Source organism: Talpa occidentalis, unplaced genomic scaffold (genome assembly GCF_014898055.3).
Source record: "Talpa occidentalis isolate TD23 unplaced genomic scaffold, MPIMG_talOcc4v2.1 talOcc4.13, whole genome shotgun sequence".
Classification (NCBI taxonomy): Eukaryota; Metazoa; Chordata; class Mammalia; order Eulipotyphla; family Talpidae; genus Talpa; species Talpa occidentalis.
In genome coordinates this window covers 76,032,927-76,105,015 of record NW_023601322.1, presented here as the reverse complement: position 1 = coordinate 76,105,015, position 72,089 = coordinate 76,032,927, and the positions used below count along the sequence as shown (strand labels likewise).

General features: G+C 35.1%; 1 long non-coding RNA gene and 1 pseudogene across 2 annotated transcripts; both read left to right on the top strand.

The window, feature by feature from the left end:
- Positions 1–18,701: 18,701 nt before the first annotated feature.
- On the top strand, positions 18,702–43,705 carry LOC129145636 (uncharacterized). Of its 2 annotated transcripts, XR_008551479.1 has the most exons (4): positions 18,702–18,766; positions 20,218–20,256; positions 29,296–29,357; positions 43,364–43,705. It is a non-coding gene; the product is annotated as an uncharacterized LOC129145636 (long non-coding RNA). The 2 variants fall into 2 exon arrangements; XR_008551478.1 differs by lacking the exon at positions 20,218–20,256.
- Positions 43,706–70,422: 26,717 nt separating this feature from the next.
- Positions 70,423–70,573, top strand: LOC119243885 (U2 spliceosomal RNA; annotated as a pseudogene).
- The last annotated feature ends 1,516 nt before the right edge of the window (positions 70,574–72,089 follow it).

Here is a 72,089-nt window from a genome sequence, read left to right as displayed (position 1 = left end):
TGATAATAGTCTATGTAGTTTAAGTTTTTATAGACTACATACTTTTAAAGCAGATGAGTGCCCTTTTCATATCTAAATGAGTAAACATTCCCATACTTTATTCCATACCAAAGCTTTTATGCTTTATAAATTTGGGATTTAAGGAGAGAATATGAAAAGGAAAAAAATATGTACTTATGAAGATTATCTTTTACACTTTTATGGCACTTACTCTCTGCACCTGGAATTCCTCAGCTTTTCCATACTTTGTCTGGCCCCATGCAATTATTTATGAAATGAAACAAAACAATGCGTATCAAGTGCTTGTTCATTTCTGATAATACAAATATATTTCAGACTGGTTTCCCTTCCTTCTCCTTCTCTTTCTTTACGCTCTTCGCAATCATCATCAAAATTACAATACATCTGCCTACATGCTGAAGATCAAATTCAGTGGTATGGACACTTGACTGGCAAGAGTCAATTGTTAAATTTCCAGGAATTTTATAAGCCTGTTATTAAACACAGCAATTATTAAAAATTAAACTGTATGAACTTTAATTAAATTATACAAAAGGAAATGTAATATATATTAAAGATAATTTTCTTTCTAATTATTTCACTATATTTAATATTATCTATGCTCTTGAGGTTAAGTCCATTGCAGCTGTCTAACTGATACAATAGTGTGCTACTGCACATCCTTTACCAACTCTGCATTTACTGACATCATGTTGGTAGACAGACACTGGCCACAGTGGAATACTTACAGCACAGAAATCAGTTAAAAGCAACAACTAGCACTTCTTCCCCTCTGTAAAGAGTCATTTGCTAAAAAATTTACCTGGGACAGGAAATATACAAGATATTCCTGAAGTATCTTGCAGTGCGAGAAAGGTAATGCTAAAATAATTTTTTTTAAAGGGAAAAGACATCCACAATAATGGAGGTATGCCAAAAGGACATAGGCACCAACAGAAAGAGCTCCCCACAACCCAAGCTGGAACCTGAGCAACAAAATAAAAGTAGTATTGTATTATATCACAAAGTATAAAATAAATACTCTTTAGTCCATGATGATACTAAACAAATGATTGAATAAATAAATCAGTGGGGAAGAATAGCCCAAATCTCACCTGTAGAAAATTCTAAGTAAGTTATACAGACATCCCACTTTCATAGAGATGAAGCAGAATTCCCCACTCCTTAAGTATGGGCAGCACACAGTGACTTCCTTCCAAAGGGTAACCTGACAAATACTACTTCAGTCAGGCGACCAAGGTCAGCATCAGGTGTGCAGGTCATGTTGACAGTGTGTGTCCCTGGCACTATGTTATGAAAATAGTACTTTACTCCTTTGGTCTTTCTCCCATATCCAATAACCCCAGTTTAATAATGAGAAACACATCAAAAAATCCGAACTGAAAGACATTTTGACTAACACTTCTCATAAGTGTCAAGTTCATCAAAAACAAAGTCGAGAAATTGTTACAACAAAGAGGAATCTAAGGAGACATGGTGACTACATGAAAAATTAGTATTTTATAGATGGGACCCTGGAGTGAGAAAAGATGTTAGGCAAAAATTAAGAAAATCCAGGGGAAGCATAAATCTTGTTTCATTAATTGCGACAAATGCACTATACTAACATGCTATTAATAAAAGAAACTTAGTCTGGTGTGTATAGGAACTCTGTTCTATCTTCAGAATCTGTAAATCTCAAATTACTCTAAAATAGAATGTTTATTTTAAAAATAATAACAATACAAAACACAACAAAACAAAAACAAACAGACAATTAGAAATCAGAGACATCCTTCAGGGGAGGGGGAGGGAGAGGATGAGAGGGAGGGAGGGAGAGGCACAGGGGACTGAGGTGATGGTGCATGGGTGAACTGGTGAAGGAAATTCCATGGGGACTATACATGGGCAGTGGGGAGGCACAAAAAGCAAACATACATTGCTTAAAAATGAACATAAACATTTATTACACACAAGTGATGTATCTTGATTACTCATGTAGATGCTACCTAGGTAGCACCTAGTGAAGGCCTATCCAGTGCTGGAAGCTCAGTAATTCTGGGAAAATGGGAAGTCATTTTTTGATATGTCCCTGACCACTGGCTGGCCTGTGCCTCAAGTATCTCATGCTGAGATGACTAAAAAGTAACCTTAATGAATTATGCAGCCATGGTTCATAACTTCTGTCAAACAAATTATATATCCACAACACATAATCTGAATTCTTGTCAAATCATATTACTCTGGAATATGTAAATCACAAATGAGAAATCTCAATTTATTTAAGAAAATACATCTATTTGGATGCAGCTTTCAATTCCCTGCCACTTTCCAATGTTTCAGTTAGTATCACTGGAGTTCTAAACCAGGGATGCACACAGACTCACTGAGTACAATGACCAGAGTGAAAGATAATAGGGCATGTTGGACCCTCTGATCGGACTAGAAAGCATGCGCCCAACACCACAGCATTCAAGTTAAATGTCTGTTAAAATGATTGCAGGCCCAGCAAAATTTCTCTGTTTTGGTAGGGACCTTTGCTCTGAATTGTCAATAAAATGTCAAAAAAACTCCTTTCACCCACTTGGGTGAAATTTCTATTTTATTCTGCTCATAGTCTATAAAGAAATGTAGATCATGAGAACTTTTAATACATACTAGTGAATTTCTCCAATTTAAAATTAAGGTTTGTTCAATGTGTTAATACCTACTGTACATATTTATACCAACTGCCAAAAAGGAAGTGAGCTCCTTTCTAGAAACATTGTCAAAGTTTATCACTAAAGTAGATAGATAGATATAGATAGCTAGCTAGCTAGATATTTTAAAATTCACTATTAAAATTTAGGATATTTTCAGGTTCATTTTATTGGAAAATCAATTTTCTTTCTGCTTTTTGCTTTTCTTTATTTCAGAGCTCTTTTGAGACTTTATTATCAAACAATACATTGATAAATGTTTCTTTTACCAAAAAGTCTAAAAAATAATGAATTTTACTATTTCCTTAATGTTCAAGCATACATCTACTTTTTATCTGTTGTAGAAATTCTACTATTAAAATTAGTCAGCGACAATGATTGTGCTAAACAGAAACCATTATAAGGGAAGACTAGAATTAAGTCTTCCAACCATGGCTAAATAGAAAAATATTCACAAAATAAGAAAATTCCTTGGATAGATTCCTTTGGGCTAAAACAATATTTTCTGTTACAGGAGTTACAAATGATACACAGATATAATGATATAAGTCTCACATAAAAATAAATTTCTATTAATGCTTATACTGGACAAGAACCTTTGTGTTTGGGGGCATGAATGCTAAAGGATCATTTTTCTCTTACCTCAAGATAAAAATCTTAAATTTCTGAGCAATTCAACATAGCCTTAAAATGTGTTTAAAAAAATCACAAATGAGGGCCTCCCCTGGTGGCGCAGTGGTTGATCGCCGGGCTGCGAAGCTGCCCTAAGCCTCTGCAGCTCCGGTTCGATCCCCGGCCCAGGCAAGGGTCCCACGTGGCGCGCAGACCTCTCCAGCCGCCTGCTGCTCCCCTCAGCAGTGTACTTCATCAGTCTGCCTGTTCTCTTCCCTGTTCTGGCTCTGGTGAATTCTCTCACCCTCCCATGCTTCTGACTGTACCCAGTGCTTGTATAAATAAATAAATAAATCTTTTAAAAAAAATCACAAATTACCTCTTTGCTACTAAATTTGGATATGACTCAGTCCTTATCTTACTTTGCTCACAGCAGTAAATGGTAATAGTTTTTTAAAAATAAAAATACTAAAATTAAAATATATTTTATATATTTTCAGTCTAACAATTCATACATTTTTGGAACATACCACTTAAATGGCATTTGCTTTTCTTTCTGAAGATGTACAAGTTGAGATGTTTCATTTTCATGGATAAGTAGATGGAATAGAAAAAAAATGTTATTTGTTCAAAGTCACTCAATTATTTGAACTCTTAAATTACATGACAACATAAAAAATTATTTCAAGATTTATGGTTGCCAATTTGATTAGACTTCCATCAATTTTGTTGCATTCAAAGAACTGAAGTGACATAAGCCACAAAATACTTTGTTGTTAGAGGCATTTAATTTTTCAGTTTTCTGTAAGACATCAATATTTTTGCAAGACTTATTTATTATGTGTTCATTTGGAGGCACATTGGTTATGGAATGCTACTGGAAAAAATATTTGTACATTGTAGAATTTTGTTTTCCTTCAAGAATAAAGGACAAATTTTAATACTCTAGGTTATCTTAGAGGGCCTCAAGAAGACAGGACACATAAGTCAGTGATACAGACACAAGCATTATTACCTCCAACTAGATTTGTAAAACTATTTCATGGTTAAAACTATTAAGTTTATAAAGTTTATATATTTTTATTTATAGTATGAATTGTAATTATACATATCACAAAATATAATTTATGTATTTTTAAAGAGAATTAAAACATATCAACCTAGAGCATACTGGTTACACAGTCTCTATAATTTCAATTTAGTAATTCTATTAGAGAGCTAAATGGCAAATATTGGACTTTTTCACTGCTTACAATGCTGTCATCTCTCAACTACATATGCTTATTCCCTTTAAAATAGTGCCTTTTGAAGCCAAACCATCTCTGATCCATAAACCTGGCAAATGTTGATCAGTTTTCTCCTTCAATAGTTTTGTCTATTCAAGAAAGACATGTAATTGGAATTACAAAAAAATTAGCACTTTGATTGTGGCTTCTTTCTTAACATACTGCACTTACATACTGAAATTCCTCCATCTTGCTTATATCTTCCCATTGTTGAGTGTGAATACACCATTTGGTTCATTAATTTACCAGCTAAAGAAAATTTATATTAGCTCCAATTTTTAGCAATTATGAATATAGCTTTTATAAATACGCATGCATAATTTTTCTATGACCATAACTTTCATTTCACTTAGCTAAATCCCTGGAGTGGGAATAATGGGTTATGTAGATTTATGTTTAATTTTACAAGAAATTGCCAAGTTGTTTATTACATTGCATTTCCATCAGCAAAGCTTGAGTATTCTACTTGTACAGTAGCCTCACCAGTACATTTTACTGGTTTTTACTTAACAAATTTTACTATAGTTATTCTAATACATGTACAGTGGTATCTCACTAATTTTAATTTACATTTTCTTAATGTTTAATATGGTTTAATATCATTTTGAGTACTTATTTGCCATATCATTTTGTCTGTTCACATTTCTTGTCTTTTTTCTTGAATTGGTTGTTTGCTTAAGAAATTTTGAGATTTCTTTACACATTTCGGCAATATATATATATATATATATATCTTGAAAATATTTTCTGATTCTGTGACTTGCATATTCATTTCTCAGAAGTGTTATTGAAAGAAAATATTTTAAGTTTCCATGAACTACATTTTTAAAATGTGTCATTTTTTTTCTTTATTGTATTGTGCTTTTGCGGTCTTATTTAAGAAACAGTCTTTTCCCTTTATTTTCTCTAGAGGTTATATAGCTTAGTTTTAAATTCAGGTCTAGAATCCATGAATAGAGGTTCATTATTTTCACATTTAAATGTCCAACACCCAGCTTTATCTGCTAAAATCTACTTTTAATCAACGAATTGCTTTTGTCAATATATACTATTTGTCAAAAATCAATGGTTCACATACATACGAACTTTATTTTGAACTTCTATTCTGCTACATTTATCTGTGAATCCATCCCTTTGTCTATATTTCACTTGATTTATCAATATTTGATTACTGTCTTATTAATATCTGATTTACTGTATCTTCAGTGGAAGTACTGACTTTCGTTGGTGTCATTCCTCTGCCTTTGTTCTTTTTCAAAATTATTTTGGCTATTTTACATCATTAATTTTTGCATATTCGATTTGGTATCCAATGCCAATTTCTGAAATAATTGTGCTGGGATTGCCCTGCAGTTTTAGACCATTTTAGGGGGAAAATTACAATATTGGGTCTTCTACACATTAACACAGTGATCACATATTAAGGTCTTCTTTCCTATTTTCATCAGGGTTTTACAATAAATAGCATACACACTTCACATAGGATTTGTTTAGTTAATAACTATTTCATATTTTTCTGTGCTATTGTAAAAGTAATTTTAATTTCAATTTCCAGTTGTTCATTGCTAATACATAAAAATAAAATTGATTTTGTATATTGACTTTGAATTTTACTATCTTGCTAAAACCACTAATTAATTCTAATAGTTTTTCTGGTAGGCTTATTGCAATTTTCTATATATACAAACTTACTTGATAACAGAAGCAGTTTTATTTCTCCTTTTTTCTTTTATCATGCCTCCTTGAATTGATGAAGCCTTCCAGGAAAATGAATTGAAGTAGAATATATAGCCAAGATATAAGATCAATATCCAAACATCAGTATATGCCACAAACCAAAAACATTATCATAATCTAATTTACAATAATATTAACTTCCCAATCATGTTTTACCCCTTGATGAATTCTTCCCTTCTGTTTCTAGTTTTGTTTTCATAATGCCTATTACTTGAATATGAGTCTTCTTGGCATGATTCCAGTCTCTTTGCTTTTCAATTATATTCCATCTTCTATGGATTTCTTTTTGTTTCATTTCACTATATATTTTTCAGTATTATGTTTTAAACTTTCTAGGCACCTTTTTACTTTGACAATTTTATCTTTAATATTCATTTTTAAAAAATGACTTTGTGTTCTACTTACATTCTCTTCCTTCTATTATCTATGTTTTCTTTGGGAACTATTTTTTTCTGTTTGTCTTGTACATTTTCACTTATAGAACTTTCTTTTATATTTATTGTCCCTTCATACATAAAATGTGTCAAATAGAAATTCTGACAAGGAACTCAGTGCAGATAGCCAATTTTGGCCATTTTACTTGAAACCCTTCAACATCAGGAATGAAAGATTTTGTTTGTGAGCTTCAACACTCCAGCCACACTAGATTTTGCTCCTTAATCATATCTTTTTAAAGAAATAGGATTGATATCTTTTTCTTGCACTTAAATGAATGACTATTGCACATTTTACATGGCCCAGGGAAAGAATTTTGTATTGTACTGTTTTCACATATAGAATTTCAAACACTCATGTTATTTTCAGGCCATGATTCAGTGTGGGCCAACATAATACCTGCTGTCTCTGAAACCAGAGTATCTCCATTAAAATTTCTGGAGAAATTGACTGAATACTTTTCTTTGTTATGTAACAAATGAGTCACTTAGTCTTCATGAGAAATCTTGAGTGTACAATATGAAAATTAAAGCATAGGGATAAGAACACAAAAGAACATATTTCCTCCTATCATTCTGCTTTAATTTTATTTCATTGTCAACTTTTGTCTGAACACTGAAGGATAGGTCTGCGCTTTAATGTCTATTCAGAAAGTTTTTGTTTATTTTGCAATGAAAAATAAATGAATTGATAAAATTAGAGAAATTAACAACTATAATCACCATAAAATATTATAAGACTATAGTAGAAAAATTATCACTAGCTGGGAAGGAAATGAGGGTTAAAAAGGGCATAGAGCATCCAAAGTGAGTTTTATTATGATTAAGAATATACACACACACATAAACTTGGTGCACTAAATTTTCTATTCAAATACAGGCTGTTTCAGATATACTTTGATGACAAGCTGTTTTTAGAGAAGTACCTAGTATATTATGTATGCCCATCAAACTTGTTTATTCCTTCCTGTCACATCCTCTGATACTTGCTATTTACAAAGGCCTGACAGAGACCTTGGAAATGTAGAAAAAAGTTCTTTTTAAAAGAACATGAAGTTTACACTCTAAATTAATGAACAACAAAAGTATACCAACCTTGCTCATTCATTGCAGTTCAATTGAGGGGGATTTAAACATTCATCTCAACCTTTTATACAAAGAAGAAAAAACTGGAATATTACCCCAAAATATTTATATTTGAAAGAACACAAAAAAGCATTCTGTGGGAAAAATAGTCTGTCAATGCATTGGCAAGGCCAAGCCCTCCATGAATAGGAAGTGTCAGTACCCTGCCTTCAGCAACATCACTGAGTGTGACATTTGAAATAAATTTAGTAAGAGAAAAATAATGACAGGGTGTTCAAAGAGGTTTTGTACTGTATGTCTAAAAGGCTTTCAAAATTGCTGAACAATTATAGTATTTTTATAATGTATATTATCAAATACACTTAAAACTATCCTAAAATATAATTTGCATATTAGTTATTTCTTCAAGCTTGTAAAGGATTGCACAACAGATCTTTTAAATAGCTATTTATTCTTTTTCCTATTATCCACACAAAAATTGAGGGCCAAAAAGGTTTTAAGCATTATCAAGCATCCATGCATTTATTTCCCTCAAAAGTAAAATAAAATGGGAAATGTAAAAAAGTGTAAAATAATAAAAATGAAAAATGGAGACTTAAGTGTTCCTTAAAAACATATTTTAAAAGAAGCTCTTTGCCTTATTTTTTTAAAAGATTCATTTATTTATGCATACAAGAGCTGGGGTACAGGCCAGAGGTGTGGGGGATGAGAGGATTCACCAGAGACAGAGTGGGGAACAGAACAGGCAGACTGACCAAAGTACACTGCTGAGGGGAGCAGTGGGTGAGTCAGGAGAGGTCTGCTGGGCCATGTGGGTAGCTCCCTGGTGGGCCGTGGGATCGAACTCATGCTGCAGAGGCTGCAGATAGCTTCATAGGTTGCGCCTTAACCCCTTGTGCCACTAGAGAAGCCCCAGAAGCTCTTTGCTTTAGAATAAATCTTTGCTTTAGATTTACAGAAAAAGTGCATATATAGTACATAGAGATCCCTGCGTATCTGTCAACTAGTTTCTCCTCATCTTACTTTCTTTTTTTTTTTAAAGATTTATTTTTTTTATTTATACAAGCACTGTGTACAGTCAGAAGCACGGGAGGGTGAGAGAATTCACCAGAGCCAGAGCGGGGAGCAGAACAGGCAGACTGATGAAATACACTGCTGAGGGGAGCAGCGAGCGCAGCAGGGGAGGTCTGCGCGCTATGTGGGACCCTCGCCAGCAGCCGGGGATTGAACCAGTGCTGCAGAGGCTGAGGGCAGCTTCACAGGCTAGCGCTCAACCGCTGCGCCATCGGGGAGGCTCTCATCTTACTTGCTTATATAATCATGATACACTTGTCCAATCAAGAAATTATCAGTACATTAATATTAACTGAAGGTATTATTTGGATTTCAACAGTTTTTCCGCCAACATACTTGCTCCAGGATCTAATCCAGGCTACTACACTGCACTTAATTTTTAGGTCGCCTTAGTCTCCTCTGATTAGTAACAGATTTTCAGACTATCTTTGCTTTTCATGACCTTAACAGTTTTAAAGAGTGAAGCAAGTCCTTGCTTTTATGAGCTTGACAGTATAAAGAGTCATGATTACAGAATATGCCTCAATTTGGAATCATCTGGTGCCTTTTTTTCTGATTTGACTGTGCTTGGGAGCTTGTGGAAAGAATTACAGAGAAGTCTCCTTCTTCTGTCATCATATTGTAGATATATGGTATCACTGAAGATGCGACACTTGGTCACTTGATCACAGGAACATATGCTTTTTTTCCACTGTATAGTTAATATTTTGTATAGGGATATCCAAATATTACCTCAATTAAAAATAAATACATAAATGTATTAAAATATTTCCCTTTTCACATTTTGCTTTTTGAGTAGTCACTAACTCTAATTACAAAACATTCCGAATGTGAGCATCATGACTATTCAAAGAACTTCATAATATTGAACATAAAGTTCATATGTTCACTATCAGCTTCATATGAAAAAACAAAAAACACATCCAGGATTCTCTTGGTGGCACAAGAGGTTAAGCAACGCACTATGAAGCAATTTGCAGCCACTGCAGCATGAGTTTGATCCCCAGCTGGCCAGAGAGAAACCCACATGGTGAAGCAGACCTCTCCTGTCTCGCCTGTTGCTCCCCTCAGCAGTGTATTTCAGTCAGTCTGCCTGTTCTGCTCTCCACTCTGTCTCTGGTGAATCCTCTCACACCACCTCCCCCATCTCTGGCCTGTACCCCAGCTCTTGTATGCATAAATAAATAAATCTTAAAAAAAAAAAGGTAACAAGACAAAAGCAAAAAATAACTAGAATTTCAATTGTATGGCTTTTCTTTGCCATTTTTAATTTCTTAGGCTGTTATCACACTTCTAATGTATTTACAGAACCAGGGAACTATAAGAGTTCTTTGATTTAACATTTGGCATCCCTATCTAACAGAATCTGTTACACAATAAACCAAAAAAAAAAAAGACTAATTTTATTATTCATTCATTCATTAAAGATATTACTAAGCCAGGCCTCCCCTGGTGGCGCAGGCAGTTGAGCACAGCGCTGTGAAGCTGTCCACAGCCTCTGCAGCACTGGTTCAATCCTGGCCGGCTGGCGAGGATCCCACATGGCGCAGCAGACCTCTCCTGTCACGCCCGCTACTCCCCTCAGCATGTATTGTGTCAGTCTACCTGTTCTGTTCCCAGCTCTGTCTCTGGTGAATCCTCTCACCCTCCCACACATCTGGCCTATACCCTGGTTCTTGTATAAATTAAATTAAATTAAATAAAAAAGAAGATATCACTAAGCCTACATGCAAATGGTGCAGTAAGTAAAACTAGGTGGGGGAAAAAATTAAATAGAAGAGTATCCTGTGCTATAAATGAGTACATGTACTTTTATTACTTCAAATGTTTCAGGAATAAAAAGCAATATATTTATAAGTTTGATAAGTTTGAATTGTTTATGCAAGATCCTTTCATTGTTAAGTATACTTCCTCAATACACAGCAAATTTCTGAGATTATGTAATAAAAATTACTAAAACTTCATAGAAGTTATATGCATTTTTAATTATAAATCATGCAAAGGAGTATTTATTATAGAGGGTAGAATAATGATAATTCATTAATTTAGTTATTTGATATTATATGCCAGTATTATGCTCTTTAAATGAAAACTATTTAAACTGTGATTAAAACGATTGGTAAACACAATTGGGTAAGATGTAATAATCTGTAAGATCCCTGAACTCAGGATTCTAGAAGCATTACAGAAGAAATACAATGATCTAAGTTGTCTCAAAAATAACCATTCCTGAATCAAGTAATATAACAAGTATCAATGAGAAGCCTTCCAGAAGCTTTGCAATATTGGTCTCTTTGATAATTAAGATGCTAGGATTTTAAAAATATTACTATAATGCATTCTAGCATTTCATTTAGTGAAATATAGTATGCTGGAAAGTCAACACAATTGCTTTACTCAGATCACGAAATATCTAAAATATCAGGATTTGTCTTTAGGTCATTATGACAGGAAAAGATAGGTGATATTTCTGTTCAGGCTATACACAACTTCTGAAAACACTCACCCCACCTTCAAACTGTAAGTAAATTCTTGTTTTCAAGCTAATTGACTGAGTCAGTAGACACCAATCCATAGCCTAAGATAATTAATTACACTCTCCCTCCTGGGAACTTTTTATTAGAACACACAGAGTAGTCCATTTGTTGGGTCAATTCAAAAAGAAAGTGATGTGGGCCTCCCCTGGTGGCGCAGCAGTTGAGCGCTGGGTTGCGAAGCTGCCCGCGGCCTCTGCGGCGCCGGTTCGATCCCCGGCTGCTCCCCGGCCACTGGAGGAGGGTCCCACATGGCGCGCAGACCTCTTCTGCCGCCCGCTGCTCCCCTCAGCAGTGTACTTCGGTCCTTCTGTCTGTTCTGCTCCCCGCTCTGGCTCTGGTGAATTCTCTCACCCTCCCGCACTTCTGACTGTACCCAGTGCATGTATAAACAAAACAAACAAACAAATAAATAAATAAATAAAACATGCCTCTATTAAAAAAAAAATTAAAATAACAAAGAACAAAAAGAAAGTGATGTAAAGTCTGAGTCAAATATACTGGTCGTTAAGGCAGAGTATCAGAGAAATCAGCTCTTCAGAAAGAAAGGAGAAAGGAGATTGATTCCCAGCCAATGGGAAGCAAAGATGAAAAAAATCCTAGTAGTAAGAAAATAATGCACAGCAATCAGATGCTTCCACTGATGGGTTTTATTCCCTCACACATCTACTGAGAAACTTATCTGTTCTTCCCTTAGAGTCTTGTTATACATCTGGAATGTTCTAAAAAGTCACTCTTTTTTTTTTTTGTTTAAATTAATTAGGCTTTGATCTATTCAGTAAAAACTACTGCCTCAACAAAGAAAAATGGACCAATTCATTTATCCTAAAAACAAAGGAAGAGGGCAAACATTATGATAACTTTATTCCGCTGTCTAAAAATCTTTCACATGTTACTGTAGATCCGGGGGAAAAAGATGTTCTTAGGCTTAACCAAAGAGATGTTAGTCCCATGAGGGAAATAAAGAAATTCAGGCTTCATATATGTAAAAATATGCAAAAATATTTTTTTAAAAACCCAGTAATTAAAAAATAATAAAGCCTAGCTTAGACTCTCCATATTTGTTACTAATTAGGAGTCTTCCAGAAGGGGTTACAGGCATTTATCCTGGAATGCTTTGTAAAACATGAGAAGTCTGCCTGAGTGCCCTCCAACTATGCTATTGTTGTAAATGATAATGAAATGATTTATCTGTTTCGCTTATCCCTGCAGGATATTTAATGATGTTGCATATGAATTGCATGATACTATAAGAAATGAGGAATTGATTTTCAGTTGAGATGAGGGATAAAAAAGATTCTTCCCTCCAAAAGCACACCTTCCATTGTAACTGTATAGAGAAAATATATTCTTTGTAAGAGATAAGTTCATAATAAAACAATGAGGTGAGAAAAACAGATCTGAAACACCTTGTAGTCATTTCTAGAGTGAACAAGTAGAGCTTCACTTCCATATGCCTGTCCTTAAGTAATTCTAAGAATTATCTGACACAGTTATAATGGCCATGAAGAATAAAGTATCTGTTTTAGTCAAATCTAGTCTTAATAGATCGAGGTCATACGGAAACACCTCCACCTCAGTTGTGAATCCAGAGCCTTTCACCTAGCCATCTTAATTAAAGATTGTCATGGGCATTTAATATGTACAATGTCTGGAAGCAGAATACAAAGAATTGACTATTCTTTGTAACTCGAGTCCATTGGTTTTTATAACAGAAGGTAGTTGGTTCTTCTTATATAAGTGCATTTCATCCATTGGATTAAATCTTCAGAGTCCTAAATCAGTAAGTCATTGATTTGAATACTAAGGATTCTATAAATCAATTCTATTATGTGTGGGTGGGGTGGGGGAGGGGAATGAAAAAAGGGTTCCATACCACTAAGTAATTCTGAGTGCCCTAAAATTTAACTTAATTCTGACACTATATACCTGGTGATAGCATCAAACCCCACAGGTTAAGGGATCAGTCCTACAAGTTTTCCCTCTTACTCATCCACTTCAGATGCCAATGTCAAGTCCATGTTACTTACTAAGCTATAAATCATAGGTTTTAAGGACCCCTCCTTGGGTTCCATTAATTGGCTATACAAAACAGAGAAAGATTTTACTTACTAGACTTTATTTATAAGAGGCTATAACTCAGGAACAATCAGATGGAAAATACGCATAGGACAAAGGTATAAGAAAAAAGCAATGAGCTTCTAAGCCAATTCTGAGTATCCCACTCATTAAAATCTTCATATACTCACCAATCCAGAAGCTTCTGAACCCCTTTTGTGTGGTGAATTCATTAATAAAGGTATGAATGCTTAAATCATTGGCCACCGGCAACTAATTCTACCTCTAGCCCCTCACCATTTCTTGGACTTGGAAGGAGAAGCCTGGAGAGGCTGGAACTGAAAGCAACAATGCTCTCACAAAGTTGGGCCCATTAGCAACCACCCCAATCCTTAGATTACTTAAGTGCTTTTTAAAAGCCATTTCAGTACAACAAAAGACACCTATAAGGCTCTAGTCATTTAAGAAATTCCAATGGTTTTAGAAGATTTGAACCAGAAACTTGAACAAAAAACAAATACATATTTCTAATTATAAATCAAAATATTAAAAATACTATCTGTGTAGGCTGGATCTCATCTGACTTTTAGGTTCTCTATGTGGTTTCCAAGAGTAGGCCTAATCATGTAAGAGTGAGCCTTGATTAGTTCTATTGTGAGAGTCTCAATGTCTAGTTTCTTTATAAATGATAAGTGAACTCTTCCAAGCAAAAGGTCACATTTTTTTTCCTTTATCTCCTCAGAAATTGTGACTTCCTAGCATGTAGAAGGCTCTCACTAAGAGTCTGAAGAATATGCAATTAGTCATTTCTAGTGTCATTCTCTTTTATAGGCACAATGATACACTAGAATTCTGCTTCAAATCTCAACTCTAACTCCTAGGGCCACAACTTAAAATTTGCTTGTTCTTGTACAGTAGTAGTGGAAGATGGAAGAGCATTAAGACCAGAATGGTTGACCTGTGCTTCATGACTATGTACTGTGTAGGAATGGGAATGTCATAGAAGTGTTTGTTGAGGAAAAGTTCACTTTATTGGTACTGGTCAGTAACACACATCAAAAAAAGAGGATGACTAAGAGATTAAGATGAAATAGAAAAGGATGAGGACCATTGTCATTGTGATGTAAAATAAACAGTATAATTTGGGTTCTAAGAGAGTTAGAAAGAATAATATATCAAAGTTTAACATTTCCTGATATGATATAATTTATTCACTTATTTAATAATTAAATACCTAACATATACCAGATACTATGCTAATTGTTTATAAAAGTGTTCAACCAAGAAATACTGTCCCTGTCCTCGAGGGGCTTATTCTGCAGGGTATTCTGGGTAAGAACTATGCTGAATATGAAAATGTATTTGACTAGTTACATCAGAGTCTAATTGAAGATTCCTGAAATGAAAGAAGTCAATATATTTGAGAATGGATGTTGCACAAGTTATCCCATGAGTAGAACATAATGGGAAATTAGAGGGCAATATTGTGCCAGCTGCCCAGATACAGGGTATGTGCAGGGCAGAAACATAGAAGGGTGTTATGCTGTGTGAACCAGTAACAGAATCTCACACATGCAAGAATTTTTGTATAAGGGATGGGCAGTGATTTAGAAAGAAAGAGCAATGTTAAGCAAGAAGACTACCAATCTTGACCCAACCTGGCCCTTGACGTAAGCAGAGTGTACAAGCCCCAGCAGCCACTTCAGAAATTGAAGAGTAACTAGAATTCAGTTAAGCCAGGGAAGGGCATAAAACATCCAGTGAAGTAAGTAAAGAACTCAGAAAAGGAAATCTTGAGAGAGTAGGAAGTAGCACTAAAAAGGGACAATGTCCTCTGTCTTTCATAAAGTGAGAGATGCTGAATTTTCTCACTATCATATAATTTCAGTATTGAAATTATATGATATATATAATACATATCTAGTTAACTCAATTTTGCTAGTTAACACAGAATTAAATTCTTTGTAAGGTAGAATTTGCTTCTTTTAAAAAAATGTACTATACATCTCTATCAAAAAACCTGTGGAGTATGTTTTTAGCATTTCACAAACGTGGAAAGAATTAAAATGGCTATACAATTTCAGACCCTAGGTGATAGCTGGAATTGTGTGATAAAACATGACTATTTTAAGTACAACAAAATTTGCCTTTGGCCTTTTGAATATTTTACCATGTTCTTATGCCTTTCAAAATCACTACCCATTTTTACTTCCAAAAATTTGCCGAGATTGAGGTATAGTCTTGTGATTCAACCTGTTCTTGTTAGGGCAAACTTAGAACATTATGTGTTCTGAACTACAAGGCACCATAGTAACCAAGCAAAACTACAATACCATGAAATTTTTCATAAATTTAGGCCATTTTCAAAATTTTTTTAGGAAAACAAGCAGTTCAATGTTGATGGCATTTCTTTTTCTAGGTTTTTCTTCTATAACAAAGCTGTATTTGTTGGGAGGGGGGATAACTGGAAACATTACCAGGTATATGGGCAGAAAATCTGCCAATTATTCTAATTCAAGCATAATAACATTTCAGTTTACTGAATAAAATGGATTAATTTTAAAAAGTCATTTTATAAATACAGCTTCAGTGAATCTTTGTCATAGAGTGACAGCTTTAACACAGAGATTAGGGGGACATATCAGGAGACACACTGCTATGGTTAGAATTTCAGTTTTTTTCTCATCAGTTTTAAGAATCGTCTCTTTCTCCAGTTTTCTTCTTTTTTTTTTTTTTTTTTTTGGTAATATTACCTATATCATGGAAAGTTTCAAAGAATTATTTTTAATAGAACATTTATAACAGTGCTTGGCGCCTAATAAGAGCTATAGGAGTGTTACTTATTAGCAATGTGTGTTTGCTATTTATATAGAAAGCGTTTTATAACTTTAAAAATTAAAAACTCACTTCTTTCCAAAAAGTACATAATACTATATAAATCAAAGAAGTAAGCATAAATATAAGAAAGGAGGAATAGAAACCAACTTTCCAGTGCTTAACATGTGTGAAACATATGTGTTACATTGTTTAATCCTCAGAGTAGTCATGTAAAGTGTGATTTCATTGATTTCATTAAACAAATGTTTAAATCCATTTCTCAAGATCCATGTCTCAAGTGGGACATTTAAAAATGGTATTTATAGAATATGCGTTAGGTAAAACAATGTAAGCTGTATTGTTCAGCTTCTATTTAATTCTAGTATTTTAATAATATTTGAGATATACACAAGAAGAAAATGTTTCATTCCTATTCTCCAGCTATAAGCAGAACCACATTCTTCATTGTTTTTCACTTTTACTTTCACCCAAACCTGTAGTTCCAACCAGATCTGTAATATAAATAATGGAAAAGTCTTTCTATTCCTGCTTCAAATTCACCTGAGGATCACGCAGAAATATGCATACAGAAATAATCAGTTGTTGAGTCTATGATGCAGAGTGAAAGAAATGCATCACATCAAGAAAGAGGTGGGCTTTCTCCATCTTGTGAATCTGGGTGTGCTCATGTAGCTGGTGGTGATCAAAATTAGAGAGCATAGGGCCTCCCCGGGTGGCGCAGCAGTTGAGCGCTGGGTTGTGAAGCTGCACGCAGCCTCTGCAGCACTGGTTCGGTCCCCGGCTGCCGGGAGAGGGTCCCATGTGGCGCACAGATCTCTCCAGCCGCCCGCTGCTCCCCTCAGCAGTGTACTTCGTCACTCTGCCTGTTCTACTCTCCGCTCTGGCTCTGGTAAATTCTCTCACCCTCCCGTGCCTCTGACTGTACCAAGTGCTTGTATAAATAAATAAATTAATTAAAAAAAAAAAAAAGAAAAGAAAGCAAAACAAAATAATTTTTAAAAAATTTAAAAAATTAGTGAGCATAATATAGACAGAGGAGTGAAAAGTGTTCATAGATTGGAGTTTTCTACTATGAACCTTTCTTCTGACATATACATAAGCCTGGATTAGCCAACTAGAGGGTGGAAAAAAAACTACAAGGAGGGAGGGCATTCCAGCAGAAGTCCATAGACTAAGGACATACTAACCACCAACCACCAAACACTTGAGTGACATCATTCTAAACCAAGCCAGCACAGACTCAGGAAATGCCAAGTCAACCCAAATAATAGAGAAAAATAATAAATATTTCTTGTTTTTGCCACTAAGATTTGAAGTGGTTTTTGAGGCAGCAAAGGCTTTCTGATACAACAGGCACACACTGGGCCCTTTGCTTGGCATTTTGGGTGTTTCAGAGATAAGTCATTGTCATTACTTTGTTACAACCCTAAAGGAGGTGGTAGTTGAATGAGAAAGTCAAGATATTGATATGTTATAAATATGTGTCTAAAAACAATGACTGAATAACATTGTTTGTGAGTACTAGAAGAGATACCACAGTAAATTAAACTTAAATTCACCTCGTAGTTAAGGAGCTATGGAAAACTTTTCTTCCCACCATCTCAAAGTCTATATAAGGACAGGAGAATATTTTCAAAGAATTTTGGAACTGAATTTTACAGGCATAAGCAATCTTAATGAACAACAACAAAAATTCTTTCCTGGAAAAACATTCCACCCACCCAAACTATGCCCCAGCCTGGCCCGCGGGCATTCACCTTAATATTCAAAAAGACTATTTTCCAAGGAAGGTTTTTGGGTGAAGGCGCCTGCTCCCCCAACACAGGATTAGTCAAGCTTCAACAGCCAACCTCTCAAGCGGCCCCAAGAGGCCCCGTTCATGGAAACGGCAGAAAAACTCCAGACCAAAATTTGGACACCTCACAGTTGACGGGAGGAATAAATGGCTTCGAGGATGTGCAATGGCACAAGCCCAGGTAGCTGTGTGCCTTTGACCTTGGGAATATCGACCTGAGGGCCCCCCCAGAAGGCTGTGCCAGGTCTGTGCCAAAGAACACCTGGCCTCGGGGATGGCTTTGGGTGGTCTGTCAGGTGTCCAGCTGTAAGTCAGTCTCCTTACCTTGGGCAGGCTTCTCGAGAGAGGCATGGCAGCGCGGGGACTGACAGCGTGGCTCGAGGCGTTCACAAGCATGGCGGCAGGTGGCGTGAGGCAAACTTCTCAAGAATGAGCTAGAAGCAGCTGCCGCAGCACCACGTGACAACAAGGTGCTTCTCAGCCGCACCTGCGCCAGTTCTCGCAGAGCCCCCGAGATCTCGCGAGACAGGCATCCTGCGGGACTTCGCACCAGACGCCGCCATTTTGTGAGGTATCCCGAGGGGCGGCACGTTCCCCACAAAAGAGAAATAAGGTTAGTTTTATTTTAATTTACTCCTTCAGTAATTCATCAACTTGTTCTAGGGCTGCTAAGGGTATACATTTTGACATATTCTGATTTCTGCTCCCCTCCATCCTCAGAGTCCAGCACCTGGACTACGTCCTCAGCCCTAACCTTGGCTCGTTCCCACACGCTCATTTACCATGAAGTTGATAATGTTCAAGGTTCAGGGCCTCCATATGCATTTTTCCTGGGATGAATTGCACATGGTTTTGGATTTATAGTTTTTTGTCGTTGTTTTCCTGAAGTCCCCCACAGTGGGGCAGCAGGTACGTTTGTTGCTGCTGTTGGCCTCCTGTGGACCCAGCCCATTAAAAGTGATAAGCTGTGGGGCCTCCCCGGTGGCGCAGCGGTTGAGCGCTGGGTTGCGAAGCTGCCCACGGCCTCTGCGGCGCCGGTTCGATTCCCGGCTGCTCCCCGGCCACCAGAGGAGGGTGCCACATGGTGCGCAGACCTCTCCTGCCGCCCGCTGCTCCCCTCAGCAGTGTACTTCAGTCCTGTCTGCTCTGCTCCCCGCTCTGGTTCTGGTGAATTCTCTCACCTTCCCGCGCTTCTGACTGTACCCAGTGCTTGTATAAATAAAAAAATAAATAAATCTTTAAAAAAAATAAAAGTGATAAGCTGCAGGGTCAGTCACACTCAGGGACAGGGGTAAAGGGAGGCATTAGAGGCAGGAGTATGTGGAATGGAAATTCAGCGGCCCTGCTGAATCTTCTTGCCACCGTGATTTGGCTGCTTATTCTGTGTTGTAAACCTGTAACTGTTTTGTTCTGTATTGTTTCCTTTTTCAAACGAAATTATTTTGATGGTAATAAGTTTAAGACACAAAAGTACCTGTTTAATGAGACAATGAAGACCCATTTTTGTAATTCAAGATTATTGATACGTGTTTAACTTAAAATGTTGGTCTGTGGTGACTATGGGTGCTTTGGTGATGGGTATGATGTGCTGATTGACATCTGAGGTGATGAACCTATTCTAGGCATAGTCACTGTTAACCAGTGTTACCTCAAAAATACTAGGAAGGGCCTCCCTGGTGGCGCAGGAGGTTGAATACAGCTCTGTGAAGCTGTCCACAGCCTCTGCGGTGCTGGTTCGATTCCCGCCGGCCTCGGAGCAACCCACATGGTGAGCAGACCTCTCTTGTCTCGCCTGCTGCTCCCCTCGGCAGTGTTTTTGGTCCATCTGCCTATTTTGTGCCCCACTCTGTCTCTGGTGAATCCTCTCACCCTCCCGCTTATCTGGCCTGTACCCCGGTTCTTATATAAATAAATCTTTAAAAAAAAATACTAGGAAATAAAATTTTAAAATTTATATGGACATCTGCCATCCACCAAGGGCACAATCATATAACATTACTCTAAAAACCAGAGAACACAAATATTAAGAAGCTTGACTAATTTGAAATTTATTAATTCTTCTAGGACTGTGATCAAATGTGGTTAATATGTGAAGCTTCAAAGGTCAGCTTGCATTTCACTCCAAAAATACGACTTTTCCTTTAAATTATATAGTTGTTCTTCATCAGTTTTAATTTTATTCACTGTGACTTTAGATTTTCATATATATATAAGTAAAGTGATGACTGTTAATGTTATTAGTGATGGGAAATTATTCAATGACAGTTTTACGATGGTATCAGTTGTTTGAAATAGAAATCAGTTAATTCTAATTATTATGCTTTGTTTCCTAATGAAGCCATATTGTAGAAAAACAAAATGTTTTGCAAGGACTCTTTGTCCCTGCTTGCTCCCCATCATCAGACAAATTTTAGAAATGCTGAGCCTTTGGAGAATAAATTCAATCTAAATGTTCTACAACAGTATAGACTAGTATTGGAAAGTAAATTCTGGTTCCACATTTTTCGGCTAAAAATCTTCAATATAAGTATACATTCAACAAATAGCACTTCGACTGAAATATTATAAATTCAAATTATTATTTTAAAAAAAAGCTCACAAACAGGACATTGATATTTATCCCTGCAAAAGCCAGGGATAAATTTCAATTTCAATGCAAAAGTATTGATATCCTAAAGACACTAAATAAGAATTCAAATAACGTATAGGGTGAATTTTGAACATCTTTAACTGTGCTTAGGAATATCTCCTTTATAAGAATATTGGATTGAACTATTTATAACTGTATAATTTGATAGTCTGTCTGAAATGAATTGAAATTTAGAAGGCCTATGATTTTTTTAGCATCTAAATGTATGAGAATTTTTTGTACATAATAATCATGAAACAATCCGATAACAAAGATATTTCAAAAATATAAAATATTAAGGGCCTCCCTGGTGGCGCAGCGGTTGAGCGCTGGGTTGCAAAGCTGCCTGCAGCCTCTGCAGCGCCGGTTCCATCCCCGGCTGCTCCCCGGCCACTGGAGGAGGGTCCGCTCCCCTCAGCAGTGTACTTCGGTCTTTCTGCCTGCTCTGCTCCCCGCTCTGGCTCTGGTGAATTCTTTCACCCTCCCACACTTATGACTGTACCGAGTGCTTGTATAAATAAATAAATAAATAAATAAATCTTTAAAATATATACATATAAAATATTAAATATAAATATAAAATATATACCCTTCACTTTCAGATGTCTCCTGATGTACATGATAAATTGTGTGATCATCCCACTATATGATACTTGATGGTTGTTTGGATGCTTACCCTAGTGTGATATCAGGTATTATTCTTGCAGCCACTGGCATAGACACTAGGAATGGAAAAGTAACTAAAAAACCATCACTGACTTCCAGTAACTTTTCATGCACAATAGAACTGCACATGCACTTGCACACACACCCTAATAGAATTGGTTCTCTGTTGAAGATATAAGCAAAACTGGTAGGAGGAAATAGGGTTTAGTCACTGGAATAGGGATTGCATATATTTTGGCAGCTTACTTATAGAGCAGAATGTACAGTTTTTGCAAACTTGACCACCCAGCAATGTATTTCAAAACAAAATTGGTCTGTGGTGTCAAAGAAAAATTGTACCAGAGTTAAAAAGGCACTAGTGAGTCCCTCTAGTCCTGAAAAGAAATGTGGGTGACATTTTAAATGCTGAGGTGACTTAGTAGAAACTACTATAGAATATTAGGGTAGAGCTTGGTGAGTGTCTTTAGGCCATCTGTGTATGTTCATCGGTGCTTTTAGGAGTTAGGTTTCATCCCTCCCACAAAGACAGGGAGATAGGGACTGGGGCACCATATTTCTTGATTACATTTCAAAGTGATGATGGTTCCCAAGTCCTCTAGAAATGTATTGCTGGGTTGTGAGACTGGGAGAAGATTTACATCTCAGAAGAAAAAAAATTATAATTGCAAATTTTCTTAAAATAAATGCTCTTGGAACAGGGAGGTCAGTGTCTCACAGTCAGGAAGCAACCTGTCAATTCTGATCAAACTGAGGGAATGTTAAGGCCATCTTACTCAATGGATCTGTGAGCAACACTGTATATCCAAACCTCCAGCTTAAAGGAAGATAAAAAAAATTGACTTCTTTCCTGTTTTTCCAGTTTGGTGAGTTTATTCTTGTCTAACAGTATAGAATCCTGATGTGTGTGCTTTTGTCATTGAAATCCTAATCACATGGGACTTGAAGATTTAGTTTGAATAAATCAATACTCTTTGTGTTGTTATAGTCAGCTTGGGAGACACACTTCCTTTTGGACAGATGGCTGCCAGAGTTCCTTTATTAGGAAAGATCTCACTTTTTTCGAGCATTAAAGCCAGTGAAAGTGTACTTTTCTGCAAATATGATGACAATGATAGGATGTAACATCTGTTTCACAAGAGACAACTGCATAACTGCATACAGTAACTCCATGTTGAATTTAGTTTAGCCACTAAATCCTTGCTATGTTCCTGAGGGGAAGCATGACTAAAACAAGGTAATATATATATATATATATATATATATATATATATATATATATATAAAGACCTTAGCTTGTTCCCAAAGATGGAACATTCAATAAAGATACAATTTATATATAAATATATGTTTATATTTCACAAATATATTTATTTCACATTTTTGTCTTTGACATTTGAACATACACTACTTTTTAAAAAAAATTATTTTTCTTTTTTCTTTTTTTTTTTAACATCATTGTTCATTTTTAAACAATATTTGCCTCCCCCCCCCCCTTGAACATACACTACTTTGATATGTTGTTTAATAGCTTTATTGTTGTCTTCGGGTTGTTAAAAGGTAACCATCACTTTGCTAATTTATTTACTGAATGTGAAGTAAAATATACAAGAATAAAATGAAGCAACATGGTATTTAAATCCATGCCTTCCTTTTCTTAGTGAATTTACTCAAGTTCCTTAACTTCAATGACATTCTGTTTTTTCTCTTATAAAATTGAAAATAATGGCAGTTCCTTTGCAGAATTAATATGCTTATTGGAGATTATGTATGGTAACTTCTTAAAACAGTGCCCAATAATATGTTACTGTTGATATGAAAGCTTCATGAACAGTGTGATTATCAGAGGGAAAGCTGTTATTTCAAACCTATAAGGCAGTTTTGAACATGCCCACAAGCTGTTCTGACCCCCAGTGTACTCAATGAGTTTTGTTTTCTTTCACTTTCAAAAAAAATTTTGAGGCTGATACTACCAAATTATTACACTAAGTTATTTGTTTATGAATAGTGGGATCATATCCCTGGCCAGTGGACTCTGAATTCCAAAAAGAAGAATTTTTTCAGAAGCAGTTGAAAAGATGATGTCTATTTCTTGATGCATAGGATTTGGTAGCACTGATTCTTGGCTAAAAAACGATGGGCATTAGCAAAGTCTGAATAGTTGAATATGATGAAACTAAAGATACTGGAGTAGTGCCTGAAGATTTATTTATTCATTCATTCATGCTTGCATGTATGCATGCATTTATTTAAAACATGCATTGAATGTCTGCTATCTAATCAGCATTGTCACAGGTATTAGGAAAAGGCAAATATAATAACTGATATTTATTTATTCCTGCTGGTACCAGGAAATGGTTATATGTACTTTTTTCTTTTTTACTCCTTTATTCCTTGACATTTCTCATAAGGCAAATATTATTGCTATCCCTATTTTCTAGATAAGAAAATTGGGACAAAGAAAGGTGAGGTAACTCACCCATGATAATATAAAGTAGCAAAACCAGAACCCATGCAGCCTAGCTTCAAAGCCCATAGTTTTAAATACCACACCACATTCTTTCTTCTCAAATAAACAAAATAGACATGATACCCAGCCTTTACCAATGATGAAGACAAAAATGATCAACTAATTACAGTTAGTATATGATTTTAAAATATTAAAATAGAGCCTGTCTAGGTATAGGAAATGCTTTATAGAGAGATCTTGACCATGAAGGAACATGAAGAGTATCTGAATTGAATGTATTCCAGAGTGGCTGGGACTCATCTAGGGGAACAATGCTAAGTAGTATTGCCAGAGAGGTGAGGCTTCCAGATCTTTTAAGTCGTACCTTTGGTATCAGGCAGAGTTAGACTTGTGTTCCAATCCCAGCTCTGCCACTTTTTTTTTCTATGCATTTTTTTCAAGATTTTATTTTATTTATTTATGCATACAAGAACTGGGGTATAGGCCAGAGGTTTCAGGGGTCAGATCATTCACCAGAGACAGAGTGGGGAACAGAATAAGCAGATCTTCTGAAATACATTGCCGAGGGGAGCAGTGGGTGAGACAGGAGAGGTCTGCTGTGCCATGTGGGTTAGCTCCCTGGCTGCAGTCTGAACTCATGCCACAGTGGCTGACGATAGCTTGTTAGCATGAGACAACCCCTGCACCACCAGGGAAGCCCCTCTGCCACTTTTTGCCTTTATACTTTAGGCAAGGGATTTTACCTCTCTTAACCTAGTTATTTTAGAAACCTCATGAAGTTGCTAAAAGGAACAAAGATTTATTTCATCTGTGTGACTTAGCATAGTGCCTAGCACATATAAAATTAAATAAACTTTACTTATTATCACAATTATCTTAAATGCTAATTTTAATTCCAGATGCAGAATCTAATCTTTTTCCATACCCTAAAGTGATGATCTATATAATTTATACTCTTAATATCCATAGAGCAGACTGTAAGCTAAGCTGTTCTGCTTTTTTCATCAGACTTTGGGCTAGGAAAAAAAAAGAAAAAGAAAATTTAAAACCAAAAACAAACATGCTAGCTGTCATGAAATTCCATTGTAATCCAACTCCATTGCCTGCATGTGTACATGGGGTGTGTGTGTGTGTGTGTGTGTACATGTGTATGTGTGTACACGGTAATTTGGACAACTTTTTGTATTCCAATTGCATAGTCCAGTCACCCAGGTTATTCCCATGGCACACTTATGTTGAAATCCCGTATCACTGGCTTTATTGCTCCAGAGTTGCAAAACAACCCAAGGAGAACTAGACAAATGAATGAATTTCCAAATTTAGCTTCAGTGATTATTCAGAACAGTGACTCTCATTCTAAGGAATGATGTGGATTACTGAAGTAGATTGCCAAAGTAGGTGTCAAATTTCCTCCTTACACAAAACTAAGGTAGTTCGTGAGTTCATACAAATTCACTCACAGTACAGTTCATTTATTTTTGTTTAGTGTGACTAAAGGGAAGGAGAATTTCTGATTTCTGTCAAGAGGGAGGTAGATTATTCAGAATCACCATTTAAAAATCCAAATAGGCAGAGCTGACTCTGACTGAGGGAGCGTAAGTCTATTTGACAACCCTGAGCAACTGGCTTTTTTTGGAGGATAGAAAATCAGTAAGATTTTCTGTGTATATTATAGCCTTGTTTGCTCCTTAGCAAATGAACATCTTAGGAAGAATTTATTGATTGCTCAAAACAATAGGCAGAGGAAGTCAACTAAGTGGGTGAGGAGGTATTTGGAGGAAATAGAATATTTACAAGGAAGGGAAAGGTGCTAGCAAACACCTCAGAACAGCTAGGAAGATGCCATAACAAGATTTGGCCCAGTGCAGTGTCATTAAAATTTTCATGTGCCTCCCCTTCCACAAAAGTTCCTTTGTTTCCTAATACCTGTAGTAAGCCAGGTTGTGTCTCTCTCATGGAGCTGATGCCATTTGGATTATGATTTTATCTAAGGAATACCCAGGAGGACTATAAAAACAAGTAAGTGAAACCATGTATTGTCTCTAATTGAGAATATAATCTCAGACATAAGATATGTAAGAACATCAGAGTGATGTTCTTTCTGATGAACATCAGAAAGATTTGCACTTCGCCGATGCCTTGTTTCCCTTTCCACTCTCTATTTCTTGAGTTTAGTGTGCAGTTGTTCACATCTGCTGCTATCATGTTTTGTTTTTTTTTATATATAAGATTTATTTATTTTTATTTATACAATAGCTGGGGTACAGGCCAGAGGTGCGGGAGGGTGAGAGGATTCAGCAGAGACAGATTTGGGAGCAGAACGGGCAGACGGACAGAAAGCATTGCTGAGGAGAGCAGCGGGTGAGACAGGAGAGGTCTCCCACGCCATGTGGGCATCTCCCTGGCTGGCCAGGGATCAAACCCACGCTGCAGAGCGGACAAGCTCCACGGTGCTGCGCTCAACCCGCTGCACCACCCAGGAGGCCCCTGCTGTTGTCTTTGTGCCCACAGTCAAGTCATGGAGGAGTCCCAGGGGCTCAGCCGAGTACATGACCCCAGGTTCTTTAGGTTCACAGTAATTGCTCCAATACAAACAAAATGAAATTTATGTATGGAACAGCCAACCAGAAGCTCAGTAGCATAATTTAACCTTAAACTTTAAATATTGTGCACAAGTTTGGCATAGTTCCAGGAAAGCATGCTGTCTCTTAAAGAAGTAAATTGTTTCTTTTTCATTGTGTTTGTCTAAAATTTCTGATCATTGTTGATCAAATTATCTTTAGTTATTTGCTATATTATTATCAATGGAGTATTAGAAGTAGACATGGGGATTTTTAATTAGTAATTGCTTGCAAGAAATGAATATAATCTTAACAGAAATATTTTTCTGTTACTGATAATTGATGTTCCATTAAATTGAAAATAATGGACATCCTTGTCTTTGAAAGAACCTGTAAATCTGTTGAATTTTGAACTTAATTCTTTCTGAAATGTGTACTTACTAATTCAATTTTGAATTGAAGTATTTTGTCATTTTATAAATTAAGTGACTTTTCCTTTCCTCACACACAATGAAATTGTTAATCTAATGGTACTGCAATGTAATGATCTCTTTTGAAAGAACACTCTAGGCAGTTTTATTCTGATAAGCCACTGGAGCTTAGGAAATTTGATTAATTTATAGCATTCATATTAGTGACCTGTAAAATTATGAGGAAAAAACCTAATTTGGCAGTGTGATTGATTTTTCATTATTCTGTCCAAAAGATCATTTGAATATTCTCATAAATATTATAAAGTAGAAAAATCTTTATAGACTCTTATCCTGACTTAGTGTTCCTTATGATTTTTTTCTGTGATTATAATAAATGTTAATAATGACAATGATAGTGACCATTTTTGAGCAATTGCTATATACAAGGTGCTATATTCAATAATTGATTTGGTATAGTTATATAAGTGCATTGACTTTATATTCACACAAACCCTGTTTTCATTGCAGCATTATAAACACATCTTTATCCCAGTACATAGTTAGAGCTTATTCATGACTGTTTCAGGGAAAGGCTGTGTAACCTCTTAGAACTCAGTCTATCTGAGAAATGGAGATTACACTAACTACATAGGATTGTCATAATGAGAGAGACTATATGCACAGCATTAAGCGTAATTTTTAAGAAATGAAATTAGTGAAAAATAGACCAGTCTACATTTTAAAAAATAAGGTGAAATTATATTCAAAAGACATAATTTGTGGAGACAAACACAGTATTTTCTCTTGAATTATTCAAATAATGACACTAGTCTTCCATTTCCGTTCTTTTACATATGTGAGACAGTTTAACAAGTTAAATTAGGGCCTCCCTGGTGGTGCAGCGGTTGAGCACTTGGTTGCGAAGCTGCCCGCAGCCTCTGCAGCGCCAGTTCGATCCCCTGCTGCTCCCCGGCCACTGGAGGAGGGTCCCACATGGCGCGCAGACCTCTCCTGCCACCCGCTGCTCCCCTCAGCGGTGTACTCTGGTCCTTCTGCCTGCTCTGCTCCCTGCTCTGGCTCTGGTGAATTCTCTCACCCTCCCGCGCTTCTGACTGTACCCAGTGCTTGTATAAATAAATAAATAAATCTTTAAAAAATAAAACAAGTTAAATTACTTGCTGGAGTTGATTTATGCTTAATGCTGTGCTGAAAACTTAAATTGACTTAAAAATTTGTTATTTACATGATGACTTTAGATTTTTATAAATTGAGTTACATTCTCTATATAAGAAAACTAGGATTGCCATTAAACTAATAGGTGCAATTGTACCAGTCAGTCACAATTTTTCCTATAGTCTCCTTTATATTTCATTGAAATATTTTGACTTTTGTCTTTCATCATGTGTAAATACAATTTATGTGAAAATTGTTCATATTTAAAAAAACATTTCATTGAGCACAAAATTATTTCACCTGTCCTTGCAGACCAGTAAGAGGCAATCATTTTTTCCCTTCTATTTTTATTTGAAATAAGCACAGAAAGACCAAGAAAATTTTTGGCACCCATTTTAAATCATTAGGATGTAAGGATGTAATAGAACTTTGGCTTTTATGTATCTGTGACTGCCAAAATATAAAGAATCCAGTAGGCCTGTGTACTCAGCTGTGCTAATTGTGATTATATTCTGCTATTTATATGTATTAAAGTCAGTGGAATTAAGACTGTATTGTGGCATATCATGGTGGCATTTTTCCTTCAGGAAAGACTTAATTATGTAAAAACTGAGGAGAATTCAACAAATCTTTAAAATAAGATGAGAAATTAAGAAACAAGAAAGAGGGCCTCCTCTGGTGGCGCAGCAGTTGAGTGCTGCCCGCAGCCTCTGTAGTGCCGGTTCGATCCCTGGCCACTGGTGAGGGTCCCACATGGTGCAACAGACCTCTCCTGTGGTGCCCGCTGCTCCCCTCAGCAGTGTATTTCGCCAGTCTGCCTGTTCTGCTCCCCGCTATGGCTCTGGTGAATTCTCTCACTCTCCAGCGCTTCTGATTGTACCCAGTGCTTGTATAAATAAATAAATAAATCTATAAAAAAAGAAAAAAAAAGAAGCAGCAAACTAAATTCTAGGTTTAGTGGGATAGGTTTTTTGGGGATTGCTTTTGTTGTTGGTTCCCTAAAAATCTAACTGATGGTGTCCTGGAGTTTTCTACAAGACAACACATTCATGACATTCTTTTGCTTTAACTATCTTATTTGGTGGTAGTTTGCATACTCAAATTGTATATTGGCTGAAGAATATATAAAAAATAATTTAAGAAAAAGATCTGATCTGTCTGACAAAAAATAGCAAAATGATTATTCTACATTGTTAATTATTAGTTGACTGTGTTTAATTCATTTAAATCCAGGCTAAAGAAGAAAATGAGATCAATACTGAGGGGCCTATAAAAGTTCTACTCCAAGGGAAGAGGTAAGTAAATGCTTTTGTGTAACCTGTTTCTAAATAAAACCGCCTTACATTTTAGAAAAAGGAAGCATACTGTAAGATGTATAGTTTACAAAATATAGCAAAATAAAAAGAACAGAAATATATATAATTGATGGTATAAGATCCTGAAGAAAACTTTGGTAACATTTTGGTGTGTGTCTATGCATGAACTGTGGTTTATTTTACATAGTTTTGATCAGACTATGTGCAATATTTTGTGTTGCCTTTCCTTAGTTTGTTACTATGCCAGTTTAAAATTTTCACGTTAGTATAAACTTAATTAACATCTTTAATTCCAGAAGAATATTTCTTTGAGGATATTGGTAGGTTGGTCATTCCCTTATTTATATTTTTTCTAATATTGCAAAAATAAATAATCTGTAGATACGTAGGATTAAAATTTGTTGGGGTAGATGCTACAAAGTTTCTTGATATACTTGTTTTTTACATTATTAATAGTGTCTGCACTATAATCACTGCTGAATGAAGATAACTGCATTGATGTACCATTTAATATTATGACTTTTTATTCTTGCTTGTACAAAAAAACTAAAACATTAATTTCATGATTAGATCACCTGATCACTTCTTTCCTTACATTTCTTGTTCTTATTTATTTTTATATATGATAATAGATTTCATTGTTTTTTTCTCCATCAGTCTGTAGAGGGCCACTTATTGCTTCAACATTTATGTTTCTCCATCACCTGTATTTTAAGACTTTTACCTGGAAAATCTGAGTTTATCTAATTTAACTAACCTTGACTTCCTATCTCTTTTCCAAATGCCAATAGATAATATTATTTGTTGAGCATCCAATTCTTCCTATAAAGTCCATCCAGATAAATTCTTAATCAACATGAACTAGGACTTGTACAAATTCTAATCTATGTTGTCAAATCTTCCTTTTTCTCTTTTACCAAGACAGGAAGAAATAATGGAAGCTATTTGTTTTGATCTTCATCTTACTTCGGCTTTGTGTTGTTTCATTTAGCTCTTGTTAGAAAATATTCACTTTCAACTTCTTTTTAAAATTTTGATTTCTCCAGAGCCATCTTTGGAAACTTTGGTTTGGCCCCTCCATATGTATATACTCACTCATACATGTCATTGACAAACGGTGATGAGAGAAGGAACCCTATACTTATGAAGACTAAAAGTAATGAAATATAATGTATTATAAGAATAGTTTTTGTTGTACCTTTGAAATAAACATTCTGGGGAAGTAGAAGGATCTTTAACAAATTGTAACAAACAGATTAAATTTTAGCAATAAAAAGTGGTAAAAGTCTATTTACATCTAAATTCAAATTGTACTAGAGCCACTGACATTTCTTTGGCCTGTTTTGAAAGGAAGTGAGTGTCTGTTGCATAGGTTGTTCATTTTAATTTGTTCAAATGTGTTTTCATTACCAATTGGTACAGAGGTGGCAAACGGAAACAGTTTTTGGAGGGAGACCAAATGAAGAAATGTGTTTTTTTTGAGTCCCTTCCAGTGGCAGCTAATTTGATATCCCTAAGGAAATATTTCTTCACAATAATTACAAGAAAAATAACAACATTTGATTTCCAAATGTTTGACAAAATGGAAACTCTCCTGTTTGCTAAGTAAACAGGACCAGTGGGTCCTTTAGATTCCATACTTTAAAAAAATCTTTAAAAAAGGTTATGAAGGAGAGAATATTTGAAATGTGCCTCAAATAGACTATAAAATCAATCTAACTAAATTCATGTACTCTGAATTTACCAAGACCTACATTGTTTGTTTGTGTGTTTTTTAAGTTTGAGGATTTGGGGCCGCTTGTTTCATTTTTTAATCTTTCCTACTTTTCACTGACTCAGAGTTTCCTTTATTCTTTTCAGTTGTTTGGAAATTAGGCATTTATTTAAAACATCATCTTGTGGTTACTGTAGGCAAGTGAATTTTAATTATTAATTTTGATACCAAAATAGCCTAAAATTTTGAAATTTCCAAACAGTTGGATAAAATAAATTTAACACGTGGAACTGAAATTACTGTCAGCAATTTTTAAAATCTGTTCTTTTGTCCAAGTAAATGCTAATGAGAAATAGTGGCAAGAGGAAAAGTGACCACAACAACTGGCAGATCTAGTTACTTTTTCAGCTTTTAAAATTCATTTTAAACATGAAAGGCAAATATATAGACCAAAAATAAATGCTACCCATTCTTTAAATAAAGCACATTAAAAGTCAGAAATGATATCATTCTGTAAAACTCCTTTATTTGTTCTATATAGTTAACATTTGAGAAGTTCCATTTTTACCTTATAAATCTGACAAATACTTGGGATCAATAAAAAGCTATTTAGTTTAAAATTTTATTACATAAAAATAATAAATACGTATTAATTTGTCCAACTTATCCATATTTAATTAGTCCATTTCATGTTAGAAATATATTCTGAGTAAACATAAAACCAGGTTCTTCCATTTCAAATGTACTTGATAACCTCTAAGCTTTGCAAGTCAGTTAGTCAGAGTCTGCATCATATCACACCAGGGTGATCCCACAGTTTTGTTTTTATTCCTGTCGCTGTGACATAAGATCTAGCCATGGCTTTTTTTTTTTTTAAAGATTTATTTTATTTATTTATTTATTTATTTATTTATTCATTCATTCATTCATTCATTCATACAAGCACTGGGTACAGTCAGAAGCGCGGGAGGGTGAGAGAATTCACCAGAGCCAGAGCAGGGAGCAGAGCAGGCAGAAGGACCGAAGCACACTGCTGAGGGGAGCAGCAGGCGGCAGGAGAGGTCTGTGCGCCATGTGGGACCCTCCTCCGGTGGCCAGGGAGCAGGCGGGGATCGAACTGGCGCTGCAGAGGCTGCGGGCAGCTCTGCAACCCAGCGCTCAACCACTGCACCACCAGGGAGGCCCAATGGCTTTTTCTTTTTTTTTTTTTAAATGCCATATTGGGTGATGATTATTTGTGGTAGAGAGAACCCATTTAAAAAGAAAACTAGAACATTTCAAGATGTCATTAATAATTCCACATGATGAGTAATTGCTATTTAAATGTCTCAGAGGCCATTCATAGTCATTTTATATAACATGGGGGGGGGGACTAGCAAACAACATCATTAGGTTTGGATAAATCACTGATTAAAATAACTAAAGCAAACCCAAGCCAAAAAAGGGACTAAAAGGGTAACATTTTCTCACAAACTTGTTTTAGGAATGTCTACAAAAACATTCTTTTAGGGAGCATAGCAATGTTTTTCATACTTTTTTGGACCCTTAGATATTCACCCAATAAAATTGTGCTGTTTTTGTTTTTTAAAAATTGGTACATGATGACAGGTTTGTACTCCTTGTGGGAATAATATTTTCCTGGTGCCCATGTTCCTTCATCTCTTGTTCAATTATTTGTAATAATCAGGAAAGAACAAGGTAAATGAATGTGACTTAAAAACTTACTTAAGTTGTGCAGAATCATACTTGGATGACTTGAAAGTATGAATTAGTTGGTAAGTCTTCCAAACTGACAAAAATGTTGAATCAGTGCCCAAAAGGTAGATAAAATTGTACCCCAGCTGCTCATTGCAGATTTTCGAAATGATCAGATTTATTTTCACTCACTCAACATTCCTTGAATATGTGGAAAGTATCTGGCACTGTGCATAAGCTAGGACAATGTAAATATGTCATAGTTTCCATTCTTGAAGAGTAAAATGTAAACGTAAAGAAATAATCTTAGTTTTATTCTAAAAAATTGGTACCACAGTCTTAGAGTCCCTTCCTTCATTTGTGTATTCAATTTTACTTCCTATGGATCACTACATATTAAACTGATTTCACCAAATGTTCTTCAATGAAATAGGTGTTACGATGGTCTTCTCCCAAACCTGTCATCAATCTCTAATTTTCTTTTAAATGTACACAATGGGAATTACCCAGAATTTTATATTGTCTGATCAATATAGCACACTGAAAATGTGGTATTATTGCTTTTTTCCTGCCTCCAAATTACTTTTGAAATAAAAAATATTACTAAAAAAAAGCAGGTGGCTACTCAGGGGGAGGGAAGAGAAGACATTACCAAAAGAAAAAGAGGATAGTAGGAAGTTATCCTGTGAGGAAGTTTTGAAAAATAGTGAAAAAGATGATGTGGGATTGATAGATATTTAGAACAGTTACCAAAAAGCATATATAAAATGCACATACCTCTTGCAGAGGTGAAGATTGGTTTTCCGGTAAAACTCTAGGAAAATTCCCAATCTGGACTCAAAGGGAGGCAATCTGGATGTGGTTCCAGAAACTTCCTGTCAGATGCTAGGCAGGACATGTAAATCATATTCTGAAAATACAGAAATCCTCAGGATGGGGCACTTGAGTCAAGCATTATAATTTTACTCATATTACATCACATTATCTGCAAATAGTGGAGTTTTACTTTTTCCTTTTTCAATATGGGTATGTTCTATTTTTTTGCTTGCCCACTAATTTAAGGCAGGATTTTCAGTAATATGTTGAATAAGAATGTGAGAGTGACCACTCTTTGTCTTGTTTCTGATTTTAGAGGAAAACTTTAAATTTTCTACCATTGTTTATAATGTTAACTGTGGGGTTGTTGAAGATTACTTTTATTATGTTGGGGTTTATTTCTTCTACACCCAATTTGTTGAGGGTTTTTATCATGAAAAAATATTTTATTGTGTCAAATGCTTTCTTCTACATTTATTAAGATGGTAGGATTTTTTTGGGCCTACCCGGTGGTGCAGTGGTTGAGCGCTGAGTTGCGAAGCTGCCCACAGCCTCTGCAGCACCGGTTCGATCCCCAGCTGCCGGGCAAGGGTCCCACATGGCGCTCAGACCTCTCCTGCCGCCCACTGCTCCCCTCAGCAGTGTACTTTGTCACTCTGCTCTCCCCTCTGGCTCTGGTGAATTCTCTCACCCTCCCACGCTTCTGACTGTACCTAGTGCTTGTATAAATAAATAAATAAATCTTAAAAAAAAAAGATGGTAAGATTTTTATCCTTCATTCTCTTAATGTGATGTGTCACGTTATTGATTTGCATATGTTGAACTATCCTCACATCTCAGAGATAAATCCTAGTTGATAAGGTATAAATTCCTTTTAATATGCTATTGAACTATGTATACTAATATTTTGTTGAGAATTTTTGCACTGATATTCATTAGGAATATTGGCTTGTGGTTTTCTTTTTTGTAATGTCCCTATATGACATAGGTAGGCTCAAGCTCAAGTCTTACTTGAGCAAGGTGAGTATCTTCATTGGACATTGAGATAGAAGAAAACAAATCAAGTGTAGGATAATACAAAAATACCACTCTTACTCAACATAGTCACAACATAAATTATTACTTTAACAATCTTAAAGGCCTACTTATCTACTTCCCTAAAAGAAAGCCTAATTTCAGAGAGTCACAATTTACCCTTCTTATTAATAAAGATGTTAATGAAAACTAGATTTACAATTGCTTTAGCAATTCAGGCAAGCTATACCTATATCAAATATTTTAGTTCTCTCTTTATAAATTAATTCATTCAGGCAATACATATGCTATTGAATCTATATGATATGACAAGCACTGATATAAGCATGGTATATGCAGATGTGAACAAACCAAACAAGGTGCTTGGTATCAATTAGTTAAAATACCTATAGAGGGTACAAAAATTAAGCAAGCAAGCTAAAATACAGGTTATAGTAAGTGCTACAAAAGATTAAAATGCAAGTAAGAAGCTGGAAAATAATAAGGGAGTCGCTTTATTTAGGGTCATCAAAAAGGTCTCTGCTACAATGTGAGTTTTAAGTTGAAAACTGAAGGAGAATGAACCAGATGTATGAAAAATTATAAGGAAAGAGCATTCTGAGCTTAGGAATCATGAGAAAAGGGAACTGGTATATGGGCAGAGCTGGGACAGGAGGGAGTGTCTTTGAGGAACACAAAGGAGCATAATAAGAAAGGGGAAGACCAATATAGAATCTGGATTAAAGTTTTTGCCAAAAGTTGACATCATGTGATTTTTAACTTTTTACAAGAGCACTATATAATCTCTTTGGAAAACAAGTTGAGAAAGGGCAAAGTGGAAGGACGGAATCCAGTGGAGGATCTGTGACTGTAGTATAGGCAATAATGATGGTGTCTTGAACAAAGGTAGTATCTTTGGGGATGACTCCTAGGTTTTTTGTTTGAACAAGGAGAATATTGGTAGCACATATTAATATGAAGAATATCATTAAAGAATAGGTTTAAGTGGGAGGTAACCCAGAGTTTCGTATTTAACATGTTGTGGTTGAGATATGTAACATGTTATATTTGAAGGCATTAAAAATCTTGTCTTTTTTAGTGGGAGGTCAGTGTTTGACTATAATGATAAAAAAATATGTTTTTAAGTTTACTGAAAATTTAAGAGTAATTAATAAAACTTTAGAAATAGAATTTGTAATTTCTAGATAACCAGAAGAAAAAACTGAGCTCAGAAAATCCCATCAGTATAACAAACAGGGAAAGTAAAGACAACAAGGAAAATTAAAATCTTATTAAAAACCTGAAGTTAGGTATCTTCTGACAGTTATAGGGTAATTTCTAGCAGTGTGATTTTTTTTAGGTATGATAGCCATACCCATTTCACTGTATATTCTGACTTAATGTTTTTCCACTAGCATAACTTTGTCAAAAGTCACAGCTCAGTTCTAGCTTTTCAACCTCCTTTTGTCAATTCAGCATACACTTTTTGGAGAAATGCAGTTTCAAATGCTGGACTCACCTTACTGGGGTTTTTCCTTTTTTTTAGAATGTTGGCCTTCAAAATTTTTTACTGTCTTGATTTCTCTCCAACATTTGTGAGCATATATTTAAAGTATTTTGCCCAGCTACTTATATTGTTCTCACTGTGACTCAATTGCCACATTTGTGTTTATTGGAAAAGGAAGTTCCATTGTTACTCTCACCTTTTTATATAAGTACATGTAACCCTTTGATAAAAATAAAATGAATTTAAAATGAAATATATTCTAAAATATGTAACTTTTATTTGACTGAAACTAATAAATCTCTATAAATTCTAATTAAGTCAGAGACATAAAGAAAATATTAATGGAGTAATAAACAAAACTAGAAATATTTAAAATGATAACTGGCCACAGATGCTCATAATTTCAGGTGGCAATAAACTTTTTATAATAATCATTATGTTAGTAAGCCTATTTTTGACCCTTCAGTAAAAAGTTAATGTCTCCATTAATTTTCACAAATATGTTACTATGCTTTTATATGAGATTCTGGCTTGAATATGGGCTAATCCAATGCAGTGGAAAGTCAATTGTGTGTGTATATATTGTCAGTGTAAACTCTAATAAGATATAATTAAAGTTTGAGAGAATGTTCAAAATCAAGACATATGTAGAAAAATAAAATTTGATGTAAGAAAAACTATTACTTTAGTAGTTAATAAGGTAATCTCTATGTGAACTCACTGTTTTAAATAGAAGTATATTTTCCAGCACAGTCAACAACAAGCCCAACAGTGAATATGGAGGAAAAAAATATATTCATACCTAGTACCCACATTTTAAACTCTCACTCTACATTAAAAATAGTTTGACGAGCACTTGATTTCATGTCTTTGGCCAGGCACACATTAAAAATAAATTTTATAAGTGTGAAGTATCTTATTGCCAGATAGGAAAGATGCTTTTAAAATGTCTTGGGTAGTGTTTCAAGAAGTCAGCTTTAAGGATTTCCATTAGCTTGTTACAAAGTGAGATCCAAAAACAGAATAGTCATTATTGCTAAATGGAAAATTGTGAAAATCTTTTTTTTTAAATTGAAGTAACTTTGCATTATAATATTACATAAGATTTAGATGCTCACTGTTGAGAGTCAATATACATACACATACACACATTCTGCACATCAAGTGTACCACTAAAAGTACAGATCTTTTATTTACCATAGCATTGTCCCTTTTCCTAATTTACCTAAACACCCTTTCCTTTTCCCTTCTGGTAACCATTAATTAGTCTTAGAATTCCAAATTTTTATTTTGTTTTACTTAAAATCATCTGTTTGTTTTCTGTATATGCCACATGTGAGTGAAAGCATACAGTATTTATCTTTTTCTGCCTGACTTACTTCACTTAGCACAATCCCCTCTAGTTTCATTCAAATTGTTGCAAATGGGAAAATTTCATTTTTTAACATATCTGAATAGTATTTCATTTTATATACCACAACTTCTTTATCATTCATCAGTTGATGCACACTTAAATTATTTCTCATTTTGGGCTATTGTAAATAATGTGCAGTAAACATAGGGATGCATATATCTCTTCAAATTAGTTTTTGTATTTTTTTAAATATTTATTTATGTAAGAACTGGGGTACAGGCCAGATTCACAGGAGGGTAAGAGGATTCACCAGAGACAGAGCGGGGAACAGAACAGGCAGACTGATGACATACACTGCTGAGGGGAGCTGCGGGCTCGATGGGAGAGGTCTGCCACACCATGTGGGACCCTTGCTGACTGGCTGGGATTGAACCGGTGCTACAGAGGCTGCAGACAGCTTCACAGCGCTGCGCTCAACCACCTGCGCCATCAGGGGAGGCCCTAGTTTTTGTATTTTTAAGGTAAATACCCTAAAGTGGAATAACTAAATTGTATGGAATTTCCACTTTTAATTTTTTGAGACTCTTCACACTGCTTTCTATAATGACTGCACCAGTTTACACTCCCACCAACGGTGTATAAAGATTTCCTTCTCTCCACATTCTAACATTAGTTACTTCTCCTCTTTTGGATAATAGCCATTCTTACAGGTATAAGGAGATATCTCATTGTTGTTTTGATGTGCATTTCTCTAACAATAAGAAGTGATTATCGTATTTTTTTTAGGTATACAACCTTCTGTATTGGAGTATAAAATTTAAGGAAAATATATTACTAGAATTGTATGAAGTCTTTTCTTAAAGGAAATGTTACAAACACATTTAGATTGAGAACGTGTCTCTTGGTTATTACAGTCTGCATGAAGAGTAAAATTTCATAAAACTTGGACTATGAAAATTTTTCTCAATGTAGTCAGAAGTAACAGATCAATATAATGACTGAAAATTTAAAAATGTGCATGGCTGATTTTTTAAAATAAGAAAATACAATGAGAGAAAATAGGTCTGTGGCAAAGTAACTGTACCTACATCTCTGTTTTTCGCACAAACTGAAAAAGAGAGTCACACCTGCCATTTATAGAAGTGCAATTTTCACAGATTCCTAAGGGCGAATATCCAAGTTCTTCATGGAAAGTTAGGGAATGCAGTTTTGCAAACAAGATGAATATTTTAGAATATAAGTTATTGATTTTAAGGTGAATATTTACACAAGAATTTGAGCACATATGTTAAGACACAGTTTTTTAGGGCAGACAAAAGTCATACCCAAGACTGATTTCAGGTTCGCATGGTGTTTTAGACACCATTTAAACAAACCACAGCTTTGTTGGTTCCAAGGTAAGTGCAGTTTGTAGATTTTAAATTACTGAGTCACTATCTCAAGGGTATATACAAGAAACTGAAAGTGTTAACATATTAGCATGTATTATTAGTCAATAATGAACACATTTGTGGACTTTTGACTGAAGTCTGTGAGGAGAATTGTGCATTCTACGCCTTTTTGACATACTCTTTGTAGGCTTCATAATAATGGCTTATTAGTAGCTTGAAGTAGTTTTTAATTAATATTTAATATGTACTCAAGATGGCAAATGTTATTGTAGTATAATTCTAGATAAATACAACTCCTGTGGCATGATTAAGTGTTAGGGTCAAAGACTAACCTGTAGGTGGGTGAAACCTTTATTAACAGTCTGATTACTCTTTAAAAAAAGGTCATTTTAATGTCTGCTTCAGTCAGTGATACTTTCTAAAATACAAGTTTTCCCTTCCTATCTGAAACTATTTAATTGAACAGATTCATATAATTATTCATGTGTAATTTTATCTTAACCTGTAATGTAGGTGCCTCTTTAAATTCTGTTGAGAAACTGGCTATTTAAAATACTTTAATTTGGAAGGTAATTTTGAAAAATAAACATCAAAATATGTATTTTTGATCTAAGTATATAAAACGCCCTATGGTGGAATCTGGACTTTCTATTTGCAGAAACAGGCCTTTAGTATATACCCTTCAGAATACAAAAAGTTCATACATATCATTTAAGATAATCTTAAAGTAAGTTAATAAGAAGAAAATTAGAGTGATATTAAGTACCTTTTTTAAAATTCTTTCCCACATTAAATGTAGTTTCCTATAGTAATAAAAAAGGAAGAGTGATTTTCTAATATCTTATTGTCTAACTGTACTGTTTATAAATTGTTATATTCTTTCTGATTTAGATAATCATTTGATGTAAATATTCCTACCTTAGATACACATAAAGGTATCACAAAAATTCATCCTTACAATTATTTTACATTAATACTGTTTCAAAATTAATGCATAGACATTGAGGTAAAAACATAATTTCCCTGCATTGTTTAAAAATGCAAATCACAGACAGCTTCTGTAAACTTTCAGTGCAACTACTTATATTGCACAATAAAAAAAGGGTCTTTCATAGATTTTGTATGTAATTTTAAGTAATAAGAAATCAGTTGTTTTTTTTCCTTACACATCAGGCAAAATATTTTAGTGGCTCTGGAAATTTCTCCCATTACTGTAGTAATTATAATGTGTGAAAATGTGTAGTATCTATATAATAATTTTATTTTCTTTTTTTTTTCTTTTTTTTTATTAGATAATAAATTTTATTGTTATATTTCTATATAATAATTTTATATTAACATTGAGGGCATTATTAAAGCACGTTTCAACTTTAAATGTCCGTCTGAGCAGAGACCTTTGAAGTAAGTTGTTTACATTGATTTGCAATCACATAAGCCTTTATAAGTAAACTGCCCTCTTTGAGTTTACTACCTTGCTTAACGCAGCAGAAAATTGCTTTCTGCCTGTTTCACATACCCAACACAGGACTTGAGCACAATTAAAAGAATTCAGCCTTTGATAATGATGAAAGGCCTGATAACTAGATCAGAATTGACTACGCAGAACAACCTTTACTTTTAGAGAATTGAGTCTCACACCTCCACATAAGAAGGGAAAAAGGAGATAATAGTAGTGATAAAGTATTTACCAAGGTATCTGTTATGAAATTGGCACCTAAATTGTCCCAGTAAAACAGTGCCAAAGAGTTTTGAGCAACCCACTCCAAAACTCTCATTTTTAGTGAATGAATATAGGACTTAGATTCTCCCTATGCTAAAACAACACTTAAGTAGCACTTTATATCCTTTTAAAAGATCATTTACATCAAAGTAGCTATGACATGCAAAATTCAAAAGGGGAGGTGAGCAATATCTTAAGAACACCAGCAGATAAATAATGCAGCTCTAATGGAACTAATTGTGCTAGTAGAGATTTTAAAAAGGAATTTAAAATCCTTTCTTCAAATTTACCCTCAAAAAGGATGTCAGCCCATTTAGGGGTCATGATAAAGAATATATACCAAGCTGGACTTAGCAAGAAAAAAGAGAAAACTCAAATACTTTTAGAAATGAAAAATGAAACCTTGCAACTGATATCTCACAAATACAAAGGATCGTAAGAAGCCACTGTGTAATTATACATCAACACATTTGACAGTCTAGATGAAATGAATACATTCTTAGAAACATACAACCTACCAAGACTGAATCATGAAGAAAGGTTGAACATCACAATTCCTAGTAAAGTTTGAATCAGTAACTGAAATCCTTCCAATAAAGAAAACTCTAGGATCAGATGGCAGCACCAATTCTGCCAGAAATTTCGAGAATTAGTATCTGTCATTCTCAAAGTCTTTTAAACTCGTTTTACAAGAACAGTATTTCCTTGATATCAAAACCAGATAAGAACACCACACACAAAGCAGAAAATTATAGGCTATTATCCCTAATGAACATAGATGCAAAAATCTGCAGCAAATATTAGCAAATCAAAATCACCAGCACATTAAAAGGATTGTACATTATGGTCAAATGGGTTTTATTCTAAGAATGTGAGCATGGTTCAACTATCACAAATCAATCAATATGGTACACCGCATTAACCAAGTGAAAGAAAAAATCATGTGATTACTCATATACCAAAAAGGCATTCATGAAAATTCAACATCTGTTTATGATAAAACTCTCAATAAAATGGATATAGAAGGAACGTATCTCAACACAATAATGACCCAATATCAGAAGTCCACAGTTAACATACCCAGCAGTGAAAATCTGAAAGCTTTTCCTTTAAGATCAGGGATAAGACAGAGATGTCCACTCTTACCACTTTTATTCAACATAGTACTAGAAGTCCTAGCCAGAACAATTAGGCAAGAAAAAGAAATAAAATATTTCCAAATCAGAATGGAAAAAGTAAACCTGTCTTTATTTTTTTAAAAGATTTATTTATACAAGAAATGGGGTACAGGCCAGAGGCGCAAGAGGGTGAGAGGATTCACCAGAGATAGAGCGGGACGCAGAACAGCAGACTGACTGAAAACACTGCTGAAGGGAGCAGCGGGTGAGACAGGAGAGGTCTGCTACACCATATGGGTATCTCCCTGGCCAGCTGGGAATCGAACTGGCACTGCAGAGGCTGTGGACAGCTTCACAGCCTAGATGAAATGTACCACCAGGGAGGCCCATTAAGGTAACAAGCTATATAGAAGACTCAAAGGTCTCACCAAAAACAGTACCAATACATGAATTCAGTAAAGTTGCAAGATATAAAACCAATATGCATAAATCAGTTTCATTGTGTTTCTGTACACTAACAATGAATTATTAGAGAAATTAAGAAATAATTCAATTTGCAGTGGCACCAGAAAGAATAAAATATCTGGGAATAACCAAGGAGATAAAAGATCTGTGCACTGAAAACTTTATGACATTGATGACAATAATTGAAGAAGACGCAAATTATTGGAAAAGTATTCCAGGCCCATGAATAGGAAAAACTAACATTGTTAAAATGTTCATAACACTTGAATTAACCTAGAAATTCAGAGTGATCCCTATCAAAACTCCAAATTCATTTTTCACAAAAATAGAATAAACCTATAATTTGTATGGAACTATAACAAACCCTAAATAAAAGCAGTCTTCAGAACAAAGCAAGAGGCGCACACTTCCTGATTTTAGACTATACTAAAAGTTATGAAAACAATATGTTACTGGCCTAAAAACAGACCTCATAGATAAGTGGAATGAATAGAGAGCCCAACAGTAAACCCATGTGTGTATGGTCAATTAATTTACAACAAAGGAGCCAAGAATATACAAAGGGAGAAATGATACTGTCTCTTCAGTCAGTGGTGCTGGAACAACTGGATAAGCACTTGTAAAAGAATAAAAGCGGTCCACTATCTTATGGCATACTCAAAAATATTTAAAATGGATTAATGACTTGAATGTAAAATCTGAAACTATTAAACTCCTAGGGAAAAAAAAAAACGATAATTATCTAGACATTGATCTTGGTAGTGGTTATTTAGATTTGACACCAAAAGCAAAGGCAACCTCCCCCCTCTGGCTCCGCGGGGAGCCTTCTGCCAGTTTCAAGCAGTCTTTATTGAAGAAAGGTCCCTGTTCTAAGATGGCGATGTGGAGACGCACTCCCCTGTGACTCCATTATTACTATTATTGCTATTATTGTTTCTTTAAGATTTTATTTATTTTTGCATAGAACTGTTTTAAAAGAAACTTTATGTAAATTAAAATATACCAGGTACTATAGCTAAATGTTTGTGTGTTCCCAACATTTATATGTTGAAATGCTAATGCACTGTTATATAGTACTAGGTGGGACCTTTGGGAGGTGATTAGATCATTTGGGCAGATCACTCATAAAAAAGATTCATGCTTTTATGAAAGAGGCTCAAGTGAAATTCCTTTCCTTGTCTACCATATCAGGTCAGAGGGAAAAGTCAGCAATCTGCAACCTCAAAGGGGATTTTCACCAGCCACATAACCTGCTGGCATCCTAAATCTTGGACTTTCCAGTTTCCAGAATTGTGAGAAATACTGTTCTTTATAAGCTACCCAGTGTGTGGTATTTTTCTTATAGCAGCAGAAACAGAGTAAGACACTGAATAGTCATCAAAAAAATTGGAAAAGTTACTAATATTGCCTACGTTTATTAAATGGTACAGATTGACACAGATTTTATTGTAATTAGGTGAATTTCTAACTGTGTGATAATATGGAAAGAATTTAAAATATATATGTTCAGTGGCATAATAAAGGTCTATGATCTATAGCCTTCTTGCTCAACATTTTCATTCTTGACTTCATAAAGTCACAGTTATTCCTTAATTAGTAGATGAGATGAAACAGAAGCATAGCAAGCTGGGATCCCAAGGATTTTGTCAGTGTAGACCAGGAGGAATTGAATAAAATCAGATCTTATAGAATAAAGAACATTATACATAGGTAAAACAAACACACAAAAGAAAACTGTCCATGTGCATTATGGAGGGACACATTGCTTAGCATCAGTAGCAGTGAAGAGCAAAAGGTTAGGTACTATATGGAAACAAAACTTATTATTGAGTCAAAAGTGTGAAATGAGGTTTCATTCCTGAGCTTCATTGAATTGTATTCTGAGGTTTCATTCCTGAGCAAATCATTCCTGAGCTTCATTAAATTGTATTCTGTTATTTGTGTCACAGATATAGAATGAGCTTAAATTGGAGGGAAGTAGGGGGAAAATGGAATACAATATTCACCCTTGGGAAGCAGTTTATTCTCAATCCCTGTAGTATTTTAAACAGTAGTTGGATGTTTTTATAGAGTCAGAGTTATGTAAGTCTCATATCAGAAGCACAGAGGTTATTTAAAATTTTTTAAAGATTATTTATGCATACAAGAATGGGGTTATAGGCCAGAGGTGTCATGTGGTGAGAGGATTCACCAGAGACAGAGTGGGGAGCAGAAAAAGCAGATTGACTGAAATACACTGCTGTAGAGAACAGCGGGCGAGACAGGAAAGGTCTGCTGTGCCATGTGGGTCAGCTCCCTGGCTGGGGATTGAAATTGTGCTGCACTGGCTATGGAGACTTAACTTGCACCACCAGGAAGGTCCCAGAGAGTATTTAGAAAATATGAATGACTGAAGTCCATTCCTTGATATTGATCCAAAAAGCCTGGGATGGATATAGGAATCTCATCTGGTTTGCCTTTTCTTTACCTTTTTTTTTTCCTCAAGTGTTCCTACTAACACTGAGAATCTGATCTTGACTGTAAGTTAAAGAAAATGTTTCTAAAGTACTTTATACTTGATTGAGATCTGAAATATAAGTATGTAAACAGGAGTAAGAAGAGTGTGCCAGGCAGATGGACAAACATGGTAGGCAAAAAGCTAAATAGAATGAGTAATTAAATGTAAACCTGAGTGGCCAGAACTGGGAACATGTAGGAGAAATAGTGAGATGAGACTGGAGAATATAGGAGTAAGACAACCCATGGTGTTATAGCTCATACTAACAATTTTTATCTTTATTTAAGAATAATAGAAAGCCATTGACCCAAACCATACTACCAGGTAGGAGGGCAACATAATCCTATTACAGTTTTTTTTTTAGATTTCTTTAAAGATTTACATTTTATTCCCCCCTACTTTTTTTTTATAGTATTGCTGTCTCATTTTACAACTTTATCTTAAATATATTCTTTCACTAATTCTTTTTCTTATTTCAATTTTATTTTATATATTTTTACATCATTTTTCATTTTTGCAGAATGTATGCAATTTCATCTTGGTTATACTCCCCATATAATTCCCACCTCCCTTGTTTTGATCTTACTCCCTTCTCCCCCACCTGTAGTGTGTCTCTGGTTTATAGTTGCTTGTTGATTTTGATTTTTGCTTTACTATAATTAGTCTTTTTCCTGGTCCCTTATTTAGGTTTTCTAAATTCCTGCTATGAGTGGGACCATCCAATATGTTTTCTTTTTCTTTCTGGCTTATTTCGCTGAACATGATCCCTTCCAGCTCCATCCATGTTGCTGCAAATTGCATGAGTTTCTTTTTTGAAGGCTGAGTAATATTCCGTTGTGTATGTGAGACACATCTTGATCCAGTCATCTATTTGGGGGCATTTGGGTTGTTTACAGAGCTTACCTATTGTAAATAGTGCTGTAAACATAGGGTTGTAGGTGCCCTTTTGAATTAATGTTTCTGTGTCCTTTGGGTAAATGCCTAGGAGTGGAGTTCCTGGATCATATGGAAGCTCTATCTCTAGTAGGTCAAGAAATCTCCACACAGCTTTCCACAGTGGTTGGACCATTTTGCATTCCCACCAGCAGTGCAGGAGAGTTCGTTTTTCTCTGCATCCCCACCAACATTTGTTGTTGCTGGTTTTTTTAATATGTGCCATTCTCACTGGTATCTCATTATATTTTTTAGTTGCATTTCCTTGATTACAAGTGATGTTGAACATTTTTTCATATTCTGTTGACCATTTGCATTTCTTCTTTGGAGAAGTTTCTTTTCAGCTCTTCTGCCCATTTTTTGACTGGGTTATTTACTTTGTTTTTGTTGAGTCTCGTCAGCTCTTTGTAGATTTTTGTGATCAGTCCTTTATCACTAGTGTTGTGTGCAAAAATTTTCTCCCAATCGGTGGGGTGTCTCTTTGTTTTGGTTACTGTCTATTTTGCTGTACAGAAGCTTTTTAATTTGATGTAGTCCCGGCTCTTTATCTTTGCCTTCACTATCACTGCTTTGGGTGATGTGTCTGTAAAGATGTTACTGAGGTGCATGTCATGCGGTGTTTCGCCTCTATTCTATATATTTTATGGTTTCAGGTCTTATGTCTAGTTCTTTAATCCATTTCCATTATAGTTTTGAAAGGATTATCCTTTCTGAAGTTGGTTAATAAATTAGAGAGGAATAAAGATGATACTAGAAATGCAGGTAGAAGTCTGTGTTTGACTCTAAATCCTTAGTTAAGAGGTTAATGGTTATTTAGTCCCACAAGGTGACACACAAGATGGAAATAAGTAATAAATTCAGAAGATATTTATAAATTAATATCAACATGACAGTGAAAGTTGTAATGTGGGGTTGGAGTAGAAGGAAATTTTAAGGACCTGTTCATTTGGTGAATATTCATGAGTTATTACCATATCCTGGGCACTGTTCTAGTAGATGAGGATAGTCTGTTGAACATAATGGACATGGGCTCTGCTCTTGTGAAGCTTACAGTCTAGTGGGAAAGACAAATGAATGAAGTGATATAAAGTGATGTGTACTTTGAGGAAAATAAAACGCCATGATGTGATAGAGTGGCTAAAGAATATTTTTACTTAGAAATGACTAAGGAACATCTTGAAGAGTAAGAATTAAGTTGACATCTATAAAAAGGAGCTATCCACAAGAAAAACTAGAACTGGAATATTCCAGACCAAAGAAAAAATCCAGTGCAGATACTATAATAAAAGAATAAGCCTATTATCTTTTTTTTAAAAAATACTCTTTTCTGGGAAGTAGTGAGCAAGAAGGAAGGAGGAGGAATGATTTTGGAGAGAAAGACAGGATAGCTATGCCATATTAAACAGTGGCATGCATACGAAATGGCATAATACTATTTTAAGCAGCAAGGCGAAGAGAATCCTGTTGTAGCAATTCAGACAGTAAGAGATCATTTAGACAAGTGTGCTTCTAATGAATGAAGATCTAGGAAATATATTTAGGATTGTTTTTGAGATAAGCAAGGAAGAATTTGCTGTTGAATTAGATGTAGATATTCAAGAAAGAAATCCCTCCCTAATTTTTTCGCCCAGTAATTCAGTTGATAATAGTACCCTTAGATGGGTAAAAAAAAGGGGGAAGGAAGGGTAAATAATTTTTGATCACCCATGTTGTTCATATGCCTTTAAACATCCAAGTGTACATGTCGTTTTCTTCAGAACTAGAGATACTATGTAGTTTGCGCATCTCTGTAAATGGTGGTGCCATGTATTCAGAAACAAAATTCTGTCTAAAGAGGGATACTAACACTATAAATTTATAATTAAGTCTGTAACGCTGAGAAAGTTATGTAAATGTGTCTCTCTCAGGTTGCTCATTTTTTATATGAGAGTGTTAGAAGAGATGAACCTGTCCAGCTCCAATATGCTATGACTGCATGTGATGTCAGATGCTCAGGTGCAACGCAGGAAAATAGAATCAGTGGTCTGTAACCACAGATTATGAAAGCCATAATGTAATAATCAAAATACTTAAACATACAAGGTCAAGAATACTTAAACATATAAGGTTAACATAAATGTTATTTAAGCACTATAGAAAATAAATCCCTTGTGGTCAAATAATTATTCTTGGGTATCAATTACCTATAAAGTTTAGTTCTCTGTTTAGCTTTCATTACCCAAATAATACCTAAACTGTGGGAGAAAAAAAGTCACATCCCGAACTACAAAATGTGAAGACTTAAAGAAGTACCCAAAATGGGGACCAGATTGTTTCCAAACCCTAACATTTCAGAATATAGAAGTAAATTAAATATCTAATTGTATCAGCAAAATTTTGATTCAAAAATCTGCTAAGTGCAGTGAAAAATCAAGCTATAGTGTAATTTAATACTGGCTCTTTAGCCAGTAGGTGTTTAAAATGAAACAGCAGAAGAATTGATTTCTAGCTGCAACTACCATGAATTTCTGTTACTAGTTTAATGAGGCAGGTACAACAGAATCAAACAAGTAATTGCTGGTGGCCTCTGTCAGCTCTTTCCTGTGCTTCCAAGTCATCAGAAGTGAGAAACAGCATATATGGCACTGTCTATTTTGAATCATTTTCATATGCATTCCCTTGATAACTTTGTAATTCAGTTACAGCTCTTTTCTGCTGCTGCTTCTTAACTTCTACCTCTGCACTCCATGGTTTTACTAATTTTGGTTACACCTAAGTGTGTCATTGAAGTCACTTTTTTCATAGTTACTAGGTTTACAGGTATAAGTTTTCTTTTAGTGGCTTTCCCTATAATTTATTATCCAAATAGTGGAAGAAAGACACTCAAACATGATAGAAAAATTTATACACTAGAACCCTATGTAGTTGATCATGCAATTAGAGTAATTATTTTGCACATATGATTTTCATAACAAAAATATTCTTGTTGAACTATTTCTATCATAGAATCCTATAGAGTTAAACATATGTAAACAAGGGATAAAAGAAAAAAAGCTAGAAATAATGAATAAAATATATCTCTTTAATAATAAAAACTTGCCAAACAACAATATTTTATAAATACTTGCCATACATTCTACAAGAAAAATACCCAACTCATTTGGAAATGGAAATTTCAGTCAAGTTAGTTTTTTCTATTCAGTAGATTTCTTTAAAATCAATTGGTTGAGGGCCTCCCCAGTGACGCAGTGGTTGAGTGCTAGACTGCGAAGCTGCCTGCATCCTCTGCAGCACCGGTTTGATCCCTGGCCACCGGTGAGGGTCCCACATGGCGTGCAGATCTCTCCTGCTGCGCCTGCTGCTCCTCTCAGCAGTGTATTTCTTCATCAGGCTGCCTGTTCTGTCCCCCGCTCTGGTGAATTCTCTCACCCTCCCGCGCTTCTGACTGTACCCAGTGCTTGTATAAATAAATAAATAAATCTTAAAAAAAAAAACCTACTGAGTGAAAATTTTTTATAAAATAAAATAAAATCAATCGGTTGAATTTAATTGTGTTCTGAATATACAGGTACAGATTTTGTGTCTTCAGAAATTCAGAGTACCTAAACTTAATGGAATTTTATGTATTTTATAACTAAACCTCAAGGCTACCTTGTATAGGCAACTCAATGTAAATGTTTTCAGAAACTGAGTTAAATCAAGTGAGTTCTTTGACAAATTTAAATTATATTTTAAGGTTTATACTTCTTTTGTTAAATGCATTCCTATGTTTTTTATTTATTCCTATGCTATTATAAATGGAATTATCAATTACTTTATTATTCTGGGTGTCATTCTTGGAGGAATAGCTTAAAACCTCTTTCTTCAGTTGTTTGAATGATATTATAGTTTTCATATATCAAACCCCTTTCCTGCTTAAATGCCTTGAGTGGTATTTATTCTCTATACTGAATACCAACTAATAGGAGATGGCACTGTTGGGTTATAATTTATAATCAACATTAGATTAACCTACAAAAGTAAAAAGATGTTGACTTTTAGGAATTTAGACTCTAAATTATCATACATGACAATAGTAAAATAGTAAAACATTAATTTCATACATGTAGTATGCATATTGCGTGGGAAATGAGAAATTTATTTCAAGATGCAATAAATATTATACCTTATCAAACTGGTGGTAAAATCCATTAAATGTTCAAATATGGACCTAAATTGGGAGAGTTTAATCATGTTGCATCTGTTCTTGTAAGTCCTTCTTATACTCTTCATTGTTTAGGAAGAGACTGAATGCTGTAACTTGAAGATACTTTATCTTATAAATAAGATTAGGAAAGCAGACTTATTTGAAGTTGGAAGAACTATTTGACCATATAGAATGAATTGAAATTCTCTACACTGCCCTGAAAAAGAAAGAATATAGAATTAAAGGTTAGAAGTTCCGCGATAAATTTATTTAATTCAAAAAAGATTTTCAGACCCACAAATTTAGACTAATAACTTGGCACATACTCTTCCAAGGAGTCTTTATAAGAGATGTAATAGGTAGACTAACTTTTCATTAAATGGTATAATTACAGACATTATCTTTTATCCTGTCTTTTTTAGTCATTTAAACATTTATAATATTGGTTAGGTTATCATTTATTTTGCATACTAAAATTTTTATTAGAATATTTTCTCTAGCTTATATAAATAAAGGGATACTCAGATATCAATTTTAGAATTTCAGATGTTTCTCAAAGGAAAAAATAATTAAATCTCCTTACAGAAATTTAAAAAATACTACCTAAAGTGATGTGAATATTAGCTTGATTATTCTAACATCTACAACATGTCAAAAGTTTGATTGACCAGCCTATATTAACATGAATCAGGAAAGTAAAGAACATAGAATTCACTGTATTCATTAAGTGCAAGAGATACATTGTCTCTGGCCCCACCCACAACACAAGTAGAAATTTAAGCTGGAGTTCAGTTTTGTTTTAAGAACTGCTTTAATATAGATGATTGTATTTTACTAATTATTGTGTAGAATGTCTATATTCTATGTTCCTATTTTTCTGTTCTATTCATTTACATAACAAAACATTTCTTATTTGAAGAAAAACATACTGTTAGAGGAAGTCTCTGTACATGAATCAATTGGCCAGAAAACAGCAAAAGAATTTTAATGAATTCAAATTACTTATGTGGAAAGAACACAGATTTTCTTAAATCAAGCTGTAAAAATTCTCCTATAATTATATCTTTCACATGCTGCTTGGCTCCATATTCATTATGTGGATAAAAAAGCAGATTTATCCCAAGCCAGTTTTTTTAGATTTGCGTCTTTCCTCATTCACCAATAAAATAGATTTCCAAAATACCATTATGTCAAACTACTTTGCCTGTTCCTAACTTTACCTTATTTTTGTTGTTTTCATTGTTAGCTTTTGACATTCATTAAAAGTTTGCTCTTGAAATTTGTATTTTCCTCTTTTCTCCTTCTTTCTATTTACTGATTCCAAAACTTTTAATGTGTATTTGCTGTTAGTCATATGCTGTCCTGTGTGCAGGAATATATTAATGGAGAAAATGGTACAACAATTGAACATTGTTCCCAGAATTGAAAAAGAGAAAATACAATAATAGAATGGATGTAATATTATCATAAGATTTAGAATAAAAGAGCAGGGATTCTGTGTTGTCAATTTCTCTCCATTACCATCCCATGGACCTTCAACCACTTAATATCTGATAGAATTATTATGATTATATTGTTTGCTTTGCTTATTACTAATACCTTTTCCTTCTCTTTATCTTCAATTACTTTGACATAAATGGGCAGAACAGCTAAACAGGCACTTGTCCAAAGAAGACATACAGATGGTCTAAAGGATACAAGAAAAACATAATCATTATCACTTACAATCAGGGAAATGCAAATCAAAATCTCAATGAGATACTTTTGTCATACCTGTGAGAATGGCCCACATTAAAAAAAAAAAACAGAAACAAGTGTTAGAGAACATGTGGAGAAAAAGAAACACTCACTTTTGGTCAAATGTAGACTTGTCTAACTCTTACAGAGATTTCTCAAAATACTAAAAATAGATATACCCTATGAGCCATCAATTTGTCTCCAGGTATCCACCCAAAGAGTGTGACAACATATATAAATGCATTTCTGTTTTCATTGCAGCATTATTTGCAATAGTCAAGTTATGGAGGTAACCTGAGAACTGGGGAGTGGATTAGAAAAATATGGTGTATATGAACAGTGGAATAGTACTCAGCTGTAAAGAAAGGTTAACTGCCATTTGTGATAACATGGATGGAACTGGAATGATAATGCTAAGCAAAATCAGTTAGAAAGAAAAATAAATACCAGATGGTTTCACTCATATGTGGAAAACAGAGAAGCAAAACTATTAGACAAAACTATACTGATAACAAACCATAGAAATCTGAGTGTGGAAGTGAGATTATAGGGGTTGTGGGGAAGAACAGTGTGGAGTACTATGGATATCAGTGTTTTTTCAATAAAAAAAATTGACCCATGGGCCTCCCCAGTGGCGCAGCGGTTGAGCACTGGGTTGCGAAGCTGCCCACAGTCTCTGCAGCGCTGGTTCAATCCCCAGCTGCTCCCAGGCCACCGGAGGATGGTCCCACATGGTGCGCAGACCTCTCCTGCCGCCCGCTGCTCCCCTCAGCAGTGTACTTTGGTCCTTCTGCCTGCTCTGCTCCCTCCTTTGGCTCTGGTGAATTCTCTCACCCTCCGGCGCTTCTGAGTGTACCCAGCGCATGTATAAATAAATAAATAAATAAATAAATAAATAAATAAATAAATAAAAATAAATAAATAAAATCTTTTAAAAAAAAAATTGACCCATTGAAAGACATTAAGATTTGCCCAAAATGATTTTATAAATTGTTTTACTCTTAAATTTTATCTACCAGAGCTAGAAAAATATCTTCAGCACTGCCAGTGTATATTTCCAGATATCTAAAATGAGTAAGTTAGAAATGTACCTTAAAATAACAATAATGTGATTTTCATGTGGATTTATTTAATGCCGGTTTTTACTTTTTTTAATCAATAACTTTTTATTTTGACCATATGTTAAAATGATAATATTTAATATATTTTTATTAAGTAAGTTTTTTTTTAAGTACTTTTATTGAGTTAATACTGGTTTGCATTATGAAAGTATAGGATACTCCCCTTCTGGAGCACCCATTACCAAGAACCCATAATCCATCACCAGAGACCCTTGTGTTCCTTACTTTCTTTGTTCTCATCCTCCCCTTCTCCCTCTTCTCACTCTGGTTAACCCTATTCCACAGTCAGCTTTCAGTGATTAGTTTTTTTTAGTTTGACTTTATTTGATCTTTTGTTGTGTCTTTCTATATTTCATACGTAAGTGACACCATCCAGTATTTTTCTCCATCAGACTTAGCATAACCCTCTCCAACTCCATCCATGTTGCCAGGAATAACAACAGTTTGTTTTTGATAGCTATGCAATTTCCCATTATGTGTTTGTGTGTGTGTGTTTGTGTGTGTGTGTAGATAACTATATACTCACACACACTGTATCTCCTTTTTCTTTTTAAAGATTTATTTATTTATTTATACAAGAGCTGGGGTACAGGCCAGAGGTGCAGGGAGTGAGAAGATTCACAAGAGACAGAGTGGGGAACAAAACAGGCAGATTGATTGAAATACACTGGAGCAGTGGGCAAGTCAGGAGAGTTCTGTTGCGCCATGTGGGTAGCTCCCTGGCTGGGGGATCGAACTCATGCTACAGTGGCTGCAGATAGCTTTATAGGTTGCATCTTAACCCCTTGTGCCTCCAGGGAGACCCACACTGTATCTTCTTGATCCACTCATCTGTTTTGGAGCATTTAGGCATTTCTATATCTTGGCCATTATAAACAATACTGCAATGGCTTTTTAAATGTTTGTCAGTGGGAATCCTTTTGTTTAATCCTAGCTTTATAAGAATAACTTTTGAGCATAGAGCTACCATTGGTTCATAAGCAAACCATGATATTTGCATATACAAATTTTTTCTACTTTTTATTTGCTGTTCCAGAAGGATCAACATTTGATCTAAAACTGGCATCACATTTTTTTTTGATTTTTTTTTTTAATAGAGGCATGTTTTTCTTTATTTATTTGTTTGCTTGTTTGTTTTGTTTTTTTGTTTATACATGCACTGGGCACAGTCAGAAGCGCGGGAGGGTGAGAGAATTCACCAGAGCCAGAGCGGGGAGCAGAGCAGGCAGAAGGACCGAAGTACACTGCTGAGGGGAGCAGCGGGTGGCAGGAGAGGTCTGCGCGCCATGTGGGACCCTCCTCCGGTGGCCGGGGAGCAGCCGGGGATTGAACCGGCACCGCAGAGGCCGCGGGCAGCTTCGCAACCCAACGCTCCACTGCTGCGCCACCGGGGAGGCCCCTGGCATCACATTATTATCAGATAATTTCAAATCACTTTAAGTTATAATCTGTTTAGTTAATATACCATCCCTGATTTCTTCTGCTCTGATGGTGTCATAAACATCCAGACTTTATATAACATTAATACTCAAACTCACAGCTGGGTCTTGTCAACACAATCAAAGACTAATGAAAGTGAATTAAAACTGAAAGCAATGTTTGGAACCATTCTGGAATCATTCTGCCTCTGCCCATGCAGCCAAGGCCATTACATGGTTCTCCAAATGCATAATACAAAATGGAAGAGAAATGAGATTCAGCTGGTTTCCAAGAGACACAGGGGACCTGATGAAAGCCATTTTTTATTAAAACAAAGAACCTGGCAGGAAAAAATGCCAAAATGTTATCCTTTAATAATGAGATGGAACTGTTAGTTTGTTCAATTTATACATCAATACATCCAGAAGCTTTTTCTGAAAGGCAAAAATGTTTGAGTGTTAATCACCTTATATTTGAAAGGTGACTACATTTTTAGCTTGAATGTATTGTAGGAATATTAAAATGTCCTTAATTTACTAAGGGCTGAATTTGTAGCAGTGGATTTGGAAAGCTAAAATATAATCTCATATGTCTTTGAAATAGATATGTCCTGGGAATCAACATGATTGTTTTAAGGCCTTGACTTGTCACATCTTCCATGGTTTGATAACACAATGAAGTATATTTCCTTCCTTTTTTTTTTTTTTTTTAATTTGGAAAGTAATTTCCAAAAAGGATTGGAGTGGGGACTTTTGAGAAATGCAGACATACCAAAAAAAAAAAAAAAAAAAAACCTTGTATGCTTTTACCATAGTGATTTAAAAGCTCCATATCTCAAGAGATTTGATTAGTCTTTTAGTTTACATAGCTAGGTTTCTTTTAAATCTATTTGAATCTCCTAAAATAGTAACTAATACATTCATTTAGGGAAAAACATGAGATGAAACCAGTAATTAATCCTCATCTAAAATATCTAATTGAGGGCAGGGACTGTTATATTTACCCCCATTAAACTAATTAGAAATTATATGTATTCTATGTATTTCAATATTTTAATAAATAACTTTTTTTTCGACTAATGGTTGAGAAGGGTGCTTGGTTTATAAAGCTTGTTTAGGATTTCACAAAATTTAATTCATATTTCACTAAGAACATTTATACTATTAAAATATAATTAAAAGCAATGTGTTAGGCAGAGTAGTTTAGCATATTAAAGATGATTAAGATGCTGATTTTATGTCAGAGTTCTTTATATTTATGCAGTTTCCAAGGATAAAAAAACTGAACAATTCAGTTTAACTGAGGAATATCCTAAGAGAAATAGATTAAAAATATTTACCATTACCACATACCTGTCCATGTAAGTGAAGTTTGGATGTACAATTTAATCATTACCTGTGACTCCAGATTTAAAATGTGCATGTTTGTGGGCCTCCCTGGTGGTGCAAGGGGTTAAGCGCCGCACTACAAAGCAATACACAGCCTCTGCAGCACGAGTTCGATCCCTGGCCTGCTAGGGAGCAACCCACATGGTAAGGCAGACCTCTCCTGTCTCGCCCACTGCTCCCCTCAGCAGTGTATTTCAGTCAGTTTGCCTATTCTGTACCCTACTCTCTCTCTCGTGAATCCTCTCACCCCCTGCATCTCTGGCCTGTTCCCAGCTCTTGTATGCATAAATAAATAAATTTTTAAAATGTGCATGTTTGCAAAAAACTAATTTGTCAGTTCATTTACTTTCTAGTAAGTAAATGTTATGCATGTCATCCTACAGTTTAATATTAATAAAAAACTACCATTGCCTCTTGATTTTGGGGATTCCACCTCACTTTTCTTATGAAAAGGGATTTATGATGCTGAAATTTTTGAAAATTCCTTTCTTGCAAAGACAAACCTTGAGAGCAGAGAAGGGGAACTCAGGGGGCAGAGGGAAAACAACCAGAGTGGGTGAGGAAGAGCACAAGGGAATGTTATGATGGAGTATGGTGCTTTGGTGTTGGGAGAACTATGGTGACCACAGCTAGGGGGAGAAATCAGATAGTGCTCAATAATTAACAACAAAGTAAGAAAAAAGTACTGCATTTAAAAATTTTAAGTAAAATAAAATACATTAAAAAAGAAATTTCCTTATTCCTCTTTGAGCGCAAGAGCATGAGAAGGCCTCTCCTGATTCCCTATGCATTCTCTGATGTGTATCCTCTGTAGTACTGTAGGTTATACATGCTTTATAGCTTTGTAATACAGTAGACCAACTAACAGGGATTAGCAGATCAATTCATATTAACTAAAAGCTACACTCAGAAAGGGAGCACATACTATTTTGAAAAGTTCCATAGGCCTCCATTCAGTACCCACAAAATTACAGGAAGTTGAAAAGTGTTCTGTCTGCACTGCAGGGGTGCAAATGGTTAGCTGTCACTTGAGTGAGGAACAAAACACCAACTCCTCTTTTGAACTGCACTATAATATAAAATAAAAGAACAAGGGCCTTTGGAGAGTATCAAGCCCTTCCCACCCCAGAAACCAAATAAAGATCCACAGCTTGGAGAGAATGTTAGAAGTAATAACCTTTTGGGCCTCCTCTGGTGGCTCAGCGGTTGAGTGCTGGGCTGCAAAGCTGCCCTCAGCCTCTGCAGCACCAGTTCCATCCTTGGCCACCGGCGAGGGTCCCACATGGCATGACAGACCTCTCCTGCCGCGCCTGCTGCTCCCCTCAACAGTGTATTTCCTCAGTCTGCCTGTTCTCTTCCCTGCTCTGGCTCTGGTGAATTCTCTCACCCTCCTGCACTTCTGACTGTACCCACTGCTTGCATAAATAAATAAATAAGTAAATATTAAAAAAAAAAAGTAATAACCTTATATTGTGAGGGAGAATTAGGACAATCACTTGGTCCTAACCTCTGCCATAAACACAAAACAGGTCTGCTACAACTGGAGAAGACCCAACATAGATACAAATAGAATTTAGCTGCCAAATAAAGGAGAAACTGGGATGCTTAAAAGTCCCCATACCCAAGGCCCAACATAGACCTGCGTAACATCGAAGCTGAACAAATAAAACTGAGAAAGTCCTTGCCATACAACCATATCCAGCAGTCTGTTAATAAGGAAAGAACTAGAAAAAAAAAAACATTTTGAAAATTTGAAAATACTGAAAGTTGATGGTGGAGTAAAAGCCCTGAGGAAAATACTCTGGTACTTCAGACCTTATACTAAGCACAAATTAACACAAGTCTATGACAAGTCGAAGCTTATGAAGTGTAAATATCTATGGGGCAATATTGGAAAATGCTTACATACGTGTAATTAAAATCCAAAAAGGGCAAGAGAAAATAGGATAGAAGAAATATATGAAGAAAGTAATGTTTTTCAAAATTAGTGAAAGAAAATATTCAAGAAGCTTAGAAAACTCTAATAGAATAAACACATTTTTAAAGAAATAAAAAACCAGAACAGCACCACTAAGCACATTACATGCAAACTTCTGAGCACCAAAAATAAATACCTTGAAGTAAAGTGGTGAGGGGTTAGGGGTGGTGGAGAAGGAGTTATTAGGTACAGAGAAACAAAAGTAAGTGTTATATCATATGCATACTATTCATCAGAAACTATGCAAGTCAGAAAAAATAGAGCAGCATCTTTCTGTACTGAAATTAATTTTAAAAACTTCATTCAGATTTCCATACTTAGCAAAATAATAATAAAAACAAAGTAAAGATTTTCTTAGGAAAAAACTGAGCATGCCCATTGTAAGCACATCTTCAATCCAAGAAATCTTAAAGGAGATTTCTTCTTCAGGCATAAATAATTACATAATAATTGGAAATTTGCATCTAGATAAAGTATATAGAAGCATCAAAGTAAGATTAAGGGTAAATATAAATGGAATTTTTCCTTATTGACTCTAAAGATAATAGAGAATTTAAAGTTTGAAGAGAACAATGTTTTGTGGTTATATATAACATTAGTGGTTTTGTTTTTGGTTTAATGGCAAGATTTAATAAGAGGTAAAGTGTATTTGCTGATTGCTCCATTCCTTCTACTTTTCCAAAATTTCAAATCCCGGGCTAGGTCTTGATTTTTAGGTGGGTTTAATAACCACTCTTTCATATGGATGATTATAGTTCTAAACTATTCTGTATTCTACTTCTTCCTCTAAAAATACAGTGACTACTATCTTTATCACACACTGTTTGTTTATTCTTGATAATAGTCAATTCCATGTTACTCCATACTTATGACAACATATTGATTAATTCAAATATTCCTGTGGCAAAACATACTTGTATATTGAATCTCATTCCATCAAAATGCATATTGTATGTGATAGAATTCTAAGACAGAAATGGAAGGGAATTGCCATGTCTATCATAGTATATTAATCAAGTTGCCCCCATTGTACTTTTATTACTCTTTACCGTGTAAATACAGAAGAAGTAATGTCTTTGACCCCATGGTCTATTCTGTTTCCAGAAAATCTGCTTTGTGCTCTGGCTCGTTGAACATTTAGAACTTATGAAGTTGGACTCCACCTTCAACCATTTCCCTAACTCAGGCAATATCTCTTGTTGCCCTCCTGGAAAGTCATATTGTTTACAAGAAAATTGAGATAAGGTTATTAGCATGATTCCAAGGAGATCTGTAGTCTTTTCTTCAATTGCCAGTGTAGAATAATGTTTAGATGTTTGCTTTATCCTTTCCTCTTTTCCCATCTTCCCCTACCTCTTTCCATTCCTCCAAACCCCTTTCTTTACCCCATCATGCTATTTCAGTGGGTAAAGTTTGAGTTGTCAGTCTGAGCCGTCCCAGACACAGGAAAACCTCACCGGTTTTCTGTATCCAAGTACTGTGTATCTTGAAGCTAAGGTTTGGGGTTTGTTTGGTTTTTTTTTCCATTCTTCTTTTCCTCTGTAGGTGGAAGGATTAAAACAAATGTATATTTTTCATGGAACAAGGGTATGGATTTTTTTTTTCTTTCTGCTAACCAAAATTACATCTTCCATAATGCCAGTATAAAATTTAAGCAAAATATGCACTTAATCACGTATTTCAAGTGCATTTTTTTTTTTTGGCACAGAAATGTGGTTTTGCTGTAGAAAGATCTTTAGTTCTAGTGATTAATGTCTAAGATCAGAATCCTCGTAGGAAAAGACAGTAGGAACTCCTAGCTCTCTCTGGGAGCATTTCTCATCAGTTTTATTCCTCACATATTATTTGTTAAGCATTCCATCAAGAGCTTTCAAAACTTTCAAAAAATGTATTTAAACTTCAGGACAATTCAGAAAACAATCAACAGTGATCTCTGTTTTGCAGTTGAATTTGAGGCTTGGATCTGTTAAATAAGTCGCCTAAGATCACATCATTAATAATTTAGTTGGGAAAATGGCATTTTGTCACCAAGAATCAACTTATCTCACGTCAGGTCATGGTTTTTAACTCTAACCTGTAAGCCAATAGTCTTCTTGGCTGAAATGCACCTGAGGGAATGTGGAGATGTAGCCATTTTCCCCTAAGTAAAAGTAGTCGTATCATGGAAGAGAGAAAGTAGTACAAAGAGGTGGAGGAAAAGTTTAGTCTGATAACACTGTTTGATTCCTGACTTCATCTCTACTTGAATCCAGGATCTTCCAGAATTTTTCATTGCTTTTCCCCTAATTTTATTGAGGTATATGTGACAACGAAAAAAAATGTATGTGTGTATGTGCTGTTTTGACATGTGTATATATGTCAAATGATTTGTGAAATCAAACTAAGTTGTGCATTGGGCCAGGTGAGAACATTTAAGATATATGCTCTTAGCAAATTTCAGGTATACTATTACAATATTATTAACTGTAGTCCCCATCCTATATAACAGACATCCTGAACATACTAATCTTGCATAACTGAAAATGTGAAGATATGTAGTATATATTACCAGCATAGTCAGCCTTAAAGAAGGATATCCTGCCATTGATTTGCAACATCAATGAACCTGGAGGATATTGTGCTAAATAAAATTTTGAGAAAAAGACAAATCCTGTATGATCTCAGTTTTAGTGAAATCTAAAAATGTTCAACTTGTAAAATCAGAAAGTAGAATGATGGTTGCTAGGGGGTGGGAGAGGAGGAAAAAAGGAAAATGTTAGTCACAGTGTAAAAAGTTTAAGTTATGCTAGAATTTTTCAGTTGTTTGAATAAATTCCCTCTCATTGCTTAAAATAGTTTAAATTAGGTTTTCTGTCACTTGTAATGATCTAGTAGGAGAGCTGAGACTTGCACCTAGTTGGCATGACTGAAGTTTATGCTATAATTCATATGCTATACTTCTAAATGTGTGTTTTACTGAGGACAGGAGAAAAGGGTCTCCTCACCAATATCTAGCAACTTACAAGTAAAAGATTTTCTGTAATTTCCTTCTCTATTAGTAATGAGAAGTTGTCTTGTACAAAATCAGATGCTCCCAATGTAATTATTGCAATATGTGAACATTAGGTATCATTTACATAATGATAAACTATATTATGAATCAAATTTTCATTACAAATGCCATTATAAATTTTCTTTTCACTAGAGGCATTATTTTACTTAAGGGTTTCCAGAAAAGTGATACTGTGATGTCATTTTCTTTTTTTTACAAAAAGAACCCTCTAATATGTAAGCATTTTCCCCCAAGTCAAATCATGTAACTGTTTCATAAAGTCACACATATGTTCCACTGATTTTACTTCTCTTCTTTCTAGTGCCAAGTCAGTATATTCTAGTGATGAGACAGATAGCTCTTTTCTCCTTCTATCCCAACTAAAAGGAAATCACTTCACATGATCCAGACTCTTTGGACCTGACTATACATTTAAGCCATCAGGATAAATTGAAACCAAAGGAAAGAGGACTCTTCTCAAACACACAGCCTTTGCAGGGCTGATGAAAGTTTTCCTTTTTCACTTCACACTTGGGGAATTTGTTACTCCTTATGCTGCATGAATACATACATAGTATGTTCGTTGATTTGTGTGATAACCACATTCATGTCTCTAAATGAATAAAGTCCCTTTGATTGTCAAATATGCATTTAAAGATACCCATTCATCAGCGCCCTTGGCACAGAAATACTCAGTTGCAAACTTTATGTCTCATGCACTGTACCGACCTTAGCCACACTTGTCAGATATTTCCAGTATATAGTTTAAACTTCTTTTCTGAAGTTAGAGCCAGGCACTTAGTGAGCAATGAGTGAACATAGGAATAATTCTGACTAAAAACAAGGAGAGGGCCTCCCCCGTGGCCCAGCAGTTGAGTGCTGGGTTATGAAGCTGCCCACAGCCTCTGCAGCGCCAGTTCGATCCCTGGCCGCCGAGCGAGGGTCCCACATGGCGCGCAGACCTCTCCTGCAGCCTGCTGCTCCCCTCAGCAGTGTACTTCATCATTCTGTCTGTTCTGCTCCCTGCTCTGGTTAGGTGAATTCTCTCACCCTTCTGCGCTTCTGACTGTACCCAATGCTCGTATAAATAAATAAATAAATCTTTAAAATAAATAAAAACAAGGAGAACAAAAAGCAGCTGTGGAGAGTTCTAGGAAAAAGCCCCAAGACACAAAACTGCCTGATAAAACAGAATTAGCATCTAGTTTAGGTCTCATTTGTGTTCTTTGTTTTTCAGGCCCCAGATTTCTGCACCTTATTTCTGCTTTGAACACTACTAGTTCTACCTCCAGGAGGTTGAGGGGATCTGAATAATATTTTTCATACTTTAAAATCTGAGTAGTGTTTTTCACACTCAAAAATTCCGAAGTGTATCTTTACATTTTGAATCTTTATTACCTAAAAAGTACTCAGTATTCAAGAAATGTTTGGTGAATAAATGATACTGTTTTTCTAAATGGATAGATGGGGTGGTCAAGACTTTGGGAAAGAAATTTTGCCCATAGGGCCTCCCTGATGTCACAAGGGTTAAGACGCAGCCTATGGACCTGTCTGCAGCCACTGTGGCACGAGTTGGATCCCCAGCCAGGGAGATACCCACATGGGGCAGCAGACCTCTCCTGACTCGCCCACTGCTCCCCTCAGCAGTGTATTTCAGTCAGTCTGCCTGTTCTGCTCCCCACTCTGTCTCTAGTCAATACTCTCACCCCACACCTCTGGCCTGTACCCCAGTTCTTGTATGCATAAATAAATAAATCTTTAAATACAAAATAAAAAAAAGAAATTTTGCCCACAGTTGAGCATTAGACATGCTAATTTTTCTTCATTTAGACCAGTTTGAGGAACAGAGTTGGGAGGTAGCAGAGGTAAGCTACAGAAAATGCAGGTATGAAGTAAAAGCAAGAGATCCAGTTTTATTTATGCAAAAAGCAAGTGAGCATTTAATGCCTAAAGCCTTGTGGTTCAATTTTAACTTAATAGTTTTACATAGGGAAAAAGGAGAATAACATTCATTCATTGATCTATTTATTGAGCATCTTCTATGAGCAATCATTTAAAGTGGTGGTGGTAGGGTAAGATGTAGGGAATTGGTGTGGAAAAGAGGAAGAAAGACTAAACAATATTAAAATGTGGTCTTCTTAAAAGAAATAGCAATAAAGTGGGAAAGGGAAGCATGAATAAACTTTTAAAAATAAGTAGGGCAACAAACATTCATAGAAGTTGAAATTTCAAAGGGACTCTTCTTTACCTCAACTCAATCATACACTTTCATCCACCAATATTTTCCATCCTTTCCAGGCCTTGGATTCATACCTGTTATTTTCTTAATAGGCTGCTTGACCCAGTCATTATCTTTCTCAGACTCTTGAGTTCAGCTCCTCCAGGAAGGTTTCCCTGAAATGCCATTCCCCCCTGTGCTCTATCATAGCTCGTGTAATTGATTGTATGCATAAATAAATAAATCTTTAAAAACAAAATAAAAAAAAAGAAATTTTGCCCACAGTTAAGCTAAGTTAAGTACTTTGAGGAGTCTGTCTCCTTAGGAAAGAAATTTTTGCACACAATTAAGCAGCTGTAATGAAGGCTTTAGTGTTGATTTTTTATTCTTTATTCTTGAACTTACCCACTCTATCTACTCTGATTCCGCATCATAGGATTTTGCCCACTCTGCACTTTGTTCTGTACTCCATCCAGATATACATCCTAACTGACTAGCAGTCCATTTACCAGCTCATTTTTTCTGTGAAAACTGAGGGTAAGAATTTCTTTCTCCAGGAATAAGGACTAAATATTATGAAATACAATCTTAGAATTTAAGATACTGTGCAATTAACTTAAAATCATCTAATGGGTGATTAAAAATCTCTGACATTAATACAAAATGGTCACTTACTATCTGTTTGAAAACTCTAGTAAAAGGCAACCAGACTTTCTGAGAAATACTGAGTGACTGACTGACAATTTTTTCTCACAATGTGCTGAAATATTCCTCAAGTAGTTCTTCCCCTTGGCAAATTATGTTTAAGTGGAGGGTTGACCAAGATTAGACATTCCATAGGATTACATATTCTCAAATCCCTCATAGCTATGCATCTCAGGAGGATGGATCTGAAAATCAAACAGATCACTCAGTGTAACCTAAGTGCTTATGGCACTACTTAAATATATAAAAATGTGAGAAAATGAAGGAGGTAAAGTTAGCATGGCCATAGGAAGATTGAATTATCTAATGATCCCAAATTGCATCTATCTATAATGTAATTCTGTCATTATAAACACCGCTTTGCTTAATAAGAATCCAGTTCTTCACTAGGATTCTACAAAAATGAGAAAACTAAATACATAAATACTAAGGTTTATGTTAACATTCCTCAGTTAGCATGGTTTGTTTTGAAATTACTACTAAAATGCATGGTCATTTTGCTGGCATTATTTCCCCAAGAGACAAAATTACAGCAATAACAGATTGGAATGAATGTCCATTTCATACTCAAAGACAGTTTCTTGGGCCCTAGTTCAAATACAGACTGAATCTACACCACTACCAAGCATATGATGCAATTTGAGGCTATTTGGACTTCAAAAATTTTTCTACTTCAGTCACCTATATATTTCAGCCAAAAGAAGAGTTTTATTGATGTCTTAGTTTTCATCTGATCTGGCCATCATTGTCATTTCAAATATCATTTCATTTGGAGTATTTAGGCACAGGTTTTGTTTACATGTACATGATAAAATCTAGCACATTGTTGAAATATTAAACTGACTCTCTTTACATCACAACATGGTTGATTTGATCTATTGTGTTGTATAATTTAACCAACACCAAAGTATGAAAAACAAGGATTTCTAGAGTAGCTTCTTTTCTCAGAAAACCAAGTATTATATTTATAAAATTACAAAAAGAGGCAATAGTATCTCACACCTCAATTCAAAAATGAACAAAAGATATTTATAAACATATTTTAGATAGATATCTCACTGACAAATTTAAATTACGAAGTGAAATGTGAAATTGATGAAATTGGGCATTTTTTGAGGTTCATCTTCCTCTAATACAATTAGAGTTATCAAAGATGTTCGACAAACGATAGCTGAATGGGTTTATTTCTGTTCCTTTTTTCCTTAATAAACTTTTTCTTTCTATTAAAAAAATGGTAGCTGAATGGTAATTTAACAGGGACTTGTTGTGGATATTAGAGGAGTGATGTCTGTTTAGGCAGAACCCTCAATCATTATAATTGGTGGTAATAAATACTTAGGGGGGGTTGATAGACTTCTTGACACTTTTTCAATGAAACTATATTCTCATATTGAGAATTATTTAAAATTTTCACAAGATATTTTTACACAGAGTAGTAAAAGTACATTTTGCCACATAATAGTGCAAGACACAGAAATCACTTTTCCCTGCTTGTGGGTGGTGAAATTGTGATACTGTTGATAGTATGAAATCTCCATGGAATAGCCTAAAAAGCAAGCATTATACCATTGCTTTTGTTTCCATTAATTTATGAGTGCTTATTGAGCTCAGTAATTATTCAGAAGTTCTTGGAATTGCCGATATTAATTCTCACCATTATTTCTTTTCCCTTGTTTTCAGATGCCAATATGAAATAGACTACCATATCAACAAAATCCCTACTAACTCCAAGAGACATATTTAGAATAGCAATTCCACAATGACAAGAGTACACAGCAAATTCATTTAGGTCCCCATTGAATAGCTGGAATAAGAGTTCCAGACCTTTTTTTTAAAATACAAAATGTGAGGCCTTCCCTGGTGGCACAGGTGGTTGTGCGCAGCGCTGTGATGCTGTCCGCAGCCTCTGCAGCGCAGGTTTAATCCTGGCCAGCCAGTGAGGGTCACACAGGGTGCAGCAGAACTCTCTGGTCTCGCCCGCTGCTCCCTTCAGCAGTGTTTTTCAGTTGATCTGCCTATTCTGCTCCCTGCTCTGTCTCTGGCGAATCCCCTCACCCTCACGCACATCTGACCTATACCCCAGATCTTGTATACATAAATAATAAATCTTCAAAAAAAAAAAAAAGGAGGAGGTGATATACAGCATCCTAGTGAGCTTACCCCTTGCCTTCTGACTTAGTTCTTAGAAGACAGTGAAAGACTAGAGAAATCCATCTGAAGTACAGTATCCAAGCCAATTGTCCCTCTAACCTAGTTGTACTGCCTGCAATAGTCAGTTTTCCCATTTGTGAAAAGTATCAGTGAAAATGAGACTTGCACTACTGTAGATATTTTACCAAGTCCCAATAATGGCTTTACAGTATTATCGATAATAAAATGGTCTGTAATGGTTGCTTCACTAGAAAAGTGAATGATGAACACAATTATTAAAAGTAAGTAAAGAAAATAGCGCCCTGCCTTAGTTTGTTTTCAAGATTATATATGTTTAGTTTCCTCTTGCAATTTAATTTAACTAAATGTAACAATCAATTTTTCTTGATTTTTAACTATAGTCTGATATTTTCCTGTAAAAGTTCTGATAATTGTTATTGTCTATGACCTTCTCTGGGGGAAAAACAGTTCAATTAACTGCTGTATTAAAAAGTCATTTGCTGTGAGGAGCAAGCATTCATCCTGATTCCATCTCATTTTCATAATCCTTTGAAACACCTTACACATAATGGAAAACAAATAAATATACCAGACAGTTTATCTAGCCAAATAACAGTTCATCCCCTTTCCTCTCATGTATTTATCTTGCCATTTTTCTTGAACATTTTATCCTCTGGGTAAATGCAGTATTTTTTAATTATTTTGAAGAAAGCTTAACAGAGATAGGAATTATCCAATTAAAAATAGTTCTTGTTACTGCGGCTTTGTTACTTGTAGAAATTTAATTCTAGCTATAACTTTGGTTGATAAAGATGTTAATAAGAGATTTTACTGAGAAAAATAAAGCTTACGAAAGAGATATTCCCTAGATGCGATTACCTTCTCTAGAAATTAGAAATGCTTTTTTCAGTGAAAATTCTCATGTTGGTCCTTTGATTAAATTCTATGGTCCTCTTAAAAAAAAAAAGTATCTTTATCTTATATAAATGTCCTACCTATGCTTTTTTACCCTGCCAGTTAACATTTGCTTTTCAGATAATGCCATTTGTGATATCGTCAGCATTATCTACATCTCATAAGTCACTAATTTTTGCATGATCTGAAGCCCCATGTTTCATTAAATTTCTTTACTTTTTAGGACAAAATTTTGTTCATGTTATATCCTAACATTTTACATGCAGTGTAAATGATGCTACCCACTGTTTGTTACTTCTTACTAATTTTCATCATTTTCATCTAATGAAAACATCTCCGTATTTTTATAATTGAGAACAAGATGCTCTATAGTATGGCAATAATGTGAGTTAATTACTACATGAGGGGTGGTATCCACTTCTTAGAGAACATGTATATTCTCAGAATTTCTAGCTACTTAGAATTTAGTAAGCGTCCTAGAATTTGACTTTGGTGAGCATAGTGGAATCTATAATCTTAAAACTACTTAATCTTTTTTTGCCTTAATTTATCTGTGTGGCAGAAAACCACAACTATAATGCCTAACAAGATTTTTTCTTAATGCAATGCATGTGACTTTGTCCTTTTCTTCTATAAACCCGGATTTACTCTTATACTTCCTAGTACCTTCAAAATCTGGACTCTTCTACCTGTCATATGCTGGACTCTACCTTAGTAGATAGTTGGTTTCTCATTATTACATTGCCATTTAATATCAGTTAACCATTTTGGATTTTCAAAATGAACGACAAGCCATAATGTTTGGAATATTATCATTATGTTCTTTCTCACATACTTCATAAGAAAATAAGGCTTTAAATAACAGTATTGCTAGTGTTCTAATTAGAGCATATTCTTGGCCTTTTAATATGATTTGGTCTTTTTCTGTACAAAAGGAGCTGGCCTTTATTTTTTATTATCTTTTCAGAAAGTTTGCTGTAGGAAGCTAGAAAATTTAATTGTTCTCAAACACTCAGCTCTCTCACAGTTTCTGTTCATGTCATTTGTGACTAAACAGCATGCATGCAAGGTGACTTTGAAATTTTAAGTGAAAGATGTAATGAGATGGTCTTTTGCACTGAATATGCCTACAAATAATTCAGGATGTCTGAGGCAAAGACAGCTGGTAGCGAAAGTAAGAACTCTGAAGTACTGGGAATTTCTCTAGGTCTTACTTTAACTGTGGATTTTTTTATAACTTGTTAGAAACATATAATAAGTATGTTCAAAAATACTTATATTTACAAATTCCACAAAAATGTAATCTTCATTTTTTATTCTATGTATCATAAAGAATAAATGTATATATTTAGATACATATTTATATATAAATAAGTATAAGTATGTTTGAAATACTGGTTGTGAATGAGGAAAATAATATGAAAACTAACCACTCATGTAAAAATATTTTATCTTTTCTCAAATACTGGTTGATTCCCTAGATCCTCCCCAACTTATCCACAAAAGCATCAAGGTGTTTAAAAAAGGAATCTACTGTTCAAAGATGTGTTCCTCAGCATCAGCACTACCTTGTGTAAAAGAAAAAGTCAGAAAGTTAAAAATTCAAATATTTCTGAGGAAAGTGATTAAAGGTACAGTCTAGGGAAAATCTTTTATGTTTTAGTTTAGCTTTTCCTTTATACTATTTATTTCTACTTAGATTTTAGTTTATTCTTTACCTTCTGGGTCCCAAAGATCTGACAATATATTGGAATACATTATATTTCACATATATATATTTCATATATATACACATATATATAGTAACTAAAATAGCTTCCTCTGATAAGTTTTGTAAGCTTTGTCTCATATTAATCACAGCAGTAGGTTTTTGATAGTTGTTCATTTTTTTGCAGATATTTAGCAGAGAAATAAAAACAGGCCGTGTAAATTACATTAATCATAAGCACACAATTTCCAGATTGTCTTTCACTTGGAGATAATGAAACAGCCATGGCTGGTTAACTTTTGATTTACTTTAAATTTCTATGGCTCATCTTTCTATTTAAATAGATTTGTAAGTCCTTTCCTTAGACATTAAATTTATCCAGAAGCAGTCTCTCTTTCCATGAATTTAAATGGATATTGATTTTTCTTTTAGTTTTAAAAGGCAACAATTGAATTTTTAAATGTATCAATGATTATTATGAACATTAAATAGTGCAAGTAAAATAACCTATTTTAATTAATGTATTTGAGCAGTTAATGATCACAGTTTTCAGATGAAATCCTGTTCCATTTTTTAGTTAGTCCAGTGGAATTTTGTCAGGAAGAAGTAGAAAAGGAATAGTACAGATTGTTTTCATAAAGAGCTGATCATAACATAGAGACTTTCTAAGAGATTGATAACTGAAAATCAAATCTCAAAGAGTTTATTAGATAATCAAAGTAAGGATTCAAACCCAGGAAGCAGTCCCATAGATTTTTCTCTGAAACCTGTTTCAACAAACACAAGTTTGAATTAGTTTATATTAGTACTGATACGGTTTTTGGAGTTTAGAGTGTGGGGTCCTTGGGTTCACTCTGGGAAAGGTTTCACCAGAGCTTCCCTTTCTGCGCCACGCAGTAAATTTCCTAGGTGAGTTTCTCCACGAGACAGAGATGGTAGTTATATTTAAAGAACAGGTTTATGGGGCCTCCCCGGTGGCGCAGCGGTTGAGCGCTGGGTTGCGAAGCTGCCCGCAGCCTCTACAGTGCTGGTTCGATCCCCGGCTGCTCCCCAGCCACCGGAGGAGGGTCCCACATGGCGCGCAGACCTCTCCTGCCGCCCGCTGCTCCCCTCAGCAGTCTACTTCGGTCCTTCTGCCTGCTCTGCTCCCCTCTCTGGCTCTGGTGAATTCTCTCACCCTCCCGCGCTTCTGACTGTACCCAGTGCTTGTATGTATAAGCAAACAAACAAACAAATAAATAAATATTTAAAAAAAAAAAGAACAGGTTTATGAGGAAAAGGGACAGAAGAATGAAGGACACTTGCATAGACACAAGCGGACAGGAAGAGCTGCCCCAAGAGGGACAGGTTTGCTGAGAGAGGCCTGCGTGGTTGCAGGTGGGCGGCCTTGAGGAGAGAGGCCTTCGTTGAGGGAGGTCAGTGAGGAGAATCCCCTGGCATGGTACAGGTCACGGGGTGGGCAGAAAGCTGCTGCCTGCAGAGGGACAGAGTTGGTTAAAAGAAGCACCTGCATAGTCGCAAGTGGGCAGACGAACTGTTGCCCTTTGCCAGGGCAGAAACTGCACTAATCTAATCTTTTTCTCTTTGGGAGGGGCTTACTCCTTTGTGGAGTGGCCTGTTTGTTGCTGATTTTGGATAACAATGAAAATCCAAAAGGGACCGCATATTCCAGGATAGGGACCAGAGATTCCAGGATGGGCCCAATCTCTGTATCTTTACCCTCAGGTCTGTGCTCTGGACACTCCCTACAGCATCTGATACCTTCTTGGGTCTTAAGCCTTATGATAAGGCACTGGCCCCTAAGAATCTTGATTTCTATAGCTGGGTTAATGGTCATGTTAAGCCCCTCTACCCCCACCATCTTGTGTGAGTCAGGTTTTAGTCTTGTGATGCCTCCTTTAGGTTTTCTATTCTTTCCTCCATCAGTACAACAATGAGTTATTGACAGTAAATATGTAATTCTCATTCTAAGTTATTTAAAACTAAAGATACATTGATGCTATGTATGCACAGATGCAATGCAGGATTTAATCTCTTCTTTACTAAAAAAAATGCACTGTCGAGATGCTTAGTACCCATTAATTAAATCTTTATTGGGCTCCATGGTAATTAGTGAGAGTTGAAAAGACTGACTTTACCCACCAGCAGCAGATTTTGTATAGCTGTTTCCTAGACTTCAAGTCTATGCAAGTGAATTTGCTCTCTTGTCAGCTAGAATGGGAAGGAATCTTGTTCCCAGAACATTTTACAGTATTTTTATATTCCTTTCAGAAGCTTAAAGAAGATTTCTTCTCAGCCTTTTGGCTAAGATCAAGTGTAGAAACTTAGAAAAGAAAGAGACTGATGACCATAGCCTAACCCCTTTAAATTTAATTTATAATTCAGGAGGTAAAAATCAGTTTTCTTTGTTTCTCACCAAAATATTCTGACATTTGAAAATTAAAAGGAAAAATTAACCAATCCTGGAGCAACGTATCACAATTGTAGCCATTTTAAAAATGAAACAAAAATGAATTGTTAATTTTACTTTTATTTTCTTATACTCCTTTTTATTGACCTATTCAAATATTTACCTTCACTTTTTCCTGAGAATCGGCTGTTCTTGCTTTTATATTCTTTAAACTACCGGAATTGGTTTAAATTAATCAAATAAGATTGTAAGGACTTTTATTCCAAAATCTATTTGAGATCTGAATAAGTCATGGTTCCAACTATTCATTTATTCCTTTGTAAGACCCGAAGAAATTTGAGGTGGCTGCTACAGCTTTTCAGTTAGAAAAAGGGTTTCAAAGAAGTTTAAGGACATTGTCTCATAGCACCTTAGGCCAAAGTAGAAATGAGCCAAAGTAAAAATGAGCCTAAATCAAAGATTTGTGTATACATGGCTTTTATCTAATAGTGTCTACATAATCTAATATATAAGAAGCACACAAAAATTTTAAAGGATTTGTACTTCCTTGGATTGAAAAGAGTTGTTCAAACTGAAAAGAGGCATCTAGGGGAGAAAGTCTGAGAGAACTATTCAGATGCCAATGTGGGCCATTTCTCTTAGAAGAATGACTCAGAAGATGGAACCAAGATTACAGGGGGCACAGCCAAAAGCCCTGGAGAACTATTCTCTGGGAGCCAAAAGTTTCTGTTCTAATAAATTACATTTCCTATCCTCAGAGAGCATTATAAATGCAGAAAAGGCATTTACTTTTCTTATGCAATTACAATTTTAAAAAATGTGAACACTTAGTAAATCAGAAATTGATGGAATTTCCAAAGCCTAGTGAAAATTTTTCACAAAAAATCTAGAACAAACATCACCTTAAATAGAATAACAATGAAAACAAATCTGTTAAAATAATGAGCAAGTCAAGTATGTCTACAACTACAACATCTATTCTATGTTTTATTGGAGGGCCTAGGTAGTATAAGAAGAAACACGAAAGATATTAGGATGTAGGCTAGAAAAGCAAAAAATATTTGGAGATGAAACTTTTATCATTCACATAGCATATGCAAAATAATCCATAAACCTAGCAAGAGACAATATAAAAAGTCAACAAAATGTATATATATCAGAAACAAACACTTGAGGGTTGGGGAACAGACTCTTAGAGAATATATTAAATATTATTTGCAGGAATGTATGAATAATTCTATCAAAGATATATTAAATACAGGTACATTATAAAACTTTTAGTGCAATTAAAATAACTGAAAAAACTTAAGAGATATTGTAAAAAAAAAATTAACTTCCTGAAGTCGACCTACAGATTTCATGTAATTCCAACAGAAATTTCTATAGTGTGATTTTTAATGGAGCTTGTTCATATGATTATAAAATTTATATGAAAAAATAAAGAGCCAATAAATAATCAAGGCTTATTTGAATAAATGCAAAATGGGTGCACTTGTCTTATATATTTTGAAGTCTTAATAATTGAGATAATGTGGTACTGA